The 72089-nt window shown below is 46.6% G+C and overlaps 1 pseudogene; it reads left to right on the top strand.

Annotated features, from left to right (window-relative positions):
- Positions 1-28662: 28662 nt before the first annotated feature.
- On the top strand, positions 28663-54827 carry LOC138663650 (zinc finger protein 271-like; annotated as a pseudogene).
- Positions 54828-72089: the final 17262 nt, after the last annotated feature.

Genomic DNA, 72089 nt, shown 5'->3' with positions numbered 1-72089 from the left:
TGTCTTAACCCTTTCAGTATAGTTTTCACTTTACACAAACTCACAAGCCTTTAATTATACCAAAAAATGCACAGTGTGAGTAAACTTATAAGAAAATAACAACAGAGATACCGTGCCATTAACATACCAAGAAGAGAGTAACTAACAGTTACTTATACGTAATCCATATGTATTTATATAATCTATTATGGCCAAAATGTAGGACCAATATATTTATATTTATTTTTATTATTTTTGATTATTAATAGTACCCTATTAATTATTTATATATCCTCTCATGTGGCCCTATTAATTTACTTTTTATCTCGCTTATAAAAAGATGGACATATCGACCCGATCATTCAACCCCAAGGGGCCCGTCGCTCGTGTGTCCATGATCCATCTGGCTTCCTTTCTTAGTAAGATATTATGCAGATCACCACCTCGACTTGGTAAAGTGACTCTTTCGATACCTGCGAAGCTTAAAACGGATGAATTGCCCCCATGAGACTCATGAATATGGTCAATTAATCTTGGTACTGCCTTCTTGGTAATAATGGATCTTAAATGCTCACGAAACCTCATGTAAAGGCATCGAATAGTCTTACCTATATAGAATCTTCCGCACTCACAAAAAACTACGTACACAACATATTTCGTTTTACAAGATATAAATTCTGTAACAGTATGACTAATCGGTCCAATCACCAAATTTTGTCCTGTGATGTGATACTGACAGAAAGAACAGTGACCGCACCGATGATTTCCTATAGGTGCATTTTTCTCCAGCCAATTCTTATTATCTACTGTTACTTGATTACGGACCAAAATATCTCTCAATCTTGTGCTTCGTTTGTTAGAAATTAGCGGACCTCTGTTTACCACCTCAGCCAGGTCTCTATCTCCTTCCAGCAGATGCCAGTTTTTTCTAATTACGGACCGTATTTGTTGGTCCATGGGGCCATACTGGAAGCAAAAAGTGAACCTTTTATTATTCGCTCTTTTCTCTCTTTCTGCCCTATTATCATTTTTAACCCTTGCCATGGCGTTCTCTAACACTTTCGCTGGGTACCCCCTTCTTTTCAAACGCTGACATAGAGCTCCTGCCTGTAAATCAAACCCCTCAACTGTGCTGTTCACCTTTCTGACTCGCAGAAGTTGGCTATAGGGTAGCGATTGTCTCGTGTGAGGTGGGTGGTAACTATTAAAATGGAGCAGTGAATTCGGACGCAAGTGGCTTACGATATAAGGACGTACTTAACCTATTCTCTTTAACTTCCACTGTCACGTCTAAAAAATCGAGTTTTTGTCCCCCAAACACCGATGTGAATGCCATATTAGCTTCATTGTTGTTTAAATAGTTGACAAAAAGATGAAACATATCTTCTGACCCATCCCACACAAGGAACATGTCATCCACGTACCTACAGTAGAATTTAATATGCTTGAGAAACATATTCTTTTCTGCATATATATGTTGTTCTTCAAACAAACCCAAGAACAAGTTTGCGAATGTACATGCTGCCGGAGTCCCCATAGCAGTGCCAACTGCCTGGATATACCATTGGTTTAGAAATGTAAACGTATTGTGCGTCAAAATAAATTTTAACCCCGCACAAACAAAATCACAAAATTTGGCACTGCGTTCTGTGGTATTTAATATCCTCCTCACTGCTTCTACACCACCTTCTTGTGGTATCCTCGTGTATAGGCTTATTACATCAATTGATGCGAGAGCAAAACCTGGTTGCCACTGAAAATTTTTTATACTTCTCAAAAATGCATCAGTATCTTTAGTATATGATGGAATGCTAGTTAACAATGGACGTAGCAACCAATCTACATATCGAGACAACGGTTCAGTGACCGATCCTACCCCGGACACGATGGGGCACCCGGGTGGATCGGTCACTGACTTGTGTATTTTGGGGACGTGATACCAGTGTGGCCTGACTGGGAACTCCGGCAGCAATTTTTCCGCCCTGTTCTGGGAAATCACATTTGCTTCCACTGACTGTTGTAAGAAAGACCGTAGTACTCAGACAATATAAAAGGAAAAAACAGAGTGGCAATACTTTATTGAACCATCAACAGACAATAACAAACAGAACAGTCCCAGCAAATATTCAAGATGGTGAAAATTACAGAGTCTCACTCTTCCGCTGGCTTGCTGGGATTAGAGCAGCTGCAACCTTAGCGCTTCCAGGGCAAACTACTCCCACCAGTGGCACTCCGCTTTTGGCAGGCACCCACGTAAAAGAGGTAATGACAAGTTTAGGAAGTTGATAGTCTATTGAGGTACGTGGCCAAGTAACCTGATTGTTCCAACCTGGATTCTTCAAACGTCATTGAGGGTTCTGTGATGGTCAATGGAACCAATCTGTATTGCTCCAGCTAGTCTGTTTTCCCTTAAACTGGCATTCTGTAGAATGTCAAAACCAATAGGAGGGTGAGTGTTGTCCAAAGAATTGGCCATTTAGTTTGTATAATGATTGCTGATCTGGTGAATATTTTTTGACCGACGACTCGACGAGACGTAATACTAGGGGGCTTTGGTAAATATTGGGATAAAGTCGCATTAGGTAATAAAATAGGCCACGATCTTTCTAGGCATTGTTTCATCATGGATGATTGTGAATGATAAAATGTAATAAACCGTATTACATTTGATGGTGATGATAGACGAGGGGAATATAGGAATTGTTGTCTGGATGTATTCTTAGCTCTATGATATGCTCTCTTTATACATCTATGACTAGAGTCCCATTCACCAAATCTGGTTTTAAGATCTTTAGCTTGTGTTTCAAAATCCGCCTCAGTTGAGAGTAATTGGTGCAGAAATTGACCCACTGGAATCGATAAGGGAAATTGGATGAGACGAAGAAGAGTGCAGTAGAGCATTTACTGACATGGTTTTTCTGTAAATGTCAGTCTGCAACATATTCATAGTGTCTCTCTTAATTTTAATGTCCAAAAAATAATCAATCATTTGTGAGTGACATTGATATGTCAGATGAATGTTTAGGCAATTGTTTTTAAAAAATGACATAAAGTTGTGTAACTCCTTGAATGAACCCTGCCAGATAACGAGGAGGACGTCGATGTACCGTGCCAAAAACAGGACATGGTCCATCTACCTGCACTGATGACAGGAAGAGGTCCCTTTCATACAGCCGCAGGAATAGGTTGGCATGTAGGGGTGCATAGGCAGCCCCCATAGCGGTGCCCTGGAGCAGAAGGTAGAAGGACCCCTGGTAAACAAAGAAACTGAGTCAAACTAAATTCCAATAATTGTGATGTAAATTCAATCATTTGGGGACTCATGTTGGATGATTGTAAAAAGAATTTGGTAGCTCTGATGCCATCAATATGTCTAATTTTAGTGTATAGTGACTCCATGTCACGTCACCAGGAGTGTATTTGCATCAATGTGAAGGTCATCAGTTTTTTGGAGTGAGTCACCAGTATCACGAATAAAAGATGGTAAACATTCAACTAGAGGCTGAAGTTTGTCATCAATGAATTTACTCGTGGTCTCCAAGTAATTACCCCTACCAGAAAAGATTGGTCTTCCAGGTGGTGTTTTCTCATTTTTATAGATTTTTGGTAAAAAGTAGAGACTGGATATTGTTGGTTTGTCGTATTGTAGGGCCAATGCCAATTCTTTTGTAATGATTCCATTATCTTTGGCCACTTTTATCATATTATACTATCAAAAAAACTTGGAGAACTCTTTAAGATCAACAATTTTTTAGTAAACACAATAATACATAAAACATATAATTTTATTCAACATAACGTTCTCAAAAATTGCAGTCACAAATCTCCACAGTTTATTCATACAAAATCAATAGATTTTTTATATATATAGGGTGAACTTTTATATTCCTTTATTATGCTGCCCTCTAGTGGGATAGAAAGAAGTACATCCTATTGGTGATTTAAACCATATACCCTGCTGCAATCATTCCTATAGTTCCTTATACAGTACAGACCAAAAGTTTGGACACACCTTCCCATTTAAAGATTTTTCTGTATTTTCATGACTATGAAAATTGTACATTCACACTGAAGGCATCAAACTATTAATTAACACATGTGGAATTATATACTTAACAAAAAAGTGTGAAACAACTGAGATTATGTCTTATATTATAGGTTCTTCAAAGTAGCCACCTTTTGCTTTGATGACTGCTTTGCACACTCTTGATAAGCTTCAAGAGGTTTAATAAGCGGGATTTCTTGCCTTATAAATGGGGTTGGGACCATCAGTTGTGTTGAGCAGAAGACTGGTGGATACACAGCTGATAGTCCAACTGAATAGACTGTTAGAATTTGTATTATGGCAAGAAAAAAGCAGCTAAGTAAAGAAAAACGAGTGGCCATCATTACTTTAAGAAATGAAGGTCAGTCAGTCCAAAAAATTGGGAAAACTTTAAAAGTGTCCCCAAGTGCAGTTGCAAAAACCATCAAGCGCTACAAAGAAACTGGTTCAAATGAGGACCGCCCCAGGAAAGGAAGACCAAGAGTCACCTCTGCTTCTGAGGATAAGTTTATCCGAGTCACCAACCTCAGAAATCGCAGGTTAACAGAAGCTCAGATTGGAGGCCAGGTCAATGCCACACAGAGTTCTAGCAGCAGACACATCTCTACAACAACTGTTAAGAGGAGACTTTGTGCAGCAGGCCTTCATGGAAAAATAGCTGCTAGAAAACCACTTCTAAGGACAGGCAACAAGCAGAAGAGACTTGTTTGTGCAGCGCCCCAGAGTCCTGGTTGTTGCAGTAATGTTATTCTTCCACCAGGTGGAGTGATATTACGTCTGATGGCACTAAAGGAGTTCACCCTGCCAGGTATCACAAACCATACACTACACTTCACACTCCAGTCCACCAGGGGGAGCCTTGCTCCTATCTATTAGGGCACTCCTCACATTAGGGTAAAACTGGTGGGTTGGATAGAAAGCTAGTCAGACGCTGCCTGGGCTTCACCCAGTCAGTTCCTGTCAGGCAGACAGCGGGAAAGGAGGAACACCACAAAGCTGCAGACAGAGGGCCCCAGACAGGGGTGGGATCCTGTCGGAGGCCTAGATAGAAAGACACGGAGCTGCGCCAGCCCCACGTGCGGCAGCATCCTAAGAAAGGATACGAAGAGAATTGTATTGTAGAAAGTGAGACACAAAGTCATAGCACAAGGACAAGAAAACCAGAAGGAGTTCTGCCCTGAGAGAGGCTGCCTCCTTCTGAGGCGCGTAGCCGGTGGCCAGAACACCGAGGGAGTAATAGACTCTACGCTTTACTTCAGAGACCGGCAGGACAGTCAATTCCAAGTTGGCTGCCCGACCTTAATACCTAAGAAGACACGGTGGCAAATTGTGGGTGTCGGGGCATCTCTAGGGTCCCTATAAACAAGCCTCAGGCCATCAGTCATACGGGTTTGTCCTATCCACACCATCTGGGGGACAGATAGGAAGGAATAACATCTAGAACATCTACAACAGTTGTGAGGACCTTACCGAGTTGCTCAGCAGGGAGGAACTACAACACCCAGGCACTAGTAGGAAGGCTACTGAATTCCACCTGGATAAGGGGACTCTGGATGTGCTTTCAGACCGGCCAGACTCTGTCTACCCTGTGGTCTGGTGCCCTGGACTGTGGATGTTGAAGCCTTCAGTAAAGGTAAAGAGACTGCAACCTTGTGTCCTCGTTATTCCCTGCGCCTCACAACGTTCACCATCTACCAACTACACTCTGGGAAGCCCTGGGGACACACTTCACCTGTGGGAAGGTCTACCATTTAGCTGCCCTAACATCACCCCAGCATACCCCTAAGCATCGTCGGTCACCCTGACCGAATACCACTGGTGGCGTCACGAACACTATCCCTTTAAAGACCTTGCCCATATATAAACTCTTTTACTGGACACCCCTGAGGGCCACGGACCGCGTCAGCCACCGTGACATCCCCCCGAACCGCAGGACCCAGTGCCGAGTACCCCACCGTCCTTGGGGGTGCTCCAATCGGGCTAAGGAACACAAGGAATGGACATTAGACCAGTGGAAATCTGTGCTTTGGTCTGATGAGTCCAAATTTGAGATCTTTGGTCCCAACCACCGTGTCTTTGTGTGATGCAGAAAAGGTGAACAGATGGACTCTACATGCCTGGTTCCCATCCTGAAGCATGGAGGAGGAGGTGTGATGGTGTGGAGGTGCTTTGCTGGTGACACTGTTGGGGATTTATTCAAAATTTGAGGCATACTGAACCAGCATGGCTACCACAGCATCTTGCAGCGGCATGCTATTCCATCCGGTTTGCGTTTAGTTGGACCATCATTTATTTTTCAACAGGACAATAACCCCAAACATACCTCCAGGCTGTGTAAGGGCTATAAGACCAAGAAGGAGAGTGATGGTGTGCTACACCAGATGACCTGGCCTCCACAGTCACCAGACCTGAACCCAATCGAGATAGTTTGTGTTATGATCAGGTGACCTTGGAGCAGCATGAATAACTTTCACTGGAGTAGGTGGTAACTATACTGACCGCAAACCCTGATCTTAACACAGCAACTAGAAGTAGCCGTGGGGTGTGCCTAACAAAGCCTAGACACCTCGACACAGCCGGAGGACTAAATACCCCTATAGATGGAAATAGGAATTTCTACCTTGCCTCAGAGCAGAACCCCAAAGGATAGGCAGCCCCCCACAAATATTGACTGTGCGTAGTAGAGGAAAAAACACACGCAGGCAGGAAACAGGATTTAGCAAATGAGGCACACACTAGCTAAATAGGAAAGGATAGGACAGGATACTAAGCGGTCAGTATTAAAAATCCTTCCAAAAAACATCCACAGCAGAAAATACAAAAACTAAACCATCTAACTAAAGATGTGGAGCATATATCTGCAACTCCAGAGAATCCAACAAGACTGAGAAAACACTGACACAGTCTAAGCTGGACAAGAGAAAAACAAATGAATACCACAGAATATAAGCACACTGCATGTGTGCCACAGAAACAAAAACCAGACACTTATCTTTGCTGAATTGGCAGCTAAGCAGGAGAAGCCAGAAAGTGATCCAACACTTCACAAGAAACATTGACAACTGGCAAGGACTAATGAATCCTGCACACCTAAATATCCCAGTCAGAACTGCAATCAGCAGATACACCTGGCCAGGACTGCGACTCAGAGACAACTGCATTCCCACCTACAACCACTGGAGGGAACCCAAGAGCAGAATTCACAACAGGTTTGGGGCGAGCTGAACCGCAGAGTGAAGGCAAAAGGGCCAACAAGTGCTAAGCATCTCTGGAAACTCCTTCAAGATTGTTGGAAGACCATTCCCGGTGACTACCTCTTGAAGCTCATCAAGAGAATGCCAAGAATGTGCAAAGCAGTCACCAAAGCAAAAGGTGGCTACTTTGAAGAACCTAGAATATAAGACATAATTTCAGTTGTTTCACACTTTTTTGTTGAGTATATAATTCCACATGTGTTAGTTCATAGTTTTGATGCCTTCAGTGTGAATGTACAATTTTCATAGTCATGAAAATACAGAAAAATCTTTAAATGAGGTGTGTCCAAACTTTTGGTCTGTACTGTATATATATATATATATATATGACTGTATATATGTTTTCATGAATATTTGAGCCCATGGATCCATTATATGTCCATTTTGCAAGTCGGCGAGAAAATCTCGCTGTATGGATGCCATACGGAGGTTTACATGCGCAAAATACTCGGCCACACCCTGCCTACGGATGACATATGGATCACTATTTTGGTAAGATTTCTGCATATTATGCATGTAAAATACGGACCGTATTTCCTTATGCTGAGTGTGACTGCGGCCTTGGGGTAACATACCAGTAATCTGAAGGACTACGTGTGGGAACCCCCCTAATGCACTTTTCGTGTTCTTGCTTCTTATGAAGCTTAACTGTTCACACTAACAGTAATTTTGACCAGGGGTGCACAGACTTTTACACGCCACTGTAAATGCTTCATCCAGTTGGTGGTCAATATTTAATAGCGTTGTGCTATTAAACTCAAGCTCCATGCATTTATTTGAGCTGTTATTGGAAATTTTTCCCAGTTATTGATGAACTCAATAAGAGAAGAAGGTCTCACACGTATCCGCCATCGTCCTCTCAGGATTAATTGTTGGGGAAGATCATTTCCAGGAAAGCTTTGTTCCTCCAGGTTTTGGTTCGATTAAAAAGTAAATTGTTTTATCAAAATGTTAAAATCCTTCATACTCTGAACCGCAGAGCCCCCAGTTGGTGCTTTCCATGGCTTTGTAATCCATTGCCTTTATCAAGACGCCTGTGTGGAGCAAAATGTAATATTAGGAGGAAGGAAAAAGACACAAGACGATAATACACAGGTGGGAATAATAGAGAAGAAATATTGGGGAACAAAACATGGAATATTCAGATGGATCCAATCATTGGTTTATAAAAAAAAAATCATGGTGGAACAAGGCTCTGCTCTGTACACCTCGTACATACACAGCTCCGCTCACCTCGTACACACACAGCTCCGCTCCGTACACCTCGTAACCACACGGCTCCGCTCCGTACACCTCGTAACCACACGGCTCCGCTCCGTACCTCTCGTAACCACACGGCTCCGCTCCGTACACCTCGTAACCACACGGCTCCGCTCCGTACCTCTCGTAACCACATGGCTCCACTCCGTACACCTCGTAGCCACACTGCTCCGCTCCGTACACCTCGTAACCAAACGGCTCTGCTCCGTACACCTCGTACACACACAGCTCCGCTCACCTCGTACACACACAGCTCCGCTCCGTACACCTCGTAACCACACGGCTCCGCTCCGTACACCTCGTAACCACACGGCTCCGCTCCGTACACCTCGTAACCACACGGCTCCGCTCCGTACCTCTCGTAACCACACGGCTCCGCTCCGTACACCTCGTAGCCACACTGCTCCGCTCCGTACACCTCGTAACCAAACGGCTCTGCTCCGTACACCTCGTACACACACAGCTCCGCTCACCTCGTACACACACAGCTCCGCTCCGTACACCTCGTAACCACACGGCTCCGCTCCGTACACCTCGTAACCACACGGCTCCGCTCCGTACCTCTCGTAACCACACGGCTCCGCTCCGTACACCTCGTAGCCACACTGCTCCGCTCACCTCGTAACCAAACGGCTCCGCTCCGTACACCTCGTACACATGGCTCCGCTCCGTACACCTCGTAACCACACGGCTCCGCTCCGTACACCTCTTAACCACACGGCTCCGCTCCGTACACCTCGTAACCACACGGCTCCGCTCCGTACACCTCGTAACCACACGGCTCCGCTCCGTACCTCTCGTAACCACACGGCTCCGCTCCGTACACCTCGTAGCCACACTGCTCCGCTCCGTACACCTCGTAACCAAACGGCTTCGCTCCGTACACCTCGTACACACACAGCTCTGCTCACCTCGTACACACACAGCTCCGCTCCGTACACCTCGTAACCACACGGCTCCGCTCCGTACACCTCGTAACCACACGGCTCCACTCCGTACCTCTCGTAACCACACGGCTCCGCTCCGTACACCTCGTAGCTACACTGCTCCGCTCACCTCGTAACCAAACGGCTCCGCTCCGTACACCTCGTACACACGGCTCCGCTCCGTACACCTCGTAACCACACGGCTCCGCTCCGTACACCTCTTAACCACACGGCTCCGCTCCGTACACCTCTTAACCACACGGCTCCGCTCCGTACACCTCGTAACCACACGGCTCCGCTCCGTACACCTCGTAACCACATGGCTCCGCTCCGTACACCTCGTAACCACACGGCTCCGCTCCGTACACCTCGTAGCCACACTGCTCCGCTCCGTACACCTCGTAACCAAACGGCTCCGCTCCGTACACCTCGTACACACACGGCTCCGCTCCGTACACCTTGTAACCACACGGCTCCGCTCCGTACACCTCGTAACCACACGGCTCCGCTCACCTCATAACCACACGGCTCCGCTCCGAACACTTCGTAACCACATGGCTACGCTCTGTACACCTCATACACGCACGGCTCCGCTCACCTCGTACACACACGGCTCCACTCTGTACACCTCATACATACACGGCTCCGCTCCGTACACCTCGTACATGCACTGCTCCGCTCCGTACACGCACGGTTCCGCTCCGTACACGCACGGCACCGCTCCGTACACGCACGGCTCCGCTCCATACACCTCGTACACACACGGCTCCGCTCCGTACACCTCGTACACACGGCTCTGCTACATTCACACTGTAAACCCCTCATGACCCCACAAATAAACTTCCCCTCATCCAGCACAGCAGAGTCCTGCATACACTGAGTCTCCTGATCATGTGACCCCTGACTCCTCCCCTCCTGTGACCTCATCACAGGTCCTGTGCACACAGAGCAGCCATATATGTGGAGTGCGGCTCCGCAGGTTAGTGATGGGCAGTTTGGTTCTTCTTGCACATAGCGCTACTTTCACCACTGTTATCCCTCCAGTCCCTTCACTATAAAGCCTGGGCCTCATTATACAGCTGTACAGGAGTCTATTGGAGGCTTTTTAGCCGTTTCTCAGACTGTAGCTCCTGGGAACAGGCCCTCGCTCCAGTCCCTTCACTATAAAGCCTGGGCTTCATTATACAGCTGTACAGGGGCCTAGTGGAGGCTTTTTAGCCATTTCTCAGACTGTAGCTCCTGGGAACAGGCCCTCGCTCCAGTCCCTTCACTATAAAGCCTGGGCCTCATTATACAGCTGTACAGGGGCCTAGTGGAGGCTTTTTAGCCATTTCTCAGACTGTAGCTCCTGGGAACAGGCCCTCGCTCCAGTCCCTTCACTATAAAGCCTGGGCTTCATTATACAGCTGTACAGGGGCCTAGTGGAGGCTTTTTAGCCATTTCTCAGACTGTAGCTCCAGGGAACAGGCCCTCGCTCCAGTCCCTTCACTATAAAGCCTGGGCCTCATTATACAGCTGTACAGGAGCCTAGTGGAGGCTTTTTAGCCGTTTCTCAGACTGTAGCTCCAGGGAACAGGCCCTCGCTCCAGTCCCTTCACTATAAAGCCTGGGCCTCATTATACAGCTGTACAGGGGCCTAGTGGAGGCTTTTTAGCCATTTCTCAGACTGTAGCTCCTGGGAACAGGACCTCGCTCCAGTCCCTTCACTATAAAGCCTGGGCCTCATTATACAGCTGTACAGGGGCCTAGTGGAGGCTTTTTAGCCGTTTCTCAGACTGTAGCTCCAGGGAACAGGCCCTCGCTCCAGTCCCTTCACTATAAAGCCTGGGCCTCATTATACAGCTGTACAGGGGCCTAGTGGAGGCTTTTTAGCCATTTCTCAGACTGTAGCTCCTGGGAACAGGCCCTCGCTCCAGTCCCTTCACTATAAAGCCTGGGCTTCATTATACAGCTGTACAGGGGCCTAGTGGAGGCTTTTTAGCCATTTCTCAGACTGTAGCTCCAGGGAACAGGCCCTCGCTCCAGTCCCTTCACTATAAAGCCTGGGCCTCATTATACAGCTGTACAGGGGCCTAGTGGAGGCTTTTTAGCCATTTCTCAGACTGTAGCTCCAGGGAACAGGCCCTCGCTCCAGTCCCCTCACTATAAAGCCTGGGCCTCATTATACAGCTGTACAGGAGCCTAGTGGAGGCTTTTTAGCCATTTCTCAGACTGTAGCTCCTGGGAACAGGCCCTCGCTCCAGTCCCCTCACTATAAAGCCTGGGCCTCATTATACAGCTGTACAGGAGCCTAGTGGAGGCTTTTTAGCCATTTCTCAGCCTGTAGCTCCTGGGAACAGGCCCTCGCTCCAGTCCCTTCACTATAAAGCCTGGGCCTCATTATACAGCTGTACAGGAGCCTAGTGGAGGCTTTTTAGCCATTTCTCAGACTGTAGCTCCTGGGAACAGGCCCTCGCTCCAGTCCCCTCACTATAAAGCCTGGGCCTCATTATACAGCTGTACAGGGGCCTAGTGGAGGCTTTTTAGCCATTTCTCAGACTGTAGCTCCAGGGAACAGGCCCTCGCTCCAGTCCCTTCACTATAAAGCCTGGGCCTCATTATACAGCTGTACAGGGGCCTAGTGGAGGCTTTTTAGCCATTTCTCAGACTGTAGCTCCAGGGAACAGGCCCTCGCTCCAGTCCCCTCACTATAAAGCCTGGGCCTCATTATACAGCTGTACAGGAGCCTAGTGGAGGCTTTTTAGCCATTTCTCAGACTGTAGCTCCTGGGAACAGGCCCTCGCTCCAGTCCCCTCACTATAAAGCCTGGGCCTCATTATACAGCTGTACAGGAGCCTAGTGGAGGCTTTTTAGCTATTTCTCAGACTGTAGCTCCTGGGAACAGGCCCTCGCTCCAGTCCCCTCACTATAAAGCCTGGGCCTCATTATACAGCTGTACAGGGGCCTAGTGGAGGCTTTTTAGCCGTTTCTCAGACTGTAGCTCCAGGGAACAGGCCCTCGCTCCAGTCCCTTCACTATAAAGCCTGGGCCTCATTATACAGCTGTACAGGGGCCTAGTGGAGGCTTTTTAGCCATTTCTCAGACTGTAGCTCCAGGGAACAGGCCCTCGCTCCAGTCCCTTCACTATAAAGCCTGGACCTCATTATACAGCTGTACAGGGGCCTAGTGGAGGCTTTTTAGCCATTTCTCAGACTGTAGCTCCAGGGAACAGGCCCTCGCTCCAGTCCCTTCACTATAAAGCCTGGGCCTCATTATACAGCTGTACAGGAGCCTATTGGAGGCTTTTTAGCCATTTCTCAGACTGTAGCTCCTGGGAACAGGCCCTCGCTCCAGTCCCTTCACTATAAAGCCTGGGCCTCATTATACACCTGCACAGGAGCCTAGTGGAGGCTTTTTAGCCATTTCTCAGACTGTAGCTCCTGGGAACAGGCCCTCCCTCCAGTCCCCTCACTATAAAGCCTGGGCCTCATTATACAGCTGTACAGAGGCCTAGTGGAGGCTTTTTAGCCGTTTCTCAGACTGTAGCTCCAGGGAACAGGCCCTCGCTCCAGTCCCTTCACTATAAAGCCTGGGCCTCATTATACAGCTGTACAGGGGCCTAGTGGAGGCTTTTTAGCCATTTCTCAGACTGTAGCTCCTGGGAACAGGCCCTCGCTCCAGTCCCTTCACTATAAAGCCTGGGCCTCATTATACAGCTGTACAGTGGTCTATTGGAGGCTTTTTAGCCATTTCTCAGACTGTAGCTCCTGGGAACAGGCCCTCGCTCCAGTCCCCTCACTATAAAGCCTGGGCCTCATTATACAGCTGTACAGGGGCCTAGTGGAGGCTTTTTAGCCATTTCTCAGACTGTAGCTCCAGGGAACAGGCCCTCGCTCCAGTCCCTTCACTATAAAGCCTGGGCCTCATTATACAGCTGTACAGGGGCCTAGTGGAGGCTTTTTAGCCATTTCTCAGACTGTAGCTCCTGGGAACAGGCCCTCGCTCCAGTCCCTTCACTATAAAGCCTGGGCCTCATTATACAGCTGTACAGGAGCCTATTGGAGGCTTTTTAGCCATTTCTCAGCCTGTAGCTCCTGGGAACAGGCCCTCGCTCCAGTCCCTTCACTATAAAGCCTGGGCCTCATTATACAGCTGTACAGGGGCCTAGTGGAGGCTTTTTAGCCATTTCTCAGACTGTAGCTCCTGGGAACAGGCCCTCGCTCCAGTCCCTTCACTGTAAAGCCTGGGCCTCATTATACAGCTGTACAGGGGTCTAGTGGAGGCTTTTTAGTCATTTCTCACACTGTAGCTCCTGGGAACAGGCCCTCGCTCCAGTCCCTTCACTATAAAGCCTGGACCTCATTATACAGCTGTACAGGGGCATAGTGGAGGCTTTTTAGCCATTTCTCAGCCTGTAGCTCCTGGGAACAGGCCCTCGCTCCAGTCCCTTCACTATAAAGCCTGGGCCTCATTATACAGCTGTACAGGGGCTTAGTGGAGGCTTTTTAGCCATTTCTCAGACTGTAGCTCCTGGGAACAGGCCCTCGCTCCAGTCCCTTCACTATAAAGCCTGGGCCTCATTATACAGATGTACAGGCGTCTAGTGGAGGCTTTTAGCCATTTCTCAGACTGTAGCTCCTGGGAACAGGCCCTCGCTCCAGTCCCTTCACTATAAAGCCTGGGCCTCATTATACAGCTGTACAGGAGCCTAGTGGAGGCTTTTTAGCCATTTCTCAGACTGTAGCTCCTGGTAACAGGCCCTCGCTCCAGTCCCCTCACTATAAAGCCTGGGCCTCATTATACAGCTGTACAGGGGCCTAGTGGAGGCTTTTTAGCCATTTCTCAGACTGTAGCTCCTGGGAACAGGCCCTCGCTCCAGTCCCTTCACTGTAAAGCCTGGGCCTCATTATATAGCTGTACAGGGGCCTAGTGGAGGCTTTTTAGCCATTTCTCAGCCTGTAGCTCCTGGGAACAGGCCCTCGCTCCAGTCCCCTCACTATAAAGCCTGGGCCTCATTATACAGCTGTACAGGGACCTAGTGGAGGCTTTTTAGCAATTTCTCAGACTGTAGCTCCTGGGAACAGGCCCTCGCTCCTGTCCCTTCACTGTAAAGCCTGGGCCTCATTATACAGCTGTACAGGGGCCTAGTGGAGGCTTTTTAGCCATTTCTCATACTGTAGCTCCTGGGAACAGGCCCTCGCTCCAGTCCCTTCACTATAAAGCCTGGACCTCATTATACAGCTGTACAGGGGCATAGTGGAGGCTTTTTAGCCATTTCTCAGCCTGTAGCTCCTGGGAACAGGCCCTCGCTCCAGTCCCTTCACTATAAAGCCTGGGCCTCATTATACAGCTGTACAGGGGCTTAGTGGAGGCTTTTTAGCCATTTCTCAGACTGTAGCTCCTGGGAACAGGCCCTCGCTCCAGTCCCTTCACTATAAAGCCTGGGCCTCATTATACAGATGTACAGGCGTCTAGTGGAGGCTTTTAGCCATTTCTCAGACTGTAGCTCCTGGGAACAGGCCCTCGCTCCAGTCCCCTCACTATAAAGCCTGGGCCTCATTATACAGCTGTACAGGAGCCTAGTGGAGGCTTTTTAGCCATTTCTCAGACTGTAGCTCCTGGGAACAGGCCCTCGCTCCAGTCCCTTCACTATAAAGCCTGGGCCTCATTATACAGCTGTACAGGAGTCTAGTGGAGGCTTTTTAGCCATTTCTCAGACTGTAGCTCCTGGGAACAGGCCCTCGCTCCAGTCCCTTCACTGTAAAGCCTGGGCCTCATTATACAGCTGTACAGGGGCCTAGTGGAGGCTTTTTAGCCATTTCTCAGACTGTAGCTCCTGGGAACAGGCCCTCGCTCCAGTCCCTTCACTATAAAGCCTGGGCCTCATTATACAGCTGTACAGGGGCCTAGTGGAGGCTTTTTAGCCATTTCTCAGACTGTAGCTCCTGGGAACAGGCCCTCGCTCTAGTCCCTTCACTATAAAGCCTGGGCCTCATTATACAGCTGTACAGGGGTCTAGTGGAGGCTTTTTAGCCATTTCTCAGACTGTAGCTCCAGGGAACAGGCCCTCGCTCCAGTCCCTTCACTGTAAAGCCTGGGCCTCATTATACAGCTGTACAGGGGCCTAGTGGAGGCTTTTTAGCCATTTCTCAGACTGTAGCTCCTGGGAACAGGCCCTCGCTCCAGTCCCCTCACTATAAAGCCTGGGCCTCATTATACAGCTGTACAGGGGCCTAGTGGAGGCTTTTTAGCCATTTCTCAGACTGTAGCTCCTGGGAACAGGCCCTCGCTCCAGTCCCTTCACTATAAAGCCTGGGCCTCATTATACAGCTGTACAGGGGCCTAGTGGAGGCTTTTTAGCCATTTCTCAGACTGTAGCTCCTGGGAACAGGCCCTCGCTCCAGTCCCCTCACTATAAAGCCTGGGCCTCATTATACAGCTGTACAGGAGCCTAGTGGAGGCTTTTTAGCCATTTCTCAGACTGTAGCTCCAGGGAACAGGCCCTCGCTCTAGTCCCTTCACTATAAAGCCTGGGCCTCATTATACAGCTGTACAGGGGTCTAGTGGAGGCTTTTTAGCCATTTCTCAGACTGTAGCTCCTGGGAACAGGCCCTCGTTCCAGTCCCTTCACTGTAAAGCCTGGGCCTCATTATACAGCTGTACAGGGGCCTAGTGGAGACTTTTTAGCCATTTCTCAGCCTGTAGCTCCTGGGAACAGGCCCTCGCTCCAGTCCCCTCACTATAAAGCCTGGGCCTCATTATACAGCTGTACAGGGGCCTAGTGGAGGCTTTTTAGCCATTTCTCAGACTGTAGCTCCTGGGAACAGGCCCTCGCTCCAGTCCCTTCACTATAAAGCCTGGACCTCATTATACAGCTGTACAGGGGCCTAGTGGAGGCTTTTTAGCCATTTCTCAGACTATAGCTCCTGGGAACAGGCCCTCGCTCCAGTCCCTTCACTATAAAGCCTGGGCCTCATTATACAGCTGTACAGGGGCCTAGTGGAGGCTTTTTAGCCATTTCTCAGACTGTAGCTCCTGGGAACAGGCCCTCGCTCCAGTCCCTTCACTATAAAGCCTGGGCTTCATTATACAGCTGTACAGGAGTCTAGTGGAGGCTTTTTAGCCGTTTCTCAGACTGTAGCTCCTGGGAACAGGCCCTCGCTCCAGTCCCCTCACTATAAAGCCTGGGCCTCATTATACAGCTGTACAGGAGTCTAGTGGAGGCTTTTTAGCCGTTTCTCAGACTGTAGCTCCTGGGAACAGGCCCTCGCTCCAGTCCCCTCACTATAAAGCCTGGGCCTCATTATACAGCTGTACAGGGGCCTAGTGGAGGCTTTTTAGCCATTTCTCAGACTGTAGCTCCTGGGAACAGGCCCTCGCTCCAGTCCCTTCACTGTAAAGCCTGGGCCTCATTATACAGCTGTACAGGGGCCTAGTGGAGGCTTTTTAGCCATTTCTCAGACTGTAGCTCCTGGGAACAGGCCCTCGCTCCAGTCCCCTCACTATAAAGCCTGGGCCTCATTATACAGCTGTACAGGGGCCTAGTGGAGGCTTTTTAGCCATTTCTCAGACTGTAGCTCCTGGGAACAGGCCCTCGCTCCAGTCCCTTCACTATAAAGCCTGGGCCTCATTATACAGCTGTACAGGAGCCTAGTGGAGGCTTTTTAGCCATTTCTCAGACTGTAGCTCCTGGGAACAGGCCCTCGCTCCAGTCCCTTCACTATAAAGCCTGGGCCTCATTATACAGCTGTACAGGGGCCTAGTGGAGGCTTTTTAGCCATTTCTCAGACTGTAGCTCCTGGGAACAGGCCCTCGCTCCAGTCCCCTCACTATAAAGCCTGGGCCTCATTATACAGCTGTACAGGAGCCTAGTGGAGGCTTTTTAGCCATTTCTCAGACTGTAGCTCCTGGGAACAGGCCCTCGCTCCAGTCCCTTCACTATAAAGCCTGGGCCTCATTATACAGCTGTACAGGGGCCTAGTGGAGGCTTTTTAGCCATTTCTCAGACTGTAGCTCCTGGGAACAGGCCCTCGCTCCAGTCCCCTCACTATAAAGCCTGGGCCTCATTATACAGCTGTACAGGGGCCTAGTGGAGGCTTTTTAGCCATTTCTCAGACTGTAGCTCCTGGGAACAGGCCCTCGCTCCAGTCTCTTCACTATGAAGCCTCGGCCTCATTATACAGCTGTACAGGAGCCTAGTGGAGGCTTTTTAGCCATTTCTCAGACTGTAGCTCCTGGGAACAGGCCCTCGCTCCAGTCCCTTCACTATAAAGCCTGGGCCTCATTATACAGCTGTACAGGAGCCTAGTGGAGGCTTTTTAGTCATTTCTCAGCCTGTAGCTCCTGGGAACAGGGCCTCGCTCCAGTCCCTTCACTATAAAGCCTGGGCTTCATTATACAGCTGTACAGGGGCCTAGTGAAGGCTTTTTAGCCATTTCTCAGCCTGTAGCTCCTGAGAACAGGCCCTCGCTCCAGTCCCTTCACTATAAAGCCTGGGCCTCATTATACAGCTGTACAGGAGCCTAGTGGAGGCTTTTTAGCCATTTCTCAGTCTGTAGCTCCTGGGAACAGGCCCTCGCTCCAGTCCCTTCACTATAAAGCCTGGGCCTCATTATACAGCTGTACAGAAGCCTAGTGGAGGCTTTTTAGCCATTTCTCAGTCTGTAGCTCCTGGGAACAGGCCCTCGCTCCAGTCCCTTCACTATAAAGCCTGGGCCTCATTATACAGCTGTACAGGAGCCTAGTGGAGGCTTTTTAGCCATTTCTCAGCCTGTAGCTCCTGGGAACAGGCCCTCGCTCCAGTCCCTTCACTATAAAGCCTGGGCCTCATGATACAGCTGTACAGGAGCCTAGTGGAGGCTTTTTAGCCATTTCTCAGACTGTAGCTCCTGGGAACAGGCCCTCGCTCCAGTCCCTTCACTGTAAAGCCCGGGCCTCATTATACAGCTGTACAGGGGTCTAGTGGAGGCTTTTTAGTCATTTCTCAGCCTGTAGCTCCTGGGAACAGGCCCTCGCTCCAGTCTCTTCACTATAAAGCCTGGGCCTCATTATACAGCTGTACAGGGGCCTAGTGGAGGCTTTTTAGCCATTTCTCAGACTGTAGCTCCTGGGAACAGGCCCTCGCTCCAGTCCCCTCACTATAAAGCCTGGGCCTCATTATACAGCTGTACAGGGGTCTAGTGGAGGCTTTTTAGCCATTTCTCAGACTGTAGCTCCTGGGAACAGGCCCTCGCTCCAGTCCCTTCACTATAAAGCCTGGGCCTCATTATACAGCTGTACAGGGGCCTAGTGGAGGCTTTTTAGTAATTTCTCAGCCTGTAGCTCCTGGGAACAGGCCCTCGCTCCAGTCCCTTCACTATAAAGCCTGGGCCTCATTATACAGCTGTACAGGGGCCTAGTGGAGGCTTTTTAGCCATTTCTCAGTCTGTAGCTCCTGGGAACAGGCCCTCGCTCCAGTCCCTTCACTATAAATCCTGGGCCTCATTATACAGCTGTACAGGGGCCTAGTGGAGGCTTTTTAGCCATTTCTCTGACTGTAGCTCCTGGGAACAGGCCCTCGCTCCAGTCCCTTCACTATAAAGCCTGGGCCTCATTATACAGCTGTACAGGGGCCTAGTGGAGGCTTTTTAGCCATTTCAAAGTCTGTAGCTCCTGGGAACAGGCCCTCGCTCCAGTCCCTTCACTATAAAGCCTGGGCCTCATTATACAGCTGTACAGGGGCCTAGTGGAGGCTTTTTAGCCATTTCTCAGTCTGTAGCTCCTGGGAACAGGCCCTCGCTCCAGTCCCTTCACTATGAAGCCTGGGCCTCATTATACAGCTGTACAGGGGCCTAGTGGAGGCTTTTTAGCCATTTCCCAGACTAGCTCCTGGGAACAGGCCCTCGCTCCAGTCTCTTCACTATAAAGCCTGGGCCTCATTATACAGCTGTACAGGAGCCTAGTGGAGGCTTTTTAGCCATTTCTCAGACTGTAGCTCCTGGGAACAGGCCCTCACTCCAGTCCCCTCACTATAAGGCCGGCTTCACACTCAGCGTATGAAAATACGGTCCGTATATTACGGCCGTAATACGCTGAAAAGTCCCGAAAATAGTGGTCCGTAGCTCCTCCGTAGGCAGGGTGTGTCAGCGTTTTTTGCGCATGGCATCCTCCGTATGTAATCCGTATGGCATCCGTACTGTGTGGTTTTCTCGCAGGCTTGCAAAACCAACATACCGCTATAGAAGTGATCCATGTGTCCCAAAAAGAAAAAAATATATATATATACTGTCTATATATATATATATATATATATATATATATATATATATGTCAGTAGACACATATATGTATATATATTAATATTTTTTCCAGCGCTATACAGCTTGAAAGCCGGTAATTCAATTACCGGCTTTTTCTTTCTCCTTCCTAAAACCCGACATGATTTGAGACATGGTTTACATACAGTAAACCATGTCTTCTCTCCTTTTTTTTTGCAGATTCCACACTACTAATGTCAGTAGTGTGTATCTGCAAAATTTGGCCGTTCTAGCTCTTAAAATAAAGGGTTAAATGGCGGAAAAAATTGGCGTGGGCTCCCGCGCAATTTTCTCCGCCAGAGTAGTAAAGCCAGTGACTGAGGGCAGATATTAATAGCCTGGAGAGGGTCCACGGTTATTGGCCCCCCCCTGGCTAAAAACATCTGCCCCCAGCCACCCCAGAAAAGGCACATCTGTAAGATGCGCCTATTCTGGCACTTGGCCACTCTCTTCCCATTCCCGTGTAGTGGTGGGATATGGGGTAATGAAGGGTTAATGCCACCTTGCTATTGTAAGGTGACATTAAGCCTAATTAATAATGGAGAGGCGTCAATTATGACACCTATCCATTATTAATCCAATTGTAGTAAAGGGTTAAATAAAACACAAACACATTATTTAAAATTATTTTAATAAAATAAAAACAATGGTTGTTGGAGTATTTTATTCTACGCCCAATCCAGTCACTGAAGACCCTCGTTCTGTAAGTAAAAAAACATAATAAACCAACAATATCCTTACCCTCCGCAGATCTGTAACGTCCAACGATGTAAATCCTTCTGAAGGGGTTAAAACATTTTGCAGCAAGGAGTTCCGCTAATGCAGGCTGCTCCTTGCTGCAAAACCCCGGGGAATGAGGCTAAATATAGATCAATGATCTATATTTAGCTTCATTTGCGGTGAGGCGCCCTCTGCTGGTTGTCCTCATATGAACTCGAGCCTGGGAGCTTTCTAGGTAAGTTCCCACGATCTATGAACAGCCAGCAGAGGGCGCCTCACCGCAAATGAAGCTAAATATAGATCATTGATCTATATTTAGCCTCATTCCCCGGGGTTTTGCAGCAAGGAGCAGCCTGCATTAGCGGAACTCCTTGCTGCAAAATGTTTTAACCCCTTCAGAAGGATTTACATCGTTGGACGTTACAGATCTGCGGAGGGTAAGGATATTGTTGGTTTATTATGTTTTTTTACTTACAGAACGAGGGTCTTCAGTGACTGGATTGGGCGTAGAATAAAATACTCCAACAACCATTGTTTTTATTTCATTAAAATAATTTTAAATAATGTGTTTGTGTTTTATTTAACCCTTTACTACAATTGGATTAATAATCGATAGGTGTCATAATTGACGCCTCTCCATTATTAATTAGGCTTAATGTCACCTTACAATAGCAAGGTGGCATTAACCCTTCATTACCCCATATCCCACCGCTACATGGGAATGGGAAGAGAGTGGCCAAGTGCCAGAATAGGCGCATCTTACAGATGTGCCTTTTCTGGGGTGGCTGGGGGCAGATGTTTTTAGCCAGGGGGGGGCCAATAACCGTGGACCCTCTCCAGGCTATTAATATCTGCCCTCAGTCACTGGCTTTACTACTCTGGCGGAGAAAATTGCGCGGGAGCCCACGCCAATTTTTTCCGCCATTTAACCCTTTATTTTAAGAGCTAGAACGGCCAAATTTTGCAGATACACACTACTGACAGTAGTAGTGTGGAATCTGCAAAAAAAATGGAGAGAAGACATGGTTTACTGTATGTAAACCATGTCTCATATCATGTCGGGTTTTAGGAAGGAGAAAGAAAAAGCCGGTAATTGAATTACCGGCTTTCAAGCTGTATAGCGCTGGAATAAATATTAATATATATACATATATGTGTCTCACTGACATATATATATATATATATATATCTATTCTATGTGTCCACATTTATTCTACCTATTGGACTGTAAGCTGTCAGTGTGATTTTACTGTACACCGCACTGAATTACCGGCTTTTCTCTCTAACAGCGCTGCGTATTTCTCGCAAGTCACACTGCTTGTCCGTGTGTAATCCGTATTTTTCACGCTTCCATAGACTTTCATTGGCGTATTTCTTGCGCAGTACGGTGACAAACGCAGCATGCTGCGATTTTGTACGGCCGTAGAAAGCCGTATAATACTGATCAGTAAAATACGGCAGATAGGAGCAGGGGCATAGAGAATAATTGTGCCGTATTTTTTGCGAGTTTTACGGACGTAGTTTCTGCGCTCTTATGTCCGTAAAACTCGCAAGTGTGAAGCCGGCCTAAAGCCTGGGCCTCATTATACAGCTGTACAGGAGTCTAGTGGAGGCTTTTTAGCCATTTCTCAGACTGTAGCTCCTGGGAACAGGACCTCGCTCCAGTCTCTTCACTATAAAGCCTGGGCCTCATTATACAGCTGTACAGGGATCTAGTGGAGGCTTTTTAGCCATTTCTCAGACTGTAGCTCCTGGGAACAGGCCCTCGCTCCAGTCCCTTCACTATAAAGCCTGGGCCTCATTATACAGCTGTACAGGAGCCTAGTGGAGGCTTTTTAGCCATTTCTCAGTCTGTAGCTCCTGGGAACAGGCCCTCGCTCCAGTCCCTTCACTATAAAGCCTGGGCCTCATTATACAGCTGTACAGGGGCCTAGTGGAGGCTTTTTAGCCATTTCTCAGTCTGTAGCTCCTGGGAACAGGCCCTCGCTCCAGTCCCTTCACTATAAAGCCTGGGACTCATTATACAGCTGTACAGGGATCTAGTGGAGGCTTTTTAGCCATTTCTCAGACTGTAGCTCCTGGGAACAGGCCCTCGCTCCAGTCCCTTCACTATAAAGCCTGGGCCTCATTATACAGCTGTACAGGGGCCTAGTGGAGGCTTTTTAGCCATTTCTCAGACTGTAGCTCCTGGGAACAGGCCCTCGCTCCAGTCCCTTCACTATAAAGCCTGGGCCTCATTATTCAGCTGTACAGTGGCCTAGTGGAGGCTTTTTAGCCATGTCTCAGACTGTAGCTCCTGAGGAACAGGCCCTCGCTCCAGTCCCTTCACTGTAAAGCTTGGGCCTCATTATACAGCTGTACAGGGGCCTAGTGGAGGCTTTTTAGCCATTTCTCAGACTGTAGCTCCTGGGAACAGGCCCTCGCTCCAGTCCCTTCACTATAAAGCCTGGGACTCATTATACAGCTGTACTGGAGCCTAGTGGAGGCTTTTTAGCCATTTCTCAGCCTGTAGCTCCTGGGAACAGGCCCTCGCTCCAGTCTCTTCACCATAAAGCCTGGGCCTCATTATACAGCTGTACAGGGGCCTAGTGGAGGCTTTTTAGCCATTTCTCAGCCTGTAGCTCCTGGGACCAGGCCCTCGCTCCTGTCTCTTCACTATAAAGCCTGGGCCTCATTATACAGCTGTACAGGAGTCTAGCGGAGGCTTTTTAGCCATTTCTCAGACTGTAGCTCCTGGGAACAGGCCCTCGCTCCCGTCCCTTCACTATAAAGCCTGGGCCTCATTATACAGCTGTACAGGAGCCTAGTGAAGGGTTTTTAGCCATTTCTCAGACTGTAGCTCCTGGGAACAGGCCCTTGCTCCACTCCCCTCACTATAAAGCCAGGGCCTCATTATTCAGCTGTACAGGGGCCTAGTGGAGGCTTTTTAGCCATTTCTCAGCCTGTAGCTCCTGGGAACAGGCCCTCGCTCCAGTCCCCTCACTATAAAGCCTGGGCCTCATTATACAGCTGTACAGGGGCCTAGTGGAGGCTTTTTAGCCATTTCTCAGACTGTAGCTCCTGGGAACAGGCCCTCGCTCCAGTCCCTTCACTATAAAGCCTGGGCCTCATTATACAGCTGTACAGGAGCCTAGTGGAGGCTTTTTCACCATTTTCTCAGACTGTAGCTCCTGGGAACAGGCCCTCGCTCCAGTCCCCTCACTATAAAGCCTGGGCCTCATTATACAGCTGTGCAGGAGCCTAGTGGAGCCTTTTTAGCCATTTCTCAGACTGTAGCTCCTGGGAACAGGCCCTCGCTCCAGTCCCTTCACTATAAAGCCTGGGCCTCATTATACAGCTGTACAGGAGCCTAGTGGAGGCTTTTTAGCCATTTCTCAGACTGTAGCTCCTGGGAACAGGCCCTCGCTCCAGTCCCTTCACTATAAAGCCTGGGCCTCATTATACAGCTGTACAGGGGTCTAGTGGAGGCTTTTAGCCATTTCTCAGACTGTAGCTCCTGGGAACAGGCCCTCGCTCCAGTCCCTTCACTATAAAGCCTGGGCCTCATTATACAGCTGTACAGGGGCCTAGTGGAGGCTTTTTAGCCATTTTTCAGACTGTAGCTCCTGGGAACAGGCCCTCGCTCCTGTCCCTTCACTATAAAGCCTGGGCCTCATTATACAGCTGTACATGAGCCTAGTGAAGGCTTTTTAGCCATTTCTCAGACTGTAGCTCCTGGGAACAGGCCCTCGCTCCAGTCCCCTCACTATAAAGCCTGGGCCTCATTATACAGCTGTACAGGGGCCTAGTGGAGGCTTTTTAGCCATTTCTCACACTGTAGCTCCTGGGAACAGGCCCTTGCTCCTATCCCTTCACTATAAAGCCTGTGCCTCATTATACAGCTATACAGGGGCCTAATGGAGGCTTTTTAGCCATTTCTCAGACTGTAGTGCCTGGGAACAGGCCCTCGCTCCAGTCCCTTCACTGTAAAGCCTGGGCCTCATTATACAGCTGTACAGGGGCCTAGTGGAGGCTTTTTAGCCATTTCTCAGACTGTACCTCCTGGGAACAGGCCCTCGCTCCAGTCCCCTCACTATAAAGCCTGGGCCTCATTATACAGCTGTACAGGTGTCTAGTGGAGGCTTTTTAGCCATTTCTCAGACTGTAGTTCCTGGGAAAAGGCCCTCACTCCAGTCCCTTCACTATAAAGCCTGGGCCTCATTATACTGCTGTACAGGGGCCTAGTGGAGGCTTTTTAGTCATTTCTCAGACTGTAGCTCCTGGGAACAGGCCCTCGCTCCAGTCCCTTCACTATAAAGCCTGGGCCTCATTATGCAGCTGTACAGGAGCCTAGTGGAGGCTTTTTAGCCATATCTCAGACTGTGGCTCCTGGGAACAGGCCCTCGCTCCAGTCCCTTCACTATAAAGCCTGGGCCTCATTATACAGCTGTACAGGGGCCTAGTGGAGGCTTTTTAGCCATTTCTCAGACTGTAGCTCCTGGGAACAGGCCCTCGCTCCAGTCCCTTCACTATAAAGCCTGGGCCTCATTATACAGCTGTACAGGGGCCTAGTGGAGGCTTTTTAGTCATTTCTCAGACTGTAGCTCCTGGGAACAGGCCCTCACTCCAGTCCCTTCACTATAAAGCCTGGGCCTCATTATACAGCTGTACAGGGGCCTAGTGAAGGCTTTTTAGCCATTTCTCAGACTGTAGCTCCTGGGAACAGGCCCTTGCTCCAGTCTCTTCACCGTAAAGCCTGGGCCTCATTATACAGCTGTACAGGAGCCTAGTGGAGGCTTTTTAGCCATTTCTCAGACTGTAGCTCCTGGGAACAGGCCCTCGCTCCAGTCCCTTCACTATAAAGCCTGGGCCTCATTATACAGCTGTACAGGGGCCTAGTGGAGGCTTTTTAGTCATTTCTCAGACTGTAGCTCCTGGGAACAGGCCCTCACTCCAGTCCCTTCACTATAAAGCCTGGGCCTCATTATACAGCTGTACAGGGGCCTAGTGAAGGCTTTTTAGCCATTTCTCAGACTGTAGCTCCTGGGAACAGGCCCTTGCTCCAGTCTCTTCACCGTAAAGCCTGGGCCTCATTATACAGCTGTACAGGGGCCTAGTGAAGGCTTTTTAGTCATTTCTCAGCCTGTAGCTCCTGGGAACAGGCCCTCGCTCCAGTCCCTTCACTGTAAAGCCTGGGCCTCATTATACAGCTGTACAGGGGCCTAGTGAAGGCTTTTTAGTCATTTCTCAGACTGTAGCTCCTGGGAACAGGCCCTCACTCCAGTCCCTTCACTGTAAAGCCTGGGCCTCATTATACAGCTGTACAGGGGCCTAGTGGAGGCTTTTTAGCCATTTCTCAGACTGTAGCTCCTGGGAACAGGCCCTCACTCCAGTCCCTTCACTATAAAGCCTGGGCCTCATTATACAGCTGTACAGGGGTCTATTGGAGGCTTTTTAGCCATTTCTCAGACTGTAGCTCCTGGGAACAGGCCCTCGCTCCAGTCCCTTCACTATAAAGCCCGGGCCTCATTATACAGCTGTACAGGTGGCTACCGACACAAAAAGAGGACTTAAAAATCCTCCAAAAAATTGAAAAAAGTCACAGAAAAATGCAGAGATGTTTTACCTGCTGAAGCCTTCAACCAAATGCACTATCAGGGTGCGGCGGACACGATTAATGATGGCAAAAACACAGGTGCAAAAAATACCGATGAAACAACCACTTTTAATCCAGTGTTGGCTGTTTGGCATTAGTGCACAAAAAGATAAGCGATAATAGTCTGTATGTGGCGTTGTTTACACAGGCAATGCAAAGCATCTGGTTTACATATATACGGGCCGCCCAGTGCCACAAAATGCATGCTGTGTGAATAGAGGCCGACAGTTTACAGAGCCATCTTGGGCCGACCCCTGCAAGATAAAGTGCAAAAAATTAAAAAACATATCAATGTATGTAAGGTATTAGTTTATATTGGGGCCTCAATACGTAAGGTGGCAACCCGCGTCAAGGGTCCTTACATTTTGCCAGTCCTAACGCTAAACATAGATTAAAAGCTCTCCGACAGTCGCCGATCAGCAGGAACTTCCATCTCCAGTCACTGAGCTGCTCAGTCTACAGCGGCCGCGTGCTGCACATCCAGGAGAGGGAGCAGCTCCATCACCGAGCAGTTCTGACTGCGGCAGACACAGGACAGCTGTTCAGTAGGGGATCGGGGGTCACAGTCCAGCCATTGATGACCAATTCTAAGGATAGACCAATGCTACAAGTCTAGGACAACCAACTAAAGCCAGCTGTAGCCCTCATCAAAGCGGGGGTACTGCCACTGGACGTACTATCCCGTCCAATGGCAGTACGGGGTTAAAAAGTTTCTGGTTATATGCAGCAAAAAGTTTTCTATTGGGTGAAATCAGATGCAACTGGAATTGCAGAAAAAGTTATTTTTTAGTTTTTTTTTTTTAGTTGGTTCTCATTAATATTTGACCCCATTTTGCCTTATCAAAAGAAAACGTTTTTTTTTCCTACAAGAGTGTAATTACAGCAGGAGAGATTGGGGCAAGTACAGGCTAATTTGCATATTAAACAACACTAAAAAAAAGACCCACCCACTATATACACAACAGCTAATTCACAAATAATTAAAAAGGGGGGCTTCTAAATGATAGAGCAGAGGGGAGACACACGGGAGCAATAGGGGTACTGGTCCTACTTGTGACCTAGTAGTTACCCCACCTTGCCGTGATATGGCACCCCCACGCGATATCAGCTTGCCCTAATTGACCCTGCAAAAATAAAGAAAGCACCACTGTGACTGTAAGTAGCCATAATGATGGAGACACTACATGGATGTAAATCTTATCTAGTAAGGTACTCAAGTCACAAATATTTTGAATAGTTGGGATCAGGGGTATTAGTTGCTAAGAGCAAGCCGTAATTGGCTCTAGTTTGTCAATGTGATATGTCAGACATATCACATGCAGGGACATCTGGGAGACTGACCCTATTTTTTGTCTGGTAGTATCCCTACCTTGCCACGGAGGTTGGGGGTTGCTGCGATCAGCACCAGTGGGGGACCATGATGAGGGTAGTGTCTGCTCCCGCAGTGTCCAACTGTAAAAATAACAATAAAGTAAAAAATCCATGTACTCGCCTGTCCTAATCGTCCCCCCCGTAATGCTCTTGACCTCTCATGCCGAGGAGCAGGGGAGAATGATGCAGCGAGCGGCCTCGGACCTCAGTGAGTGACAGGACGCTGCGAAAGCAGAGGTCTGGGCCCGCTCGCTGCAGGCGTCATACTCCCCGGCTCTTCTGCATGATTGGTCACAAGGATTAGTGGGGGACAGTTAGGACAGGGGAGTATAAGGATATTTTTTTTATTTTATCCTTATTTTTACAGGTGGAGACAGTGGGAGCAGACTACTACTCTCATCATTATCCCCTGCTGGTGCTGGGAACCAGGCCCGGATTGCTAATCTGCCCTGCTGGGCATTTGTGTGGTGGGCCGCAGTGTGCCACCTCTTGGGGGCCGCCAGCCCATTTTCCAGTCACCTGGTGGTGCAGCATCACTGGGGGGCAGGACACACAGCGTCCATATGTGGCTGCAGCCAAGGCCTGCTTTATCAATGTCCACGCAGTGGTGAGAGGGGGCAGCTCCGCTACCTGGCACACAACTAAGAGGAGGAGGAGGAGGGTGCATTACTTACATAGTGATCGCATGCAGCATCCACTTCTGTGTGCAGATCTGTCTCCGATGTCCGATCAGCCAGGTGGGGGAGGGGTGTCAGTGTGCGGCGCAGCAGCACAGGACAGCGAGACATGGCGCGATAACTGCCCTGTGTGCACACAGCCCTGCACCCTCCAGGAAACCTCTCCAGCAGCCCGTCTCAGCTTTTACTGTGCTGAGATAGGTAGTGGGCGTTGGGGCATTTGACAAATTATATATTAAACATGGAAAACGAAAAAACTAATATATTCAATAACTTTATTTAACCAAACTAGGATTAAAAAACTGATACAACACCCAAACCCCTTATAGTGGGAGTGGGTCAATAAAAACCTGGCCCGAAAAATGAAGGGCAAAGAGTGGGGGCAAATTTGTATACTTTTGTCTTATATATTAAACATGGCAGGTTAGAGTATGTGTGGTTTGCTATGCGTGTGACGAACTGAACACCAGATGTCTCAAATTTTGGCCTAACTGCAGGAAAGGTGACAGTTATAGGTTAGTGGAGTGTTATTCTTTAACCAAGGTGTGCAGTATCATTTTTGAGTGCTCCAATACTTAGCCTAATTGGGAATGGATGCAACACATACAGGGATAGATTTATCCTAACAAAATTTCCTTCACACTGGCACATTAATACTAGAAATATATTGCACAGGGGTTATCGCAGCCAATTCCCACAAGAAGAATCCTGGAAACACAGAATTAGAAATGATTCTTTCTCCGCAGTTTCTATAGGACTTAATACATTCCTGATTCCGGAGAGTAATAGAAATACGGCAGAAAACAGAGGAAGAAAGTTCAGAGAAGAAGCTTCATAGAGAGACATTGAAGTTACAGACACCTTTTAACCCTTTGGGAGTGATTCCACCACTTTACTGTGTAAATCCCACCAGGACTGTAGCAGGTAAAGACCCCAATATCCACAGGTGTCCCCTCTAATTGGGGGAAACTATCCCCTCTAATAATCCTCGGACAGTTCTGACAAACATGGAAAAGTGCCCCTTTATGGAGGTGACAGAAAGTCTGTTTAGTCCCTTTAGCTTCATAGTATCAGCTCTAATCCAATGGTGAGAGAGCGATTTACCCTGAAGAGTCACAGATTGTGGGGTTGTTATAAAATGTTATATTTAGGGGGTTTTGTGTTGTCTCCTTATAAAGCTAGGTTCAGATTGCGTTAGTGCAATCCGTTTAGCGCCTAGCGCTAGCGGATTGCGCTAACGCAATGTGAAATAAAGGGGTCGCGTTAAACGTCCCCACTTTCGCAGATCTCCGCGGCGCGCCACAAAACACCGGCACATCGCTAGCGCCTGCCGAAAATGGCACACGCTAGTGATGCGCGTCCCCATTGCTGTTAATGGGCGCGCTAACGGACGCGTTGCACGGCGTTAATTTCGCCGTGCAACGCTGTCCGTTAGCGCGGTCCCATTAACGCAATGGGAACCTAGCCTAAGAATCACAATGGTTTTGTTCCTTTTCTGCTGATACAAAAGACCCAACTATGAAAAACAGGAACCAAGGAAACATGTATTACTCTCAAAGTATAGTGCTCCTTTCTTGGCCCCCACACACAATGTTCCCACATTCCCCCACACAAAATGATAGTACAAGATGCCCCACACAATATGCTTCCACCCAAGCCACTAAATAAATCCTCACTTATCCCCATTCTTGATACCGTACAGTGCCAGTTTCTTGGTTCCCACACACAGTATAATGTTCTCACAGTACCTCCAGCCCCAATTTTTGGAGGGTGTTTTTCATGTTATATATGGAAGCCTACAAGAAAAAGGTAAAAAAACAACAATATAGTATAAAGTGAAAATAAAACATTGTAAAACACTGTACATGGAGACATTATCAAATATCTCCTGTCTTGTTGTTCTCACAAAAAAGCTTTTATAAAAGCCTCAAACTTCTGTGTGTGAATCAGACCTGAGATCTAACGTAATAGAAAATCACAGTGCGGGGAAGACGGGAAATATATAGACGGCCAGTGGTGATGGGGTTAGTGACGGAATCTATCCAAAGATGTTTCTAGAGCCATAGTAAAAGATGACACGTGTAATGAATATCTCCTCATATGTTTCCTTTAATATTTCCAATACTTGTATTATTACACAGGATTTTTATGATGTTAAATCTTCTTCTCATTCAGGTCTCTACAATATCGGATCCTCTCAGTGAAAATCTTCTGTATAAGAGAACTTTCCTGATTTACCCATCGAAGATGGATATGGACAGAGACAAGATGGCGGAGAGGATAATACACCTCACAATGGAGATCCTCTTCCGGCTTACTGGAGAGGTGAGAGATTCTGATGACGTCACGTTACATCATTCTTATCTATGGGAATAACAGATGGACAGAACTGAAGAGGTGAGGACTCTGGAAATGTCTGTAGTGAGATTTATTAATGTGTCTCTCCATAACCAGGATTACACAGTAGTGAAGAAGACCTCTAGTGAGCGCTGTCAGGACCCTGTGTCTGAGGGATGGGGAAGACCCCTGAGCCCAATCACGTGGCCTCCACCTCACCCGCTGATACATGATAACATCAATGACCAGAAGATCCTAGAACTCGTCTACAAGATGATTGAGCTCTTGACTGGAGAGGTGACACTGCTGGGAATGCTGGGACATTATACAGTAACACTATGAAGGGATCGGGGATGACGGTATCATTGTATGTGTCAGGTTCCTATAAGGTGTCAGGATGTCGCTGTCTATTTCTCCATGGAGGAGTGGGAGTATTTAGAAGGACACAGAGATCTGTACAAGGACATCATGATGGAGGTTCCCCAGCCCCTCACATCACCAGGTAATAGATAGGACTAAATACACACGGCTTATAATTATCTGTATGTAAAGAATGAATTCAGTCCCTGTATGTGTTTCTTCCAGATCTATCCAGTAAGAGGACAACACCAGAGAGATGTCCCCATCCTCTTCTTCCTCAGGACTGTAAGCAAGAAGATCCCAATGGTCCTCAGGATTATCAGGTAATTGGAGTGAAGGTGTCATGAGATCTCCCCTATGATGTGTAGACGGCTGTGAAGGTCTTGTGCTCAGTCTTGTTTTATCCACCAGTATTATATGTTTTATACTTGTGTTATGAGAATGGTGGAGATGGCAGGATTAGAGATGATCATAGATGTGACTTCTCCGTCTGTCTGTGACTTTTACAATATTTGTTTCAGGGTGAAGATCTGACCCATATTAATACTACAGAGATATATGTGAGGGGTGATGAGTGGTGTAAGGAGGAGATTCCTACATATGACTACCCGGGTGAGTAATAGTAGTAATAATAATAATAATAGTACAGCGGGAGTAAGGTCAGGGGATGAATTAAATAGTTGTGTGTCATCGGCATAAAGATGGTACTGAAAGCCAAATCTGCTGATTGTCTATCCAATTGGGGCAGTGTAGAGAGAAGAAGAGAAGTTGGCCAAGGACTGAGCCCTGAGGTACCCCGACATTGAGAGGAAGAGGGGACGAAGTGGAGCCAGCAAATGAAACACTGAAGGAGCAGTCAAAAAAATAGGACGAGAACCAGGAGAAGGCAGTATCTTTAATGCCTAGTGACTGGAGCCTAGAGAGTAAGAGACGGTGGTCAACAGTGTCAAAAGCTGCAGAGAGGTCGAAAAGAATGAGCAGAGTGGTCACATGGTCCCTACAAGACCAGGTCCAGTCTTTCTGGCCAAACTTCACGTTTATGATCGGCAACATTAACTCCTTAGTGACAGCCAATTTTGTACTTAATCCCTTTCTGACATCTGATGTACTATCCCGTCGAGGTTGGGTGGGCCCGTATGACCACTGACGGGATAGTACGTCATAGCGATCGGCTGCGCTCACGGGGGGAGCGCGGCCGGGTGTCAGCTGCCTATCGCAGCTGACATCCGGCACAATGTGCCAGGAGCGGTCACGGACCGCTCCCGGCACACCGCGATCAAACATGATCGCGGTGTGCCGGCAGTATATGGAAGCATCGCGCAGGGAGGGGTCTCCCTGCGGGCTTCCCTGAGACTGATCGCGTTGCTGCGAGGGTCACTTACCTCCTCCTTCTCCTTGCAGGCCCGGATTCAAGATGGCCGCGGCATCCGGGTCCTGCAGGGAGGGAGGTGGCTTCACAGCTGTGCATGTCAGATCGCTGATCTGACACAGTGCACAGCAAAGTGTCAGATCAGCGATCTTACACTATAAAATGATGCCCCCCCCCCCCCCCCCCCGGGGCAATGTTATAGTGTGAAAAAAATATATTCACATGTGTAAAAAAAAATTAAAAACATTCCCCAAAAAATTCCCCCCCCCCAAAAAAAAAATATTGTTCCTATAAATACATTTCTTTAAAAAAAAAAAAAACAATAAAAGTACACATATTTAGCATCACCACGTCCGTAACGACCCCACCTATAAAACTGTCCAGCTAGTTAATCCCTTCAGTGAACGCAGTAAAAAAAAAAAAAAAACAGCCAAAAAAAAACGCTTTATTATCATACCGCCAAACAAAAAGTGGAATAACACGCGATTAAAAAGACGGAAATAAATAACCATGGTACCGCTGAAAACGTCATCTTGTCCCACAAAAAAACAAGCCGCCATACAGCATCATCAGCGAAAAAAAAAAATGTTATAGTCCTCAGAATAAATAAATAATTATTTTTTCTATAAAATAGTTTTTATCGTATAAAAGCACCAAAACATAAAAAGATATAAATGAGGTATCGCTGTAATCGTACTGACCCGAAGAATAAAACTGCTTTATCCATTTTACCAAACGCGAAATGGTATAAACGCCTCCCCCAAAAGAAATTCATGAATTGCTGGTTTTTGGTCATTCTGCCTCACAAAAATCGGAATAAAAAGCGATCAAAAAGTGTCACGTGCCCGAAAATGTTAGCAATAAAAACGTCAACTCGTCCCACAAAAAACAAGACCTCACATGACTCTGGACCAAAATATGGAAAAATTATAGCTCTCAAAATGTGGTAACGCAAAAAATATTTTTTGCAATAAAAAGCGTCTTTCAGTGTGTGACGGCTGCCAATCATAAAAATCCGCTAAAAAACCCGCTATAAAAGTAAATCAAACCCCCCTTCATCACCCCCTTAGTTAAGAAAAAATTTAAAACATTTTTAAAAATGTATTTATTTCCATTTTCCCATTAGGGTTAGGGCTAAGGTTAGGGTTAAGGTTAGGGTTAGGGTTGGGGCTAGGGTTAAGGCTACAGTTAGGGTTGGGGCTAAAGTTAGGGTTAGGGTTGGGGCTAAAGGTACGGTTAGGGTTTGGATTACATTTACGATTGGGACTAGGGTTGGGATTAGGGGTGTGTCAGGGTTAGAGGTGTGGTTAGGGTTACCGTTGAGATTAGGGTTAGGGGTGTGTTTGGATTAGGGTTTCAGTTATAATTGGGGGGTTTCCACTGTTTAGGCACATCAGGGGCGGCCCTGCGCTTAGTAACCCGATGTTTACCCTGGTTACCTGGGGACCTCGGCATCGTTGGTCGCTGGAGAGCTGTCTGTGTGACAGCTCTCCAGCGACCACACTACGACTTACCAACGATCACGGCCAGGTCGTATCGCTGGTCGTGATCGTTGGTAAATCGTATAGTGTGACGGTACCCTAAGACTGACATGCCCTTTCGAAGAGTCGGGGATCTCTCTTCTCTGAAGTCTGCAATTTTTCTGATTGCAGCCTGGCAGTGATCCTCCGGGAGAAAGGATTTTTGTTTTACAGAGTCTAACAGAACTCCCAGAAACTTCCTTGATTTGAAAGGTTGAAGCTGCGATTTCCTTAGATTTGGGGGCCACCCAAGGGTTCTGAGAATGTCGAGAGTCTTTGAAACATGATCGCTGAGAGTCTGGTCCGAGGGAGCTATGATAAGCAGATCGTCCAGGTAAGGAACGATACAGACTCCCTGTCTCTGGATATATGATTCCGCCTCTGCCATTATCCTGGAGAGTACTCTCGGTGCTGAAGAAATCCCAAAAGGAAGTACATTGAATTGGAAGTGTCTCACTTGCTGGTTGTACTGTATTGCACATCTGAGATGCTTCCTGTGCCGGGGGTGAATCGGCACATGAAAATACACATCTTTTAGGTCGATGGTTGCCATAAAATAAAGCGGACCTATCAGGGGAATAGCAGATTTCACTGACTCCATTTTGAATTTTCGGTATTGAATATGAAAATTGAGGTTTTTCAGATTTATTATAACTCGTGCATCCCCCAATGGCTTTTTTACCAGGAAGAGACGATAGTAATGACCCGAACCCCATTCTTCGGGGGGTACCGGGGAGATTGCATTTGATTTTAAGAGATCTCCGATGCCTGTCATCATCAATGTATGCTCTCCCTGTGACGTTGGGGAGGTTATCTTCAGACTCCAAGGGGGGGAAGATATGAATTCATATCAGGAGGCCCTCCTGAATGACATTGTGGACCCACTGACAACTGTTGATGGCCCGACATTGATGAATAAAATTTGCGAGCCTCCCCCCCCCCACCGGGATGGAGTCATTGTTTATCCTGCTGGGGCTGTTGCTGCTGCTGCTGGGGAATAAGGATATTTTTCCCCTTACCCTTGGCATAGCTCCATCTCCCGGTTTTCCCCTTACCTCTTGTTTGGGAGGTTTTAGACTGGGGGGCACGAAAAAAACATTTTCTGACAGGTTTCTGCTCTGGAAGGGCCTTTTTTCTATCTGTGGCCTTTTCCAGAATTTTGTCTAAAGCAGGACCAAAAAGATAATCGCCCTTAAAGGGAATTGAGCATAAATTAATTTTTGAAGTTACGTCACCGCTCCACATCTTGAGCCAGAGGGCTCTTCGGGCAGAATTAGACTGGACTAAGGCTCTGGCCGTTATTCTAATTGACTCCATAGAGGCCTCAGCCAGAAAAGCAGAAGCCTTTTGGAGAATGGGAAGAGAGCCTAGAAGTTCCCCTCTCGACGTACCCTGGGAGATATGTTTTTCCAGCTCATCCATCCAACGTGAGAGAGCTCTGGCAACACAGGTGGCAACAATATTAGATTTTAACCCTGAGGTGGATTTTTCCCATGACTTTTTCAATAAGCTCTCCATTTTTCTATCCAGCGGATCTCTCAGCTGAGAGGAGTCCTCAAAGGGGAGCGAAGTTTTTTTCGCTACTCTTGCCACCTGTATATCTACTTTAGGTATATCCCATAAAGGAGAACCCGATTCTAAGGGAAAACGGTGCTTCATTTCGGAGGGAGTGGTTAGGCGTTTTTCTGGGAGCTCCCACTCCTGAGATATTAAATCTAGAATGTTCCTATGCATCGGGAACCCCAAATGTGTCTCTGATATCTATCCTCCAAACATTTCATCCTGTATGGATTGAGAGACAGATTCCTCCTGTAACCCCATTGTGTTACTTACAGCCATTTCTAACTCCTCAATGTAATCAGAGGAGAAAAGATACTTTCTCGCATCTGAAATTTTAGACGTGGAAGCTTCACCCCATTTCTCCGAAGAAGAGGAATATGAGTGATCAGACTCAGAGCAAGAATCTTCAATATGTATCTTCCTTTTTTTAGAAGCAGATGGACATGGCAGTGGAGGTGGAGGATTGAAGGCAGCTAGAGAGGATTACACTTCATGTTTAACTAGGGCATGGATTTTGTCAAGGAGGGAGGGCTGTTCTGCTCTGACCACTTTATCCGTGCACCCCTGACAGAGTTTTTTCTCCCATAGAGAGGGAAGCTTTAGATTGCAGATTGCGCATTTTGAAGATTTTTTGGCCGGGATTTTTTGGGCAGACTTTTCTCCCTGCAATAAGAGGGAGAGCGGTGTACAAAGGGGGCCCCTTATTACCCCTGGCCTTGGACCCACCCCGCAACAAACTTACTGGAGCTGGGGCAGCGCTGGGCTCCGCAGATGCAGGGCAGGAAGCACCATCCATACTGACAGGGATCAGTCTTACCTGGAGGTGTCTTCAGGCAGGTTTATATAGAAATAAACCCTGCCCCCAGCACGGATGAAACTATTCCCCTCCTCCTCCCGGGGTCCGAGAGCAGGCCTCCACGTGGAATGGTGTGCTCTCTGCAGTGTCCAGAGGTCGAGAATCTGGAAGTGGATGCGTTCCACTGCAGTGGAACACAGGACCGGAAGTGACATGCGCGCAGCTATGAGGTTACTTCCAGGATGCCGAACATCACTGCGGAGGGAGGAGGAAAGCCGGTGAGCTCAAGGAGGCCACCGCTGGGGATCACTGGCCTGCTTTACCTCCCATGGAGGCGTGAGTGGGCCAGAAAAGGTCCCGTATCACGGGGAGACGGGAGCAGCATGACGTGGAAGAAGGCAGAGCCCACGACAACCACTGCTCAGCAGGAAAAACTATTTACACTGCAGTCGCCGGCCACGCAGCATACGAAAACCTCTCCATGCCCCATGGGGACAGGAAAGACACTGGCGAATAGGAGGTAGGAGGGGCCTTTTAACCTCTTGTGCTTCCTGTCCCCCATTAGGGAATGGAGACATCCTCCTATGCTGTCATGGAAGGTGACTAGGGAAATTGAACATTTATCTTTTTAGTCACAAAAATGAACTTTTAGCAACAATTTTTTATTTTCCCAAGGGTAAAAGGAGAAAGTGGACGCCGAAAGTCATTGTACAATTTGTCCTGAGTGCGCCGATACCCCATATGTTGGGGGGGAACCACTGTTTGGGCACACGAGAGGGCTCGGAAGGGAAGGAGCGCCATTTGACTTTTTGAATGAAAAATTGGATCCAGTCTTTAGCGGACACCATGTCGCGTTTGGAGAGCACTTGTGTGCCTAAATATTGGAGCTCCCTCACAAGTGACCCCATTTTGGAAACTAGACCCCCCAAGGAACTTATCTAGATGTTTGGTGAGCACTTTGAACCCCCAGGTGCTTCACAAATTGATCCGTAAAAATGAAAAAGTACTTTTTTTTCACAAATAATTTCTTTAGCCTCATTTTTTTCATTTTCACATGGGCAACAGGATAAAATGGATCCTAAAATTTGTTGGGCAATTTCTCCTGAGTACATCGATACCTCGTATGTGGTCAGAAACCACTGTTTGGGCGCACGGCAGAGCTCGGAAGGAAAGGAGCGGCATTTGACTTTTTGAATGAAAAATTAGCTCCAATCGTTTGGAGAGCCGCTGTGTGCCTAAACATTGGAGCTCCCCCACAAGTGACCCCATTTTGGAAACTAGACCTCCCAAGGAACTAATCTAGATGTGTGATGAGCACTTTTAACCCCCAAGTGCTTCACAGGAGTTTATAACGCAGAGTGGTGAAAATAAAAAATAATTTTTCTTTCCTCAAAAATTATTTTTTAGCCTGCAATTTTTTATTTTCACAAGGGTAACAGGAGAAATTGGACCCCAAAAGTTGTTGTCCAGTTTGTCCTGAGTACGCTGATACCCCATATGTGAGGGAGAACCACTGTTTGGGCACACGTCAGGGGTCGAAAGGGAAGTAGTGACGTTTTGAAATGCAGACTTTGATGGAATGGTCTGCGGGTGTCACGTTGCGTTTGCAGAGCTCCTGATGTGCCTAAACAGTAGAAACCCCCCACAAGTAACCCAATTTTGGAAACTAGACCCCCCCAAGGAACTTATCTAGATGTGTGGTGAGCACTTTGAACCCTCAAGTGCTTCACAGAAATTTATAACGCAGAGCCGTGAAAGTAAAAAATATTTTTTTATCCCACAAAAATAAGTTTTCTGCCCCCATTTTTTTTATTTTCCCAAGGGTAACAGGAGAAATTAGACCCCCAAAGTTGTTGTGCAATTTTTCCTGAGTACACTTGTGCCCTATATGTTTGGGTAAACCACTGTTTGGGCACACGTCGGGGCTCAGAAGGGCGGGAGCACCATTTGACTTTTTGAACGCAAGATTGGCTGGAATCAATGGTGGCGCGTTTGGAGACCCCTGATGTGCCTAAACAGTGGAAACCCCTCAATTCTAACTACAACACTAACCCCAACATACCCCTAACCCTAATCCCAGCTCTAGCATAACCCTAATCACAACCCTAACCCCAACACACCCCTAACCACAACCCTAACCCCAACACACCCCTAACCCTAGTCTTAACCCTATTTCCAACCCTAGCCCTAATTCCAACCCTAACTCTAATTCCAACCCTAACCCTAAGGCTATGTGCCCACGTTGCGGATTCCTGTGAGGATTTTTCCGCACACTTTTTGAAAAATCCGCAGGTAAAACGCAGTGCGTTTTACCTGCAGATTTCCAGTGTTTTTTCTGTGGATTTCACCTGCGGATTCACCTGCGCACCATGGGCACAGCAGATTTGGTTTTCCATAGGTTTACATGGTACTGTAAACGTGATGGAAAACTGCTAAGAATCCGCAGCGGCCAATCCGCTGCGAATCTGCAGCCAAATCTGCACCGTGTGCACATAGCCTAATTCTAACTCTAATTCTAACCCTAATTGCAACCCTAACCCTAATTCTAACCCTAACCCTAGTTCTAACAATAGTTCTAACCCTAACCATAGATCTAACCCTAACCATAGTTCTAACCCTAGTTCTAACCCTAACGGAAAAATAAAAGTAAATATATTATCTTTATTTTATTATTGTCCCTACATATGGGGGTGATAAAGGGGGGGTTTATTTATTATTTTTTTTATTTTGATCAAAATGTACCTGGAATGAATCTGCCGGCCAGAAGATTCGGCGGGCGCACTGCGCATGCGCCCCCATTTTGGAAGATGGCCGTGCCCATGGAGAAGATGGACGGACACCGGGAGGGACACCGGATCTCATAAAAAATATTACACTTTTCTCATGATATATCTCTAAGGCTGGGTTCATACTGCGTTTTAGGCGTCCGTTAGACGGACTACGTTACACCGTGGCATAACGCGGTGTAACGCAGTCCGTTAACGCCGCCATTAAGTCCAATGTCGGACGCATCACTAGCGCACGCCCATAATGGGCGTGCGCTAGCGATGTGCCGTCATAGAGTGATGGACCCTGGGACGCGGGCTGCAGAGTTTCCGGGTCCGTCACTGCTAGAGCAGATAGAGCATCTGCTAGCTCTATCTGCGCTAGTGCGATGTCATGTCGGCACTTGCGTTAACAGCAGCCCGTTAATGCATGTGTTGAACAGGCTGCTGTTAACACAATGTGAACCTAGCCTAAGCTGTGCATGTCTGATGGCTGTAATACAGGGATTTTTGTCTACTCACCATCAAATCCTTTTCTCCGAGACACTCATTGGGGGACACAGGACCATGGGTGTACGCTGCTGCCGCTAGGAGGCTGACACTAAGTGAATACAAAAAAAAAGTTAACTCCTCCTCCTGCTGTATATACCCTCATGCTGGCTCCACAAGAACCAGTTTAGTGCAAAAGCAGTTGGAGAAAATAATATTTAATACAAGGTACAACATGTGTAAAAAGATTCAAAATCTCAAAACAGAGCCATCAGGCCAAAGGGTGGGAGCTGTGTCCCCCAATGAGTGTCTCGGAGAAAAGGATTTGACGGTGAGTACACAAAAATCCCTGTTTCTCCTTCACTTCATTGGGGGACACAGAGCCATGGGACGTCCAAAAGCAGTCCCTGAGTGGGAAAATTGACCCAACTGAATAAGCTCCAAATATCAACTGTCTACAGGTGTGCTACCGCCGCCTGCAGAATTGTTCCCCCCAGACTCGCCTCAGCTGAGTCCTGAGTGTGCACATTGTAATGTTTTGAAAATGTATGCAGATTAGACCAGGTCTGGGTTCAACGTTATTCTCACTGTCATTTGATATTGTAATTTTTATATATCTGTGCAGGTTATGCTCTATGCACAGTTTTATGTATTTTATATTATGTGTGTCTTTGGTGACAGTTATTATGCTTCCACAACTATGTATCTGTTTTTATATGTCACACATCAATCCTGCTGCCATGCACCTTTACGGATAAGTTCCTTTGGCAGGACGGATTTGTATAAATTATATATTTATCACATGCATTATATCTCACTGCACCTTCACTGACCTCTTTTAATGTGCATCTTACCATCCTGCTTGTGTGCATGTGGGCCGGCCTCTGTTGTGTTCGGCGCCGCTGACTGTGTCTCTGTGAGTTGGGTGCTCTCCGGGTCACGGATCCATGCTGACGTTTTTATGTGGGCGGGGCCTCGGACTCGGACCGCCCCTCTCTGACGCCCTCGGTGACGCTGATGCTCAGGGTTGCCGATGCCTCATGCGCCATTTCTAAGCAGCGAAATAGGGTTCACTTTGATTGGCCGACCGGCTTTTTTAACACAGCCCCTCATGTCTGGAAGCCACTCCCCCGGAAGAAGGCTTTAGCGCCGAAACGCGCGTTGGGGAAGGTGGGACACACGGCTCCAGACACCAGCAGGTAACTATTATGTTTTTTTGATTCGGTTCTCTACTCCTTTTACTATCTTCAGATATGGTATACAGCCTTTCTGATCTGTGTTTGTCATAAGGTGTGCACTTGTACTCTTGACTGGTTACTTATGCTGATTACTGGCACAATATGGAGTTACCTTAATTAACCCTTCATACTTCTGTACACCTGCTGGTGCCTGGCCCCCTTGTTGTGTTTCCGCCCTTGTTCTGGTTTAACCCCTGCCACATCCCATGTATCGTTATATATTTATTTCAATAAAAGTTGTATATTTTCATATATTGATTCGTGGTGGTGCATGTTTTCTATTCTGAGTTTATAGATTAGACCAGGTCGCAGCCTTGCAAATCTGTTCTGCCGACGCCTTTTGCCAAAGGGCCCAAGAGGCGCTTACCTCTGATCCCTGCTGGAATAGGTTTGCCTCTGACGCGATAGGATTCCTGAATTGCTGACCGAATCCACCTGGCTATCGTTGACTTTGAAGCCACACATCCCTTCTTGTGACCTTCTGGGAGCATGAACAGGGCATCTGTCTGGCAAAAAGGTGCTGTCCTTAACACATACCACATACCTCCTGAGAGCTCTCACTAGATCCAAAGTGTGAAAGACCTTTTCCACCCTGTGTACTGGTGCCAGATAAAACGAGGGCAAGACAATGTCCTCGTTAATGTGGAAGGGGGAAACGATCTTTGGGAGAAACGGAGGGGCTGGCCTTAGAACCATCCTGTCCTGCTGAAAAATCAGAAACGGAGCTCGGCAGGAAAGAGCAGCCAACTCCGAAACGCGTCTGATAGACGTTATCACGACAAGATAAACTACCTTCCATGACAGGTAAGTTAACGAGACATCCTGTAGTGGCTCGAAGGGAGATACCTGTAGAACACCTAAGACCAGGTTAAGGTTCCAGGTGCCCAGGGGAGCTCTATAGGTCGGTACCACGTGGGAGACCCCCTGAATGAAAGTCTTCCTCTGCAGATTGGAAGCAATACTGCTCTGAAATAGAATGGACAAGGCTGAGATCTGTCCCTTGAGGGCACTTGGCGCTAGACTGGAGTCTAGGCCAGCCTGAAGAAACTCCAAAATGTTAGGAATGGAAAAAATGAGTGAAGGATGATCGTGGTCTCTGCACCACGGAAAAAAGACTTTCCAGGTGCGGTGATAGATGTGAGCGGAAGCGGGCTTTCGAGCGCTAATCATTGTGGTAACTACGTCCTGGGAGAACCCGGCCTGAGTCAGGGCCCAGGATTCAACGGCCAAGCCCTTAAACACAGAGTCAATGAGTTCAGGTGGTAGATCGGACCATGGCTAAGTAGCCGCCAGGGGATCTCGGCAACTAGTTGCATTAGCTCTGCTTACCATGCCTGACGAGGCCAGTCCGGGATGACCAGGATTACTGGGACCCCTTCTGCTTTGACCTTCCGGATGATTTTTGGACGCAGCGGCAACGGGGGAAACACGTACAGTAGCCGGAACTGATTCCACGGAATGACCAATGTGTCCACGTCAATGGCCTTTGAGTCTCAGGATCGAGCGACGAACTCGGGGACCTTGGTGTTCAACCTGGAGGCCATCAGATCCACATCCGGAGTTTCCAAGCATTGACAAATCTGCTGAAAAACCTCTAGATGGAGATACCATTCCCCCAATGAGAGTCCCTGTCGGCTGAGAAAGTCCGCTGCCCAGTTCTCTACGCCTGGTATGTGAACTGCTGAGATCACTGAGTTGTTTTTCTCTGCCCACCGAAGGACATGTTCTACTTGGCGCATGGTTGCTCTGCTGCAGGTGCCCCCTTGGTGATTTATATAAGCCGTGGCATTGTCTGACTGAATTCGGACTGGGGCCCCACCAGAAGATGATGGAAGTGCCGCAAAGTCCACTGAATTGCCCATATTTCTAGGAGATTGATAGGAAGGCGTGACTCCCGAGGCGACCAATTACCCTGAGCCGTGTGGTGATGGAAGACAGCTCCCCAGCTGAGGAGACTGGCGTAGTGACCACCAGCCAATGGACCGGGGGGTAGGGTTTCCCCTAAAGAAGGGAGGTGCTCAGCATCCACCACCTGAGTGCCTGCCTGATCTGGGCGGACAGACAGCATGGGCGGTCGAGCGAAAACGGACTCTTGTTCCAGTTTGCCAGCAGCGCATGCTGCAAGGAGCGTAAGTGAAACTAGGCAAACGGAACAGCTTCCATTGCCGCCACCATTTTTTCTAGGACCCTGATGCCGAAACAAATGGAACGAGGAATAGGCCGACGGAGTTCCTGGACTCCCAGACGAATGGTTAGGACCTTGTCTCAAGGGAGAGTCACCAACCCTTGGGAGGTGTCCAAGATCATTCCAAAGAAGGAAATTTTCTGAGCTGGGACGGGAGAAAACTTCCGCTAGTTTATGAGCCACCCCAGGTGAGACAGTGTATCCAAAGTGATGTAGACGCATTCCTCGCAGTCCTGAAAAGATGGTCCCTTGATCAGGAGGTCGTCTAAGTATGGCAAGACGACCATGCCTCGAGAATGAAGAATGGACATGACGCCTGCCATGACCTTTGTGAACACCCTGGGGGCAGTGGCTAGCCTGAAGGGCAGGGCATTGGAACTTTTGATGAGAGGGAAAAATGGGAATATGAAGATAGGCATCTTGGATGTCGATAGACGCCAACAACTCTCCCTTTTCCATCGAAGAAATGACGGAACAGAGGGACTCCATCCAGAAACGTCTGATTTTTACAAACCTGTTTAGGAGCTTTAGGTCGAGAATGGGCCTTACAGTTCCGTCCTTTTTTGGAACCACGAACGTGTTCGAGTAGAACCCCTGGAATCCTTCGTTTTCTGGCACAGGAATGATAACCTCATTGTGCCGGAGAGATTTGATGGCCTGAAAAAATGATTGGGCATGTGCCTCCTCTTTGGGGAGACTGGAAAGGAAAAACCGATTTGGGGGAAGGGAGCAAAATTCTATTCTGTATCCGGAGGACACCAGATCTCTTACCCATGCATCGTGAACGACGGAGAGCCAGACATCACGAAAACAGAGCAGACTTCCGCCTACTCTATCGGTGTCGACCGGAGAGAGCCTCGAGTCACTTTGTTGAAAATCTGTGGTACCTGGATCCCTTAGATTTGGACTGGTTGGGATGGTTTTTCCACAATGGGTTAGTTTTGTGAGAGACCTGACGATCTCTGCCCCCCCTCCTGCTTCTCTCAGTTTTTCACTGATCATTGAGAGCATTAGGGAGAGGAGCTTGTCGGTACATGACTAAGTGTGAAAGTCGCATATGTCCTTAGGTGGGGGGGGGGTGTAAGGGGCGGTCGCCAAAATGAATTCTTGCCCCGGGTGCCAGAAACCCTACATACACCTCTGTATCCAGATATAGGGCTGCAGTGCTTACCCCGGGTCCTGCCTGAAGAAATCGAGAGAGATCTGCGGCTTGTCATGGTGCCCCCGGGGATTCAAAAGGAGACGCCTCTCTGAGAAGCGCCGCCGGGAGAATGAAGCCACCAGATAAACGTGTGCTTGGGGGCGGGCCCACTGAAAGAACGTGCACTAGGGGGGCAGAGCCGCCGGCCTGCAGCCTAATGGAGGCTGACGTCGGGGAGTAAATTTTACAACGCCGACGCGTGCGTGAATGCAAAGCTGCGGATAGGAACGCTGCAGGAGCCCTCCCAGCCCCCCTTCTTCATATACTCACCGCATGAAGATCCAGGTCAGAGGGGAGGGGGGCTGTAATATGGACGGTGCAGGCACCCTCAATCCATCCTCTCTTGTAAGGGGAGAAGAGCGTCCACCTCCCTCCATCACCGCAGTAAAAAACATGGGTGATGCAGTGGGGGCCGCATGGACTAAATATGCGTCTCTCTGCAGCCTAGGGTTTCACTACCTTAGGGTGGAAAGGGCTGTGGCCGGCAAAATGTCCCGCGTTGCAGGAGAGGATTCGTGGAGGCGACACCCCACATGCTCGTCTGTTGTTGGTTTGGGGAGATCGGACCCTTTCAATAGGGTCCGTCGCCCCTATCTCGTCTTTGTAGGGAAAAAAAAGAGATGGTCTGATAAATTAGACCAGTGTGCCTCCTACAGACACTAAGCATGAACTGGTTCTTGTGGAGCCACCATGAGGGTATATACTGCAGGAGGAGGAGCTAACTTTTTTTCTTATTCACTTAGTGTCAGCCTCCTAGCGGCAGCAGCATACACCCATGCTCCTGTGTCCCCCAATGAGGTGAAGGAGAAATACATTTATGCCTGCAGAAGATGTTGGCATGGCTCGAGCCCTGGTTTCATGGATTCACTCCAAGTCATAAATTCCATTATGTTTTCAATCCTAAGGAATTCATGTTAATGCACAATCTCTCCTGAAATGTGGAGCACTAATACTTTTTCTACTCTTATCTTTGACTATATATCTTCTTGAAACTCATCTGACAGAAAATATTGGTCCTTACGATAGTTTAGATTGCCAACAAGCCCCATTCTGTAATTACTCCACCACTAGTTACTCATTTTTTACTGATGACGATTGTTGAGTTTGATCATTTCAGTAGCTATGTTATTGTTTATAGTCACAGTTTTTGCCTACAGTAGTTAGTGCCCAAAATACTCTGATAACCTGTTCCTGCAGCCAGGTTTGTGTTTCTAATCAGGGCCCATTTTTCAAATCTGACGCGTGTAACTTTGTGAAGAATTCTAAAATTATCACCACAAAGTAGAAGCCCTAATTTTCTTTAGTCACCTTCCGCAACAGCAGTATCGGAGGATGTCTCCCCGCCTAATGAGGGACAGGAAACACAGGTTAAATACCCCTCTCCTTCCTACAACCACCAGTGTTTTTCCTGTCCCCTATGGGTCATGAAGAGGTTTCCTGATGGTGCTGCTGTGGTCGGCAATCTAGAGTACCCAGGCTGACTTACGTATTGCCAGGCAGCTGAGATCGGTTGCTCTGCTCCCCTCCTCCATGTGCTGCTCTCTTTTCCATGGTCTTCATGTGACTTGGGACCTTTTCCTGCCCCTCCTGTGCCTCCTCGGGGGGTAAAGTGGGGTGGTCATGTGCCGCCGGGATCCTGTTGCAGCTCCCTGACTTGCTCCTCCCCTCATGCCTGCGGAATCCAAATCCTGCACTTACCGGAAGTGATGTTAGGCCGAACTTCTGGTTCACTTCCTGTGCGTTCCATGGTGGAACGCATGTGCTCCTGGCATGTGTTGGGGTTGCTCCGGATCTGCTGGCATGTTGGGGCGTTCCCTTCGGGGTTCCCCCAGGCGACCTGGGGGAGGAGAATCACAAGTATCAAACGCTGGGACCTCGGTTATTTAATCCTGGTCGGGGAATGCCTCCAGGTAAGGCCCATTGTCTGTGTCTCTGTGTGACCACTGGTGACTGACCATGGACGGCGATAAAACCTCCCTTTTTGCTTCTGCAGAGCCCAGCATTCACCCTCCTAATGTTGGTAGTGGATGAATGTCCCTTGCAATCTGGGTATGTCCTAATGGGAGACTTAGTTCACATTTCTCTCTTTAGGGAGACAGGCTACGTGCCCCTAAGAAGTATAGAGTGCCCAGCCGCAAGTGTGGTGTGGTGTATGTGCTACCAAGCTTCTCTCAGCCCTTCACTGACTATGTCCACCTTTTCCCAGGCTCCAGTACCACAACCCCCTCCTCCTAAGAAAAGGAAGATTACACCTGTGGAGTCTGATTCAGACTCAGGCGAAGTTCGTACCTCTGGTTCGGAGGGTGTTTGGTAGAATGAGGGTTCCAATTCCACCCCCAAGTCTGATGATAAAAATATTATTTTTCCTCTGAGGATATGGAGGAATTGGTTAGTATGATGAGAAGCACCATGTCGGTTGAGGAGGAGGAAGTGAAGCAGTCAGTACATTCCGAAATGTTTGGTGATCTGAAACCTAAAAATCACAAGGGTTTCCCCATACATGAAAACATTCAGAGCCTTATCCTTCATGAATGGGACCTCCCCGTGAAAGGGCTTAGCATTCCGTCAAATTTAAAAAATTGTTTTTCCCTAGACGGAGATTGTTCTCTATGGGAGATTCCCAAAGTAGATGTGCAGGTATCCAGGGTGACAAAACAGACGTCTCTCCCGTTTGAGGACTCGTCTCTGCTCAAAGATCCAATGGATCGTAAGATCGAGCTTGCTAAGAAAATCCTTGGATACCTCCACTAATCTGCTAAAACCAAACGTGGCTTCTACCTGTGTCGCCAGATCTTTATTCTGCTGGCTCTGTACATTAGAAGACCACCTCACTCTTCCCATCCAGAAAGCAAGAGGGTTCCTTGCCGATGCTTCTGCTTCAGAGAGAGTATACTCATTGCTCGGGTGTCCTCCGAGTATTTTGGCGTGCTCGGAGATTTCGTTTGTGTCGACGCAGCTGTATGATTTGCAGCTGCTGGACAGCCTGAATACATTAGGGGGTCGCCTGTTTGTTAGGGAATCTCCACATGTATTCAGGCTGTCTACCAGCCGCAAATCATGCAGCTGTGTTGACACAAACTAAATCTCCGAGCACCTCTAAGGCTAAGCTTTGCACCATTCCCTTTCAGGGTCACTATGTTTTCGGTACAGCTCTCAATGAGATCTTGGAGAAAGCTACAGACAAAATGAAAGCGCTCCCTGAATAGAAAAATCCTAGGAAACATTTTTTTCATCCCTCCTAAGATCAGTCTTCCCAGAGGAAATACAAAGGCAAATCAGGTCGTTGGAGCTATCTAAAAGATGGACAGGGTAAAACTATCCTTGTCCCCCACCACCAACAAGCTCCTGACAAGCAATGACTGCTTCCCTGTCGGGGGTCGACTCGGGCTTCCTCACTCAGTGGCAGTCCATGTCCACAAACCAGTGGGTCCTCCGTGCCATTTGAGATGGATTGAGTTTTGAGAGTTTCCCCCCTCAATGCCTGAGAATGACCTCACTAAAAAATACACACCTTCAAGACTCCTTACTGTTAGGTCTGCTTCAAGCAAAGATGAGCTCTCGAGTACCCCTACAAGAGATAGGCTGGAGCCAGTATTCTCGCCTATTCCTAGTCGAGAAGCCCTCAGAGAAGCATAGAATTATCATCAATCTGAAACCCCTGAATTAAGTGATCACATACAGGCGGTTGAAGATGGAATCGATAAAATCAGCAATCCCACTCATTGGACAGGATTGGGTAATGGTTATGATAGATCTGAAGGATGCCTATTACTATGTGCCAATCTACTAAGATCATCGGCGATTCCTCAGATTCACAGTTTCCCATGGTCACTGGGTCAGCCATTACCTATTCAATGTCCTCCGGTTTGGCATTTCATCAAAACCACGGGTATTCATCAAGATCATGACAGAAGCAGTAATTTTCATTCGTCATCGAGATTTGCATCATTCCGTATTTAGACTACTTCCTCATCGTTGCACCATCTATTCCCTGTCTAAATCTAGATGTGGCAAAAACTTTGGAAATTTTGGAATCCCTGTGCTGGGTCCCAAATCTGGAGAAGTTGGATCTTCATCCTTCACCAAGGAAAAAATTACTGGGAGTCCTCCTAGATTCAGAAAAAGGAGCACCCTTCTTGCCCGGAGATGGTCACCTTGATCTTTTTCAGAGGATCTCAAAGTTCAGAGATCAGTGGGCTCCTACCCTGAGGGACTCAATGTCAATCCTGGAATCACTGACATCATGCATCCAGGCAGTGTCCTGGGCCCAAGCCCATACATGAGTCCTCCAGACTCATGTTCTCTCCTCTTGGGACAGGCATCAAAATTCTCTGACCAGGAGAGTTCCCCTTCCCGGTCATGTGAAGTCTTCCCTTGCATGGTGGCTAAACTACCGAAACCTCCAGCGGGGGTCAGCTGGGATCAGCTTCCCCTGGAGATACTCACTTCAGACGCCAGTCAGGGAGGCTGGGGCGCTGTGGTAGAGAAAACCCACTTCCAGGTTTTATGGTCCCCAGACATCAGGTCCAGTTCCTCAAACCTCAGAGAACTGAAGGCAGTAGAGGAAGCTTTAAAAGCCGCATCTACCCTTGTCCAAGGTCATCATGTACGTGGCCTACCTCCATCACCAGGGGGGCACGAAGTACATCAGATTGAAATGGATCGCTGCAAGATTTTTTTTCCTGGACAGAGAAACATCTGTCCATCACAGCAGTCTATCTGAAGGGGTTCACCAGTGTTCAGGTGGACTTCCTCAGCAGAAGGGACGTCCATCCCGGGGAGTGATGCCTCGACCAAGCAATCTATCTATCCCTAGTGACAAGATGGGGGATTCTGGATGTGGATCTATTTGCCAATGGCCAGAACGTGAAGGTGAAGATGTTCTTCCCCCTGAATCCCGCAGATGGGGCATTGGGTATAGACGCCTTTTCTCACCCTTGGAGGTTCAATCTGGCCTATGCCTTCCCACCGATCCCTATTCTGGCAAAAATTACACAAGATACAGTCCAATAGGGTCACCATGATTCTAATCACTCCCATGTGGCAGGGAAGAAGTTGGTACAGCTCTTTGATGGACATGAACCAGGAAAGTCCACTACCGCTATCTCAGAAAGATGACCTCCTTCACCTAACGTCCCCTGTTACATCCAGACCTTCACAGGTTAAACCTTGGGGCCTGGCTACTGAAGCCAGAGTCCTAAGAGCTAAAGGGCTTTTGGATGAAGTGATGCAAACTCTCCAGAAGAGCAGTAAGCCAGTGACCAATGCCATTTATAGCAAGGTTTGGAAGAAATTCTCTTCCTGGTGTTCTCCGAACATTTCTGATCACTTCCATCCTAACATTGCTCAGATTTGGGACTTTCTTCAAAAGGGGCTTGATCTAGGTCTTACACCTAGCACTTTTAAGGTGCATGTGTCAGCTCTTAGTTCTTTCTTTGACCAGAACATAGCTAGTCATCGCTGGATAAGGTGTTTCATGACCTCGGCAGCTTGAATCCGGCTTAGACTTCATAGCCGGATTCCCCCTGGGGATTTAAATCTCTTGCTTAATAGCTTAACCAGAGATCAATTTCAACCTTTATCATCTATGAGTTTAAGAAACCTTACCCTTAAAACTGTCTTTCTAGTAGCAATTACTACCGCTAGACGTGTAGGAGAGCTGCAGGTTGTATCAATGCAAGAGCCTTAAGGTACCGTCACACTAAGCGACGCTGCAGCGATACCGACAACGATCCGGATCGCTGCAGCGTCGCTGTTTGGTCGCTGGAGAGCTGTCACACAGATAGCTCTCCAGCGACCAACGATGCCAGTAACCAGGGTAAACATCGGGTTACTAAGCGCAGGGACGCGCTTAGTAACCCGATGTTTACCCTGGTTACCATCGTTAAAGTAAAAAAAACAACCACTACATACTTACCTACCGCTGTCTGTCCTCGGCCCTGTGTAAGCCCAGCGGCCGGAAAGCACAGCGGTGACGTCACCGCTCTGCTTTCCGGCTGCCCGGCGCTCACAGCCAGAGCAGAGAAGCACAGCGCCGAGGACAGACAGCGGTAGGTAAGTATGTAGTGGTTGTTTTTTTTACTTTAACGATGGTAACCAGGGTAAACATCGGGTTTCTAAGCGCGTCCCTGCGCTTAGTAACCCGATGTTTACCCTGGTTACCAGCGAAGACATCGCTGAATCGGCGTCACACACGCCGATTCAGCGATGTCAGCGGGAGATCCAGCGACGAAACAAAGTTCTGGACTTTCTTGCCCGACCAGCGACATCACAGCAGGGGCCTGATCGCTGCTGCGTGTCACACTGGACGATATCACTAGCGAGGACGCTGCAACGTCACGGATCGCTAGCGATATCGTCTAGTGTGACGGTACCTTAACTTAACAGTTGCAACTTAACTCTTGCAACAGATACTGCTGATAGCATTATCCTCCACTTAGATCCCTCCTTTATGCCTAAGGTAGTCTCGGACTTTCATAGAGGTCAGGATATTGTGCTACCCTCATTCTGCTCAAATCCTTCCAATACAAAAGAAGCTTTTCACACCCTCGATTATACATAGGGTGGTTCTCTACTATCTCCAACAAACTGAAGGTTGGAGGATTGACCGAAACGTATTTATTCAGCCCTCAAGACGGAGTAAGGGCAAGAAGGCAGCTAAGAATACGATCGCCAATTGGATAAATCAAGCTATCTGTCTCGCATACTCGTCACAGAGATTATCTCCTCCTGCTTCACTGAAGGCTCATTCTACACATTCAATATCAGCATCGTGGGCAGAGAGAGGGGATGCATCTACTGAGCAGATATGCAGAGCCGCCACCTGGTCTTGTATCCATACGTTTACCAGACACTACAGACTAGATTTTAATAGTGAACTAACATTCAGCAGACGAGTTCTGCAGGCTGTGGTCCCTCCCTAAGAAATTAGTTGTTGGTATTACTCTGATACTGCTGTCGTGGAAGGTGACTAAAAAAAAAAGATTTTGTCTTACCAGTAATTCGGTTTCTAGGAACCTACCAAGACAGCACTAATTTCCCTCCCTATCTGATGTTCTTATTGGATGATGCCTGCACTTTGATGGTAACTATTCATGCTAGTGTGTCTGGAAAAACACAGATGGTTGTAGAAAGGGGAGGGGTATTTAACCTCTTTGTGTTTCCTGTCTCCCATTAGGGTGGGGAGACATCCTCCCATACTGGGAGGATACGGTGAAGGTTCATAGGAATTAGTCTTACTGGTAATTCGGTTTCTACTTTTTCATTTTCACAAAGGGTAAGGCTATGTGCACACATACAGGTTTTTTTGCGTTTTTTTGCGCTAAAAACGCTATAAAAACTCATTAAAAATGCATACAATATGCATTCTGCATGTTTTGTGCACATGGATGCGTTTTTTACCGCGAAAAAAACGCATCGCGGTAAAAAATGAGCATGTTCATTATTTTTGCGGATTTTCTGCGTTTTTCCTGCAATTCTATGCATTTGGGGAAAACGCACCAAAAACGCGTCAAAATCACGGTAAAAACGCATGCGGATTTCTGGCAGAAATATCCGGTTTTTGTCAGGAAAATTTCTGCAAGAAATCCTGACATGTGCACATACCCTAATAGCACACAGATGGACTTCACAAATTGTTTTACAACTTCTCTTGTATCCAACAAAACTTTATATACGGTTGTACATTACTGTTTGGGCACATTTCAGGGTTGAGAAGGGAAGGAGCGTCATTTAGCTATTTAAATCCAGATCTTACTTGAGTAGCTTGCAGACACAATGTATTAGGAGCAGTGTTTGTGGCCACCTGGCAGCTGAAAAGATGGCCACCACGAACATGCTTTGCGCTATCTTCTCCATTTTCCTGATCCCAAGAATTGTCTTGCTCATCACCCTTCAACACCTTTACATGGATGTGGACTTACAAAGAGACCCTCTGGCTTGGGCCACAGTGTTGCCTGCCCTTCAATGGTGTGAAATAGGAAGAACAATAGTCAGGTAGTTGGGTCTGAACTAGTAAGGCAGAGAAACTACTGAATCAGAAGATATAATAGTAGACCACAAACAGGCCGGGATCACAACAGGAAACAAATACACAAACCGTGAGTTGAGAATAGAGGACTGAACCAGAGGAGAACAAGGCTGTATCTGGCAGCTTCGTTCAATATGCTTTGAGCCTTCATAGAATATATATCCAATTGGCTGAATCAGGGAGCAGATTACTTCAGCTGGACAGCACATACACCCATACTGCCTGACTGGATGGTACTACTTTTCCCAGGCACCCTAATCTTAGTGGCTGAATTGAGCCCATGTCATCCAGAGCTTCTGGTTCCAATGTCTACTCCATTACAAGCCCCACCTGCTGTATGAATAAGGGCTTGCCTGGTGACATCATAGGAGCAGATCCCAGAAGAGATGTGACACACCATCTGCAGAAGCCCAAATATGACACAATTTCAGAAAATCTGAGCTGTAGAAATCCTCATTAAATTACTCCATTTTGGAAATTCTAACCCTCAGAGAACTAATCTATTGGAATAGTGACTATTTTTGATTCCACAGGCACTTTCCGGAAGTTAGCATACAGTGGATGTGGGAAAAAAAATTGCAAATATGCCATTTCATTACCCAACACATAGTGTCCTGATTGTTCTCCAGGAGACACACACACTGTAAATTAAGTGGGTTCTTCTCACTATAGTAATGCAAAAAACGTGATTTGGACACACTGAAAGGCTCAGAATCGAGGGGGAGATTTTACTTTGGGAGAGTGGTTATTGCTGGATTGGTTAATGGAAGCCATGTTACTTTTCAAGAGCCTTTGAGATACTAATGTGGAAACCGTTGTTTTTCCACTAACAGATGATGGACCTGAGTGGGACTTGTTTTTTGTTAGATGAAAAGAAAATTTTATTGGTATTATGTTCGTCAACATTATGTTCCTTTGTGGTTTTTTTATTCCATATTTGGGATGCAGAATGAAAAAACAGTTGAACACCACGCTCCACTGGTTCATCCTATAAGAGTTTCTATTAGTCTGTGAACTTTCATTGTGAAGAATTCAATATTTTTACATAACTTGCAATTTTTACAGACCGTTTAAGTAAAAATGTTAAATGACATTCAAAAATAATAATTGGTTTATATCTTGGCAGATGACTGTACCAGGAGATCAGCGAGACCGCTGACATCTTCAGTTTTTAAATCTGATGATTTTGAGATGCCACTGGATACAATTGAAGTTAATGCCATTACTCCAGATATACCATCATCCCTTTGCAGCAAAGTTCTCTCATCTGATCATTTGAAACAGGTCCTGTCTTCTGATTCATTAGCGACAACTAAGGAAATTTGGAGTCACAAAATAAGCATTAAAAACAGAAATACTCCTAAATCAAAGAAGCCATTTTCATGTTCAGAATATGGAAACAGTTTTCCCGTCGAAAAATCTTTTCTCAAACATCCAAAAATTCACACAGTGGAGAAAAGATTTTCTTGTTCCAAGTGTGGAAAATGTTTTAAACACAAATCACATCATGTTAGTCACCAAAGAACTCACACAGGGGAGAAGCCTTTTTCCTGTTCAGAATGTGGGAAATGTTTTGCACAGAAATCAGCTTTGGTTAAGCACCAGAGAACTCACACAGGGGAGAAGCCTTTTTCATGTTCAGAATGTGGGAAATCTTTTACACAGAAATCAGATTTGGTTAAGCACCAGAGAACTCACACAGGGGAAAAGCCTTTTACCTGTTCAGAATGTGGAAAATGTTTTAACGAGAAATCAACTTTGGTTAAGCACAAGAGAACCCACACGGGGGAGAAACCTTTTTCTTGTTCGGAATGTGGGAAATGTTTTACACAGAAATCAGATTTGGTTATACACCAGAGAACTCACACAGGGGAAAAGCCTTTTTCCTGTTCAGAATGTGGGAAATGTTTTAACTTTAAAGGGAATCTTGTTATACACCAAAGAACTCACACATTGGAGAAGCCTTTTTCATGTTCAGAATGTGGGAAATTTTTTAACTTTAAAGGGAATCTTGTTATTCACCAAAGAACCCACATGGGGGAGAAATCTTTTTCATGTTCAGAATGTGGGAAATGTTTTACACAAAAATCAGCTTTGGTTAAACATCAGAAAACGCACACAGGGGAGAAACCTTTTTCATGTTCAGAATGTGGGAAATGTTTTAACCGGAAAGCGAATCATGATCGCCACTTGAGAACCCACACAGGGTAGAAATCTTTTTCATGTTCAGAATGTGGGAAATGTTTTACACAGAAATCAGTTTTGGTTAAGCACCAGAGAACTCACACAGGGGAGAAGCCTTTTTCATGTTCAGAATGTGGGAAATCTTTTACACAGAAATCAGATTTGATTAAGCACCAGAGAACTCACACAGGGGAAAAGCCTTTTACCTGTTCAGAATGTGGGAAATGTTTTAACGAGAAATCATCTTTGGTTAAGCACCAGAGAACCCACACAGGGGAGAAGCCTTTTTCATGTTGAGAATGTTGGAAATGTTTTACACAGAAGTCCGATTTGGTTATACACCAGAGAACTCACACAGGGGAAAAGCATTTTTCCTTTTCAGAATGAGGGAAATGTTTTAACTTTAAAGGGAATCTTGTTATACACCAAAGAACCCACACAGGGGAGAAATCTTTTTCATGTTCAGAATGTGGGAAATGTTTTAACCGGAAAGCGAATCTTGATCACCACCTGAGAACCCACACAGGGGAGAATCCTTTTTCATGTTCAGAATGTGGGAAATGTTTTAACCAAAAAATGTATTTCTTAAAGGGGTTGTCGATTACTAGTCATTCCTTGTGTTTGGCCTATTTCAAATAAAAATATTCATACTCATTTTCTGTGCCAGTGTCATTCCAGTGGTCTTGGCACTCATGTTCCCAGGGCTCATGTGAGGTTGTTACAAAATCAGCGCTGGCTTCACTGTTCCTGCCTTTGGATGTATTGAACATCAACAAATAGCTAGGGCCACCGCTGCTCTCTGACTTACCCTTATTGTTTGATATGTCCAAAAGTGGAGACAATGAACCAAGTTTAAGAACACACTTGCTTTTGAAATGCATTTGGTATTCTATTAGTCTTTTCCTTATGTTCCCTATAATTTTTAATTACATTTTTCCTACATATTTCAACCAAGAAAGAAAAAAAGACTTTGTTATGACTATAGTTTAACTTAAGAAAATAAAGAATTCATCATTTTAAACATGTCTTGAATTTGTATAGTAAAAGCTGGTTCTGTCTTTCTTTATCTAGTGAGAAGGGTTTGTCCAAGTAGTAGACATCCCTTTTAAACATCAAATATCCCACACAGAAAGAAACCATTATCATACCTACAGTAGAGTGTAAAAAATAAATTACTAGAAAATCGTATTTTGTTGACCATCAAAAATTACTCAGACTGTTAGACACTGCATGTGTTATTGACAAACTGCACAAAAACATATCAGATAGTTGTAAAATGAGGTAGGGTAATTGCTATGGATGAGCGAACGTGATTGGTGATACTCTGATATCACTTGAGTATCTGGGTGCTTGGAAATACTCGGTGAGCAATAGCCATTGCTCGGATTTGAAGTTCGAATCTCCACTCCACATGTTTGGTGTCTGTCACACAGCCAATAAACATGCAGGGGATTGCCTGCCAGTCAATGTAATGCCGTAGCCATCTTGGTAGTGGCAATACTGTGATTGGCTGACTATTATATAATTAGGGATTGTAAAAGAACAGGTGCCACCACGCTCGGCACACTGACGCCAGTGCATAGCTTAGAGACAGTTCTTATTGGAGGAATAGAGTGGTTGTACAGGCCTGTGTGTGCTCACAGTGTAACGAATCAGAGTCCTGTAGTGTTGATACTGGTGCTGAAGCTGAACCATCATATTAAAGGGAACCTGTCACCCCGTTTTTTCAAGATGATATAAAAATAGCGCTAAATAGAAGCAGAGCTGTGCTTTAAATTAGTGTATTTTTGGAGCCTTTATTCCCCACCTATGCTGCCGAAATACCTTTGTAAAGTCGCCGTATTGGGCTGTCACTCACGCTGGTCTGGTCATATGGGCGTGGTGACAGCGCTGTTTCTCCCCCAGATCTCTGTTGGTGGCGTAGTGGTGTGCGCATGCCCAGCAGGCGAATCCAGTGCGCAGGTGAAGGAAAAAAGCGCGATCTGCGCTATTCCGCTGTTTATTGGTGGGCGCGGCTATCTTTGTGAGGCCGCGCGTGCGCAGATGGTACTTCTCGGCTTCCCGGGGCTTCAGGAAAATGGCCACGCGTGCGCAGATGGAGATCGTGGCGGCCATTTTCCTGAAGCCGAGATGCGAACCAATAAACCACGGAATAGCGCAGATTGCGCTTTTTTCCTTCACCTGCGCACTGGATTCGCCTGCTGGGCATGTGCACACCACTACGCCACCAACTGAGATCTGGGGGAGAAACAGCGCTGTCACCACGCCCATATGACCAGACCAGCGTGAGTGACAGCCCAAAACGGCGACTTTACAAAGGTATTTCGGCAGCATAGGTGGGTAATAAAGGCTCCAAAAATACACTAATTTAAAGTCCAGCCCTGCCCCTATTTAGCGCTATTTTTATATCATCTTGAAAAAACGGGGTGACAGGTTCCCTTTAACAGTCCTTGTTAGGGATAATCGTGTGCTTTGTTGTTTGTATCAGATACATTCTGCATTTACACTTGAAAAAGAAGAACGAATGAAGATGTGGCACTCACCAGGTTGTGTTGCAATAAAAGTCCTTTTATTTCCCCATTTCATGGGATGAGGACATTATTCATAGGCGGCAGGTACATACGAGCGTGCAACAGTGATAAAATAGGACGACGCCCGTTTCACGCCGACTGCGCTTCAGCAGGTCCAACGGGTCACCTGGACCCGTTGAAGCGCAGTCTGCGCGAAACGGCCATCGTCCTATTTTATCACCGTTGCACCCTCGTATGTACCTGCTGCCTATGAATAATGTCCTCATCCCATGAAATGGGGAAATAAAAGGACTTTTATTGCAATACAACCTGGTGAGTGCAACATCTTCATTCGTTCTTCTATTTCAAGTGTATTATTTAGATTGACAAACGATGTTGAGCACCATATTGCCTGTGCTAATCACCACCAAAGAAACGGCTAAACAGACTGTTCATTCGTGATGTTTGGATTGCCGCTTGTCCTATTGCTGTTCTACTAGCTCTTTTGAAAAACATTTTGCATTTAGCCTAGTGAGGGACAGTTGCATGAGGAGGGGGATTGGCTGAATACAGACTCTAGAAAGGGCTTAGTGCTTTGTAGTCCATTGCTAAATATATAGCAGCGGCAGTTAACCACATTCTTTTTTTTTGGGGGTGGGGGAGGGGTAAAAAATAGACTATAGTTTTATCCATAGTGTATTACATGCTTTGTGGTGCTTTTCGGTGGTATATAACACTCCAAATAAGCGCTGAGAAATTTTTCTGGATTGAATTTGTCATCCATACACTTTTTTTGTGCTTTGTGTTATATTATGGTGATATTAAACTAAAAAAAAAACGCTTTGACTGCTGCAGGTGACCAATTTTTTTTATTTTTTAATAAAAATTAAACTTGGTTTCCAGAGACCTAGCAATTAGAATATTCGTATCCAGTGAGGTAAGGGACAGGGAAGTGGAGGTGCTAATGATGGCGCACGTACTGTAGATACCGAGGATGTGGGACAGATGTGACTACGCCTGTTGCTGAAGCACAAGAACTGCGACCATCCACATCACATAGGTTCCTGTCCCACTTTGCAGCAGGGTAAGGTAGACCACTTCTGAAGATAGAACAGTGCAAAGAGGTGGTTAGCAGATAATTCTTCTAGCATTCTGATCCTCCTTCCATTTTGAGTCCCAGTAAATAAGTGATCCCACACTAGGACACTCCGAGAAGCTCTTTACAATATAATTTCTTGATTGTGACCTCTCAGCCTGCATATTCCAAGGGGGACAAGAGGATATTCTGTTTAATGATGCACAAAACTTAGAGCACTCACATTTTGTCTAAAGAGGAAGATGATGATGAAGCATAGTTGTCGACAAGTCAGGTTGTTAAGTCACCAAGTCAGGAGGACCAAAATGCAGCGATGGAAGATGAGGTGGTGGATGACGAAGTCACAGACCCAAGGTGGCAATGCAGATCGAGGCCAGAAGTGCTGAGGGGGATAGATCTACTGCACTGAAAGAGGCAGTGGGGTGACTAGAGGGAGAATGCAGGTAACTGTTCCGTAGAGTACCGACACTTGTAAATTTCTCCATCAAAGATGGAGTTCTCCAGTCTGGGACTTTTTTAAAGAGCGTAAGTAGGATCCCAACCCGTGAGTAATAATCAGAAAAAACTTGGCACTCAACTTTTAGATGATTATGAAAATTTTAATGCAGTCCAATCACGTTTCGGTCACTCTATGGACATTCATCAAGTACCAACTGCTCAGGGTTGACTAGCTCCAATGTACTGGGATTAGAGATCGTGTAGATTGGGGTATACTTGTTAAAGGTTCGATAGTGATTGGTAGGCAAGTAGACCTGAATTGTTCCTGTGTGTTGAGTGTCCACTTGAAAAGGTGCAAGATATCTTTTAAGATACTGTAATGCACATGAACGTATCTCAATGTGTTGAGAAGAGGATCGTCTGTAGGAAATCTTTCAGGTCTTGTAAATGGGGTCTGAGCTTTTGCTCATGTGGAGTCCCACTATATTCCAGAGGAGCATTAGTGTCAGCCCAGAGGTAGTTTAGTGGGCGGTGTCAGTCTCATAAACGCGGTGTCCACCTCTTTTTTTAAAAAGCATTCTGAGACCTAACCACTAAGAGCCTAACTACCAATAGCGTGCTCAAGCACATGTCATCTACACTGGTGGCCAAAATTGTGGATACACTTGAAGTTTTTAAGAATTTTCAAGGATTCTGGAACGTTCAGCCATCTTGCTTGATTACATAATTATATTTATAGCCCAGACACGCAATCTATTAGCAAAGATATCGGGAGACTTGTTTTTGATATTTTGTTGGTGGTTTTTATAATTTTGACAAGAAATACTGGACTTCGTACTCTGTGAGTAAAATTCATAATTTTTTACTTGAAGTCTTGTTAAATCAATGCCAAGGAGATGGAAAGCTGTTATCGATGCTAAAGGATACCCTATATGCTACTAAAGAAAGAACACATAGGGATAGCATAAATTAACATATTAGGACGTGATATTTTTATTCGGCCATTCCACTGTTCTATTAGAAGTAATGAGATATTTTGTATTATGGTAACCTTTCTTCTATGTAGAGGTGTTCTAATCTACCTTAGACTACTTGTGGCATTGTTGTTATGTATGCTTTGTATGATTGCATGCTAAAAAATGACAAAAATGTGAAGTATATCCACAATTTTGGCCACTAATGTAAGCACGCGACGCCTGGGTCTATGATTGGTGCAAGCGGTTGACACCACTGCCTCTTTTGTGCTAGGTGCTTCCCAATCCCCTATTTATGATACTGGTGCAGATTCCTCCTGGCCTGCATCTGTTCTTGCACATTATGATGCTCCATCATTTGGCAATTCCAAATTGTTGTCCTAGCATAGCATTCAGCCAGATTTGCCAGAGCCTCTGATCAAGGTACGCTGCGTCAGTGCCTATTTCCGCAAGTCTGCTATATCTGCTGCCAATCTGGCAGCGCTGCAGCAGCACATGCAAGTGTCAGCACACCGACTGGTATACGAAGTGACCACACGCTAAAACTCCACGCTGCACATACTGGTAAGGATTTTTGAGCAGCAGAGGCCAATTGTGCAATACCAGCTCCAACACTCCCTTTGGTACTGTGCTGAAAGCATTGGTATGGATGTCTGTCATTTGTGCGGTTCTCCAAGACTGAAGAGTCCACAAACATGGTGAGCAGCGATGACATAGTCCGTGCAACATGAAGCTATGCATGTGGACCAGGTGGAGATGGAGGAAGACATGAGACAGGGAGATACTACTTAGTCCACCTTCATTTCATCTGCTCAGCCCGGATTAGATGGCAATGAAGAGGAGGAACAGGATCTGGTTGCTAGCATAACATAGGCTAGTACCCACACAAGCTTCGTCCTGTCTCCTATGTGGATAAGGCTGAGGAGGAGGAGATGGAGAGTAGTCATCATGAGACAGGGAAGTGTTGGCTGTATTGAGCTTGGCACATATGGCTGATTTTATGTAGAGCTGCCTTTCCTGTGACCCTCGCGTTATACAGTATTTACCTTGGCCAAAAAAGAGTTCTGGTTGTTCTCCCTGCTAGATCCACGCTTTAAGGAGAACTTTGCATCTCTGCTTACTGAGGAGGAGAGGTCTACTAAAATGCTGCTGCTATACCAGAAGGCCATTGTGGAAAATATGTTGAAAAAATTTCCAGCAAACAACGTTAGCAACGTTAGACAAGCTAACTTGCCCAACCAAGGAAGAGAGGTGACGAAGACACACAGCAGGGGTACTCTGTCAATGGACTGGTCCAATTTCATTACACCATCCTAGCATCCAGAGCCTGATGACCAGGTATTTTTGACAAGGAGGGAAACGTTTTTAAAGATAGTAAAGCAATACCTGGCTAACCAAACCAGCATGCGTCCTAATTCCTCTGTGACCTTCAACTATTGGCTCTCAAAGCTGGACACCTGGCATGAGCTGTCCCTCTATACTTTGGAGGTATTGTGCAGCCCTGCCTCTTGCATCTTGACGGAGAGGGTTTTTAGTGCTGCCAGGAAGGATCATAACAGACAGAGGCTTTCGCTTGTCAACAGAAAATTGTGACAGGCTCACTCTCAAAAATGAACAAAGCCTACACTTTATTAATTTTTTTATGAGGCACTCTACTTGGTGCCTTCAATAGTGTTGTGATTATTATTATTATTTATTTATATAGCACCATTGATTCCATGGTGCTGTACATGAGAAGGGGTTTACATATAAATTACATATATCACTTACAGTAAATACACTAACAATCACAGACTGATACAGAGGGGAGAGGACCCCTCCCTTGCAGGCTTACATTCTACAGGATGCTGGGAAGGAGACAGTAGGTTGGGGGGTTGCAGCACCTCCAGTGTTGGTGAGGCAGTAGCTCCAGTAGTGGTGAGGAGGCAGCGGGGTCATTGCAGGCTGTAAGCTTTCCTGAAGAGGTGGGTTTTCAGGTTCCGTCTGAAGGATCCGAATGTGATTGATAGTCGGATGTGTTGGGGTAAAGTATTCCAGAGGATGGGGGATATTTGGGAGAAGTTTTGGAGGCGGGTGAGGAGCGAATAAGTGTGGAGCAGAGAATGAGGTCTTGGGAGGACCAGAGATTACGTGAGTGGAGATTAGTTCAGAGATATATGGAGGAGACAGGTTATAGATGGCCTTGTAGATCAGTATTAGTAACTTGAACTGGATACTCTGAGGAAATGGGAGCCAGTGAAGAGATTTGCAGAGGAAATAAGCGGAGTAGTAACGAGGAGAGAGAAGAATTAGTCGGGCAGCAGAGTTAAGGATGGACTGGAGAGGTTCCAGGTTTTTAGCAGAGTGGCCACAGAAAAGGATGTTGCAGTAGTCGAGGCTGGAGATGATGAGGGCATGCACAAGCATTTTAGTAGATTGAGGGTTGAGGAATGGATGGATTCTAGAAATATTTTAGAGCTCGAGGTGACAGGAGGTGGTAAGAGCTTGGATGTGCGGTTTAAAGGACAGGGCAAAGTCAAGGGTTACTCTGAGACTGTGGCATTCCAGTATGGGGGAAAGCGTGGTGTCGTTAATTGTGATAGGTCAGGTAAGGAAGATCTGTGAGATCGAGGAAAGATTGAGTTCAAATTTGTCAAATTACGTTTGAGGAAGCGAGAGGAGAAGAAGGAGGATGATATGGCTGATAGACACTCTGGGATTCTGGACAGCAAGGAGGTGATGTCTGGGCCAGAGAGGTAGATCTGAGTGTCATCAGCATAAAGGTGGTACTGAAATCCATGGGACTTTATGAATTGCTCCAGGCCAAGTGTATAGATTGAGAAGAGTAGGGGTCCTAGAACAGAGCCTTGGGGGAATCCGACAGAGAGGGGGTGGGATGAGGAGGTAGTGTGGGAATGGGAGACGCTGAATGTACGGTTGGAAAGGTATGAGTAGATCCAGGATAAGGCGAGGTCTTTGATGCCAAAGGAGGAGAGGATCTGTAGTAGGAGGCAGTGGTCAACTGTGTCAAAAGCAGAGGACAGGTCTAAAAGGAGTATAGAGTATTGTCCGTTAGCTTTTTGCTGTAAATAGGTCGTTAGTAATTTTGGTCAGGGCTGTTTCAGTGGAGTGATGGGGCTAAAACCAGATTGTAGATTGTCAAAGAGCAAGTTAGATGAGAGGTGGGAGGAAAGTTCAGCGTGGATATGCTGATCCAGGAGTTTGGAAGCGAATTGGAGCAGCGGTATTGGGCGATAGCTGGACATAGCGGTTAAGTCGAGGGTTGTTTTTATAAAGATAAGCGTGATTGTGGCATGTTTGAAAGCAGAAGGGAAGGTGCTAGAAGTTAGTGATAGGTTGAAATAGTGGGTTAGAGATGGGATAAGAGTGGTGGTGAGGTTGGGGAGGAGGTTGGATGGGATGGGGTTGAGTGCACAGGTGGTGAGGTGTGATTTGGAGAGAAGACAATTAAGCTCCCCTTCAGTGATGTTGGAGAGGGAGGTTATGGGGTTTGGGCATTGGTCTGGTATAAAAGGGGTTGTGGTGGTTGACCAATGAATTCTTGCCTTGTTTGGTCGCTTATTTTTGAAGTTTGTGGCAAAGTCCTCAGCAGAGATGAGGGAGGTTGGAGGGGGCAGTGGTGGGCGGAGGAGGGAGCTAAAAGTTTTGAATAATTGTTTGGGGTTGTAGGATAGAGAAGATACGAGAGTTCTGAAGTAGACCTGTTTAGCAGAGGTCAAGGTAGATTTGAAAGCAAGTGTTGCCTGTTTGAATGCAGTGAAATTGTCTTATGAATTTGTTTTCTTCCAACGCCGCTCTTCCACCCTGGACACTTGCCGACAAGTGGTGTTATTGTGGTTATTTAGTGGTGTTATTGTGCCAGGGTTGTCTGTTGATACATCGCACTCTGCCATGAATGAGAGGGGCGACTGCGTCAATAGCTGATGCGAGAGTGGCATTGTAGAAAGCAGTGGCACTGTCTGTGTCGTGGAGTGAGGATATGGATGTCTGTGGTAGAATAGAGTCAGAGAGCGTGTGAGTGGATGAGGAGGACCACTGAGCAAGTCCAAAAGATGAAGTAAGGGACAGGAGTTTGGAGGCTGTTGACTGAAGGGTATCAGTAGGGATGTTGAAGTCACCCATGATGATAGTGGGGATGTCAGTGGAAAGAAAGTGAAGAAGCCAGATAGAGAATTGGTCAATGAAGGCAGTGTACGGGCCCAGAAGTTGGTATATGACAGCCATTTGGAGGTTGGAGGGAGAGTAGATGCGGACAGAGTGGACTTCAAAAGAAGGGATGATAAGGGAGGGAAGAGGTGGGATTGGGTTAAAGGTGTAGTTAGAAGAAAGGAGAAGACCCACTCCTCCTGCGTGTCTGTTGCCCGGGCAAGGAGTGTGGGTGGAATGGAGGCCGCCATAACAGCGCAGCAAGGGAGGTGGTGTCAGAGGGTGTCAACCATGTTTCTGTGAGGATGAGGAAGGCAAGATTGCGAGAGAGAGCCATCAGCCGGCTATGCTTTGTTCCCATTATTAAACAGTGGGTCTCCTATACTGTTATTGCCTATGCTTTGAATGCAAGGCCTGCCCAAAATTTGGATGCACCCCAATAACCCATTGAACACACATCCTGGATGGCCACATGAAACCAAAGCTCCCATTATTAGAAATTTGGTGGTCCCATACTGTTTGCCAATGCATTTAATGGAAAGCCTGGCCTGCCCCAAAGTTACACGCATTCCAATAACCCTTTTTTGAACCAACATACTGGATGACCATATGAAACCAAAGTTCCCATTCTTATTTATTTGGTACTGCCATACTGTTAGCCTAGGCATTGAATGCAAGCCCTGCTCTGCCCCACAGTAACACTCACCCCAATAACCCTTTGAACCAATGTACTGGATGGCCACATGAAACCAAAGTTCCCATTCTTATTTATTTGGTACTGCCATACTGTTAGCATATGCTTTGAATACAAGACCTTCCCTGCCCCAAAGTTACATGCACTCCAATAACCCTTTGAACCAATGTACTGGATGACCACATGAAACCAAAGTTCCCATTCTTAATTATTTTGTACTGCCATACTGTTAGCCTATGCATTGAATGCAAGGCCTGCCCCGCCCCACAGTTACACTCACCCCAATAACCCTTTGAATCAACATACTGGATGGCCACATGAAACCAAAGTTCCTATTATTATTAATTTGCTACTCCTGTAATGTTTGCCTATGAAGTGAATGCAAGGCCTGCTCCAAATTTGGATGCACCCCAATACCCCTTGGAATAGTTGTGGAGGAGGGCCTCCTAAAAATCTCTTCCCATTACAAAGCAGCGGGTCTCCTATACTTGTAATGCCCATGCAGCAAGTGTATGGGCTGACAAACATTTCCCCCTAGGGCGGTACACATCAACGTACTGTGTAAACATTTTTTTATGGGCATCATAAAAACCCTTGAAAACAATAACATGGTTTCCTACACAGTTGCTGCTGGGAATGTGCAGGTTTGTAGCAGAAATATGGCGGACGTGTTGTTGGATGAAGTGATCAGGAAAAGGGGCATGGTTACGGCAGGAATGGGAATGTACAGGATTAATAAGAGGGGGGCTATGGGAGGTATGAGATCCAGGATACAGCCTACAATGATTAGTCTTTTAGCCACCTCCAATTACCAGAATGCATTTGATGCCCATTAGAAGATAGGAGTAACAGATGCGTGTCTGAAGCTAGGCATAAAAGATGCCTGTCAGAAATTGGTTGCCAAAGATGCACTTTTCCATATAAAAGGTAAAGTGCAAGATGCTCGAGAGATGCTGAATTCCAGAAAGCAGCAGATTTAAAGAGGAATGCACCTGCTGTACCGATCAACTCACCCGTGGCATAAGGTTCTTCATCTTCACCCATAAATATTAAAAATAAATTTCACAGCCGAAAACTATTTCTTCAGGTGTAACAAACACTGTTAAAGGAATGCGAATGAACATAGTTACAGGAAAGATATATATCTTTGTACCGTGTTAGCCAGTAGATAGAAAAATATTTAGAATTGAGAGTCCTCAGTGGTTGATACCTATTAATGGCTAACTGAAAAGATGGTAACAAATTGCGAGCTTTCAAGACTACTCAGGCCTCTTCATTAGGCATAGACTAATACAACATCTGAAGAATCACATATTTATACACATCACAGTACAGAGCTGTCACTATGGGAGAGTGATAAACAGTTGTGTCCATAAATATTGGAACCGTTCGCAGATAAGAAGTGAATGTTTTATTGTCCTCTGATTGGGGTCTGGTTCTTTGTTATGATGCCCCATAAGGTCTGAAGTGCAAGTTTGTTAATCTTGCAATCTTGAGATTGAATGGGCTTGAAGTACTACTCGAGCCAACCCCAGAGAAGTCCTCATTTACCAAGGTACACATGGCCCGGTCTGTGGCTATTGTGAAGAATGGATGGGTGCCTGTCCGATGCATTAATGTTTTAGATGAGGCTGTTACAATTCCCGCCGGGACCATTCTGGCCGAACTGTTTGTACCAACAGAGAAGGTGCCTGACAAAGCAGGATTTGAATTGCGCCCAGACCAACAGTCATCCTGGACATATGGGATTGAGGTAAGCCGGAACAATCCCCTACCGAAGAAAGGAATGGTCCTGTGATAATGGATCAGATGGGAGTTGATTGGGAGAAACTGACCCCCATGCAGTTGGAGCAGTTGGAGAGAGTTTTGTGGGAGCATCAAGAGATCTTTTCGTGACATGGGGAGGACTTCGGGTGTGCCCAAATGATTGAGCATGAAATTCCCACGGGGGTACTCCCCTTATTAGGGAAAGATCTTGTCAAATTCCCCCAGCGCTCTATCAAGAGGTGAAGGGCATGGTGGCCAGCATGCTTGACAGTCAAGTGATCCGAGAGAGCAAGAGCTCCTGGGCAGCTCCTGTAGTCTTGATCGAAAAGGATAGGACTCTTCGATTTTGTGTGGACTATCGAAAATTGCACACATGGTACATCATCTCCTTTACTCCGTATTGAAGAATCCCTGTCGGCATTGGGTCAGGCTAAGTATTTCTCAACATTGGATTTGGCAAGTGGCTACTGGCATGTACCAATGGCCGAAAAAGATCAGGCCAAGACGGTGTTTGTCTTACCAATAGGGTTCTATGAGTTCAATCGGATGCCCTTCGGGCTCGCTAACTCCCTGGGAACCTTCCAGCATCTGGTGGAACATTGCCTAGGAGACCTGAATTTTGAATCAGTCCTGATATATCTAGATGACATTGTGGTGTTCAGGACCTCATTTGAAGACTATCTTGAGAAGCTGCGTCAAGTTCTCCGGTGGCTCAGTAGCTATGGCCTGAAAATAAAGCCAAAAAAAGCCAACTGTTCCAGTGTCAGATTGAATATTTGGGTACATGATGACTTCTGGCTGGGTGCTACCTGTGGCCAGTAAAGTTAAGGCTTTACAGGAGTGGCCGCCTCCCAGGGACCTGCCAGAGGTGCGGGCCTTCTTAGGCTTAGAGTGGTACTATCGGCGATATGTGCCTAAATTCTCACAAGTAGTGGGATGAATGAACTTTTAAGAGGGACAGCACTGGGTCCTCAAAACCACCCCATTCAATGGGGGCCTCAGCAGAAAAAGGCATTTGATGAAGTGAAAACCGCTCTAACGAGTGCCCTGTTGTTGGCGTATGCCCCGTTTGACACCCCTTTTCTGTTGTACACGGATGGTAGCCTAGCATTCATGGATTCGTGACGGTACTAGCACAGGTACAGAATGGCTGGGAGCGAGTGATTGCCTATGGCAGCAGGTCATTAACCCCTTTCTGCCATTGGACGTACTATTCCGTCCATGTGGGGTGGGCCTTACTTCCCAAGGACGGAATAGTACGTCCAGAGCGATCGGCCTTGCTCATGGGGGGAGCGCGGCTGGGTGTCAGTTGACTATCGCAGCTGACATCCGGCACTATGTGCCAGGAGCGGTCACGGACCGCCTCCGGCATATTAACCCTCGGCACACTGCAATCAAACATGATCGCAGTGTTCCGGCGGTACAGGGAAGCATCGCGCAGGGAGGGGGCTCCCTGCGTGCTTCCCTGAGACGATCGGTACAAGGCGATGTACTCACCTTGTACCGAGCGTCACCTCCTTGCAGGCCCCGGATTCGAAATGGCCGCGGGGCTGCATCCGGGTCCAGCAGGGACAGGCTTCACAGCGCCTGCTCAGAGCAGGCTCCGGGAAGCCTCCCTGCTGTGCATGTCAGATCGCTGTCACTTTACTGTGATAATTCTCCCCCCCCCCTTCCCCCGGGCAAAGTAGAAATGCAAAAAAAAAAATGTACATGTGTAAAAAAAAGTAAATTCCTAAATACATGAGAATAAAAAAAAATATTGTTCCAATAAATACATTCCTTTAGCTAAATAAAAAAAAAAACAATAAAAGTACACATATTTAGTATCGCCGCCTCCGTAACGACCCGGCCTATAAAACTGTCCCATTAGTTAACCCCTTCAGTGAACACCGTAAAAAAAAAAAAAAAAAAAAACAGGCAAAAAAACAACGCTTTATTATCATACTGCCGAACAAAAAGTGGAATCAAATGCGATCAAAAAGACAGAAATAAATAACCATTGTACTGCTGAAAACGTCATCTTATCCCACAAAAAATGAGCTGCCATACAGCATCATCAGCGAAAAAATAAAAAAGTTATAGTCCTTAGAATAAAGCGATGCAAAAATAATAATTTTTTCTATAAAATAGTTTTTATCGCATAAAAGCTCCAAAACATAAAAAAAAGATATAAATTAGGTATCGCTGTAATCATACTGACCCGAAGAATAAAACTGCTTTATCCATTTTACCAAACGCAGAACGGTATAAACGCCCCCAAAAAGAAATTCATGAATAGCTGGTTTTTGGTCATTCTGCCTCACAAAAATCGGAGTAAAAATCGATCAAAAAATGTCACGTGCCTGAAAATGTTACCAATAAAAACGTCAACTCGTCCCGCAAAAAACAAGACCTCACATGACTCTGTGACCAAAATATGGAAAAATTATAGCTCTCAAAATGTGTTAATGCAAAAAACATTTTTTGCAATAAAAAGCGTCTTTTAGTCTGTGATGGCTGCCAATCAAAAATCTGCTACAAAACGCGCTATAAATAGTAAATCAAACCCCCTTCATCACCCTTAGTTACTAAAAATAAAAAAATTAAAAAAAAATATTTATTTCCATTTTCCCATTAGGGTTAGGGTTAGGGCTAGGATTAGGGCTAGGGTTAGGGGGAGGGTTAGGGTTGGGGCTAGGGTTAGGGCTACAATTAGGGTTGATCCAGCTGGAGGTGGAGGCAGTTCAGACTTTGTGAGACTTTTTTATACAACTAAAGCAATAAAAAGTTCTTCCACAAGAAAAATCTTTACATAGCCAACACCTGGCACACCAGTGAGGAGGATCAACGCGTTTCAACTATAAAGTCTTACTCATGATCTACCATTTCTCTTCTTGTCTTCATTTGCTGTGGGCGCTCACCCCGAACCGTGCTGGGCGTTGGCAGGTCTGGGGATTTCGTCTAAGACCGGTAAGCTGACTACATTCCTTTTTTCTACAATTAGGGTTGGGGCTAAAGTTAGGGTTGGGGCTAAAGTTAGGGTTGGGACTAAAGTTAGGATTAGGGTTTGGATTACATTTACGGTTGGGATTAGGGTTAGGGGTTTGTCAGGGCTTTGGGGTGTGGTTAGGGTTACAGTTGAGATTAGGTTTAGGGGTGTGTTTGGATTAGGGTTTCAGTTATAATTGTACAACAACTTTTGGGGTCCATTTTCTCCTGTTACCCTTGGTAAAATAAAACAAATTGGAGCTGAAGTAAATTTTTTTGTGAAAAAAAGTTAAATGTTCATTTTTATTTAAACATTCAAAAAATTCCTGTGAAACACCTGAAGGGTTAATAAACTTCTTGAATGTGGTTTTGAGCACCTTGAGGGGTGCAGTTTTTAGAATGGTGTCACACTTGGGTATTTCTATCATATAGACCCTTCAAAATGACTTCAAATGAGAAGTGGTCCCTAAAAAAAAATGGTGTTGTAAAAATGAGAAATTGCTGGTCAAATTTTAACCCTTATAACTCCCTAACAAAAAAAAAATTTGGTTGCAAAATTGTGGTGATGTAAAGTAGACATGTGGAAAATGTTACTTATTAAGTATTTTATGTGACATATCTTTGTGATTTAATTGTATGAAAATTCAAAGTTTGAAAATTGCAAAATTTTCAAAATTTTTGTCAAATTTCCATTTTTTTCACAAATAAACGCAGGTAATATCAAAGAAATGTTACCACTTTCCTGAAATACAAAATGTCACGAGAAAGCAATGTCAGAATCACCAGGATCCGTTTAAGCGTTCCAGAGTCATAACCTCATAAAGGGACAGTGGTCAGAATTGTAAAAATTTGCCCGGTCATTAACGTGCAAACCACCCTTGGGGCTAAAGGGGTTAAGAGACACTGAGCAAAATCCGGCTAACTACAGCTCACTTCAGGTGGAATTGCTCGCTCTGGTGTGGGCAATGACAGAATGCTTTGCCGAGTATCTAACAGGAGCTGAGGTGTTAGTCATGACAGACAACAACCAGCTGGCTCACTTAGAGTATACAAAACTTGGAGTGTTGGAGCAGTGGTAGGTCGCACGCCTTGCTAAATTAAATTATCGCATTGTTTAGCGCATATAAATGGAAATGCAGATGCATTTTTAAGGGTACCCGTTGAATCCTCGGGGGAAAATGTTGATGATCAACTTGAGGACAATGGAAAATAGGTACCTGCCCCAAGGCTGGAGTTTCAAAGTATGGTATACTCAAGTGGGGTGGAATCAGGGATGCCTTGTGTCCTGGGTAAAACAATCTCAGACCAGGACGAGTTCCCAGACATTGCACTTGAGCACCATGGGGTAAAAAATGTGGTCTGGCCTCATGCAGAGGACAAGGCTCAACTGTCCACGGAAGAAGTGAAACTACGGCGACAGTGGGATAAGTTGCGAGTGGAACAGGGCCTCTTGTATCGTAAGGTGTATCTGCCATCTGAGCTGCAACACTGGTACCAACTAGTGATCCTTGTGAAGCTGGGTCCGGTGGTGCATGAGAAAGGAGCCCACTTTGGAAGTGAAAAGACACTTCAGTGGCTACAGCAAGTCCTTTATTGCCCTGAGTTGGGAGGGATGGTGGTAGACGAGTGCCAGCAGTGTCGGGTCTGTGGGCTCAGTAAAAGCCCTGAGCTGCGGCCCCCCACATAGTCTATTCAGACTTCCGCTCCATTAGAGCTAGTCATGATTGACTATGCCTTGATAGGGTACTCCATGGCTGGGTACTCCTATTGTCTGGTAATGACAGATCACTTTGCCAAGTATGCTTTAGCGGTGCCAACAAGAGGTCAGACGGCAGAGTCGGCAGCTGAGGCCGTGTGTCGACATTTCCTCCAAGTGTTCAGGTGTCCGCAGAGAATACACTCAGATCAGGGGGCATGCTTTCAGGGGATGCTGATGAAAGAGCTGTACCAGCTGTATGGTCTCGAAAAGTTGAGAACGACGCCTTATCACCCCCATGGCAACGGGGCATGTGAGCATTTTAATCGGACCCTGTTACAGATGTTGAGGACATTAGAGGGTTAACGGCAAGTGCGCTGGCCTGAGTATCTCCCCGAATTGATGTGGGCCTACAATAATAGAATGCACAGCACTACTGGTTATTCACCACACATGATGATGTTTGGCAGGCCCGGCAGGGACATTGAGGATTTGAGCATGCCGGATCCCTCCTCCAATCCCCCTCGGACTGCATCCGAATGGGTACAAGAGCACTGGTGGCGACTAACGGTGGTGCATCAGGTGGTGGGTGATCGCCTACTTCAGGTGGCCCATAGGGACACGCGACCCGTGCAAGCAGAGCTGTTTTCTTTGGGGGATAGAGTGTTGGTGAGAGACAAATGACGGTCGGGGAAACTGAGTGATCGGTGAAGACAACTCCATATCTGAGTATCTGATAAAAGAACGAGTGAACCCTGAGATTCCAGTTTATAAGGTCGAGCCGGTGGAGATGGGGAGACCAACTCGTAATCTTCACCGTAACATGCTACAACAATGCTGGTCTGAAAATTCAGCCCCCACTCCCATGGAGCCAGAGGCTGCATCGCAAAGGGATGAGTACTCCTAGTGTTTTTTAATTTGATGATGTGCCTGCTTACTTGCCTCCTGTGATCAATCTGTCCCCGTGTGAAGAGAGTGATGAGAGTGTGGTATGTCCTGTTGAGAATATGGGCCGACGTGTTTATGGCAAAAAATTAAATTTTCCACTGCCACGACCTCTCCCCAACACTCAAGGCCCACCATTGCCATTTGTAATGGTTGGGGGATGAGGCCTTTCAGATGTGCGAAAACCTACTGAAGCCATATTCCAGTCGTACCTTTGGCATTCTAGTCTCAAAATGGCGCATTCTTGTAACAGCCATAAATCTAAAAATGGAGACAGTGGATGAGATGGTAAAAGCCTGTGTGGTTCTCCACAATTACATAATGGCTAAGGAGCGACCCAACATTGAACTTGATGAACAAGTTGCAAACCCTTTGCCTGATTACCGGCATCACCCGCTGCGGTCAACTGTTGAAGTTGGCCACATGCGGGATCAATTTGCTGCCTTTTTTGATTCTGAGATTGGATGTGTGGCATGGCAGGACAATATTGTGTAAAATGTCCTTTTGGCTTCGGGTCTGTAACAGTTATGTTTTAAATGTTACTAATGTTTGTTGTTAATAAAAAACGTGTTTTATTATCTTGACCATGTCTCCTATGTTTTTCCTATACAAACAACTTTGTTTTTTGGGGCTTAGGTTGTTGACGTCATTGTGTCATGACACGGTTCACCAGTAGCTATTT

Source organism: Ranitomeya imitator, chromosome 2, assembly GCF_032444005.1.
Source record: "Ranitomeya imitator isolate aRanImi1 chromosome 2, aRanImi1.pri, whole genome shotgun sequence".
NCBI classification, from domain to species: domain Eukaryota; kingdom Metazoa; phylum Chordata; class Amphibia; order Anura; family Dendrobatidae; genus Ranitomeya; species Ranitomeya imitator.
Note: the sequence above shows the minus strand (reverse complement) of the source record. Positions and strands in the feature narration are given on the sequence as shown.